Source organism: Marmota flaviventris, chromosome 6 (genome assembly GCF_047511675.1).
Source record: "Marmota flaviventris isolate mMarFla1 chromosome 6, mMarFla1.hap1, whole genome shotgun sequence".
NCBI lineage: Eukaryota > Metazoa > Chordata > Mammalia > Rodentia > Sciuridae > Marmota > Marmota flaviventris.
In genome coordinates, this window is record NC_092503.1 from 25,421,781 (window position 1) to 25,493,869 (window position 72,089).

A 72,089-nucleotide genomic window follows, 5' to 3' on the forward strand; every position below is an offset into this window, starting at 1 on the left:
CAGTGTGACTCAAATCTAGCACAGAGTGGGTAGGGCAGGCCCTCAGACAAGGGAAATAAACAGGAACTGGAAGATTATGACTTTGACTCTGCCTCGGGACTTCAGAGGACTGTTTAGTGTGGGGCACCAGGAAGGCCTATGGTCATCCAAAGCCCAATGAAGTGTCTACTCTGGTCCAGATAAAAGCTAGTGAGTTTGAGTTCTTCATGGGTGGCTGTTTGGTACAGAAGCTTTCTTGTGCTTTTGATGGCTTCAGGATAAGGTCTTACTTGTGTCCAAATAGCATTTATCAAAACCCCATAGAACTCCCAAATGAAGCCCTATCATTGAGTGCCTTCTAATCCTGCCAATTTACACAAAATCTGCCAGAAGTGCAAGAGTAGTAAGGATTTCTATCTTCCCAGCCCTAGAAGAATAGAAGCATGGAACCGAAGAGTTTGCTTTGCATCAGAGTTACCCATAGTTCTGTGACATGAGCATGCAGGAGACAGTCTACAGATGTAAGACAAGTTAAAGTATGCTCAGTCCTCCTATATTAAGTCCTTCTGTTAGCCTGTCATGAATTTCCCCAGTTGTCCATAGTGGTCTCAGCATTTCCACTTTTTTTTAAGGAAAATCTATAATTTCACTAAAGAATGATTCTTAGGTCTGTGTTTATTGTAAGTGATAGCAGTCACTCCTTTTTTATGACAAGTTGGTATTTTCAAGGGCAGTTAAACTGCTCTTATCCTGCACAGAAAGAAACTGGCTTTTTCTGTGGTTTCAATTTCTAAATCAGGTTCTGCTTCTGGCTATTGCTATTGTGGAACAAGGCTGGGAAGGATGGAGTTAAGGTGAGCTGGGTGCAAACAAGACAGAGGTTAGAAGTGAAAGCAGCCTTCTCTCCAGAGCCGTCTTTGACATGGAAATGTAGCTCCTGCAGATAATAGGGAGGGTGGAACACCCTGCTGGTGCAGGAGCTGAGGAAGATGAGACCAAAAAACAAATGCCACATTCCTCCCAGAAAAGAATAAAGAATCAACTGTTGTGCTCCTTGCACCTCCTCAGAGGACAGAGAAGGTGACAGGGCACTCGTTCTGCCTGAAGTTCTTCAGAAAAGAGATTCGAGGCTACACTCTCAAATGACAGCAACCCACACACAATTAGCACAGTGAAAAGTTTGGCTAAGTTGGGTTTCTTACTTTTCACATTCAGACTGTGAATAAAGGGGACCCTCAGAGGGGGAAAAATAGACTTCTGTTATTTTATCAATGGGTAATCAGTGAAATTCTAGAAAGAGTTTCCCACACTTCTTTCCACCCCAGTTAGGATATTCTTGCTTTGAACAGCACCTTGTCACTCTCCTTCAAATTATAACGCAGCCTGTCGTTTCTTTCCTTCTTCAGAAGGTGCCCAGATGTCCGTTGATGAGCAAACAGGGTAACCAGACTGATGTTTCCTCATCTTCTCTTGTGTAAGGGTAACTGCTGCTTTGAGTGTTCGTTTAAGAGTCAGCTTTGCAAAGAGAGAGTTGTAGGGCTATAAGCACAGGTAGCTAGCTGGTCTTGCAAAGTCAAGGAAGGGGAGAGTCTGGAAGCTGGCCCCACACTAAGACCCTATTGATTGGAACTGCTTAGATAGAACATGGCACATGCTAGGGAAAAGTTCTTCCAGCAGCCCCCACCTCCACCAGCAGTTCCCATGACACAATGAGCAGCATGGTGCCAAGGGAATATTTTCTCAATCCTTGAGAGTTCAGCCCATTTTTCTCTTCCTGCTAAAGAGACATCAGCAGGAAACTGGGGTAGGGATAGTTTATGCAGAAAACAAATGGACACCTATAAGTGTAGGCAGGCCTCCTCAACCTCTCTTTTTCTTCATTGTTTCAGTGACCCACACTCCAGGATCCTTGTTAGGGAAGGAGAAGGCTGCTGCTACTCCGTGCTTTCTGTGTAAATAAAAGGGGGGAGGGGGGTGAGATTACAATAAAAGCAAAGGGGAAATGGAAACTACACTACTTTTCAGAGGTCACTAGAGAGGACCCATCACTTAGCTGCTGTCATGGCTTAATGTCTTATAAAAAATAAAAATGATTTTCTTGATAGGAAAAAGCTAAATGCATTCACGCATGAACACAAAGCACACCTCATGTCTTAGTCTATTTCTGCTGCTATAACAGACTAAGACTGCTATAACTAACTGAGACTGGATAATTTATAAGGAAAAGTGTTGCATTTGGTTTATAGTTCTGGATGCTGAGGAATTCAAGAGCATGACACCAGCATCTGACTGGTTTCTGGTGAGAGTCTCATACTGCTTCAACTCATGGTGGGAAGCAGAAGGGCATGTCAGCACAGGAGGAAGAGAGACTGTGAGGGGCAGCCTTGCTTTGTACCAACGCATTAGTGGTAACTAATCTAGTCCCACAAGAATAAGTACTCCTACTATGTGGCATTAATCCATTTCTGAGGGCTCTGACCCCATGATCTAACCTCCTACTAGGCTTCACCTCACAACATCTACTATTGAAGAAACAAGGTTGCAACATATAAATATTTAGGAGATGCACTTGAACGATAGCACGTTCTTTCCCACCACAGGTAGCCACGGTTAAACTTGGTTAAACCTCCTTATAATCACCTGTATGATATATATCATTAACTTACTTAGTTTGGCTCACAATTAGAGATCACACTGTACATAATGTTATTATAAGCCTTTCACACTTAGCATTTCATGAACAAATTTCCCTGCCAGTAAATATTCGTCTACATTTATTTTTAAAGGCTGCATATGAGTTGATCTCTTTTCTGATGCGGGACAATCCCTCCTCAGCAGAGCTGAGAAAACAGCATCAAAGGCAAATCTTAAATGCAGTAATTGCTTTAGCGTCTGCTGTTGACTCACCTGAAACAAGAGTATGTTTAGGGTGAAAATTAAGGTAAGTCTCTCTTTGAACCTCAACCTCCATCAGAGAGGTGAGAAAGCAAGACAGCCTTGTGTCTATGGCTTCAGAAAACAGGCCCCTGAAACAGGAACCCCCTAAGGGTGCCCAAAGAAAGAGGTGATGAGCCCTGAGCCATAAGAGTACCCCATGCCGGTCTTCCCATAGAGGGGCCTTGGTCATCTCACTGACCTGTGGCTTCTCTCTTAGGTCCTAGATGATCGTTGAAGCCCAAAGAAAATCAAGATAAACATTTTACAGTTAGATGTTGACTGCAGATGTCTCTGTTATCATGAACTTCACATTTTCAATGTGGTCTAGACCATAGATAAGTCCACTTCTAACTCAGACTGTGCCGGAAACTGTGAAGGAAAACTGCTTATCTCCTGCTGTTTTCCTTTTTTCTTTATTCCTGACAAAGGGAGCTGCTCCTTGGTCTTCTCCTGTTCAGCCTTATTCTGCCTCTTGCCTTTTTCCCAAGGTTCCACAGGAAGGAACCTAAAGGAGCCAGGGAGGGGAACTGGAGGAGGCTGCCCAGCCCCCCTCACTGCTTCCAGGTAACACCTCTGGTAGGTGAGTTCCCTCCTTTGGGCACCAATGATATAAGTCTTGAGAGTGGGACACAGGAAGAAAGAAAAGTGTGCAGGGATTGCCAGAACTGTCAATATAAGTTTAATTAACATAACTTTCCCTGCCTCACAAAGGTTATGAAGGCTGCATGACTATATCTACAAAGGATCTTTAATATCCTATAGGTTAGCAAGTAAAAAAATAACAATAAAAACCCTGTACATATATATTAAGTGGATAGATATGGATAGGTAAATACAGGTGACTGATAGATGACAGATGGATAGATAGCTAATAAAGAGATAAATAGATAGATAGATAGATAGATAGATGAGCTCAATTACGACTGACTCTGACCACATACCTCAAAGAGCTCTATCACATTTTTAACTGCTTTTAAAAATTAATATATGTCAGGAGCAACCATATATTATCTCAAAATCTGATAAATATTCTAGAAGAAATCAGTCACAAGAAATAAATGAAATGTAATAAGTGCTATGGTAACAACTTGATTTCTTGCTTTGCTTACTAAATGACAAAATTATGTTTAATAGGCAAATAGCTGAAAATAACTCCATAATAAATAATGACATAATTATATAGTAGAATAACTTTCAAATCCACTCTTTATTGTCTTCCTTATCACTGCCATTCCAACAATTGACAACATTGTTGAGTGCTTGCTATTTGTTGGTTACAGATCTAAGTGTTTTATACCTGTTCATGCATTTAATCTTTATGACTCTATGAAATAACTACTATTCTGATCCTTGATTTAGAGAGAAGGAAGCTGAAGCATAAAAGTGTTAGGTAACCTCTTCTCTAGGTCATGGCTCATCCATGGCGGGATTCTGAGTGAGATCTTCTAGCTTGGTGGTTTCACTCATAACCTCTGGCTTGGATGTGACCGAGTTTTGGCTCTTATTATTCCTCCTCCTCTTTCCTAATTGGTGTCTCTGCCTCCAACCTCCCTGCAATTGACAATGCACTTGACAATGCTTTTATCCATATACACAATTATTCACCTTATCATCCCTATTTGAAATCTATCAACAAATGCCTTCTGCCTGTAGAGCAAAGTCCAACCTGCTGTGAGCAGACCCAGCGAGTTTTCATATTCTCATGAAATAACTAAAGTAGATAACATTGTCCTCCTGTCACTACAAGTCTCCTCTGCATCTCTTATCCCTACATGTTTACATAACATTTCCTTCTTCAACTTTGTTACTATTTAGAATTCAGATGAAATTCTAAGTTCCACGAAGTCTTTCTCACCCTCATAGAAAAAATAAATAAATAAATAACTCTGGCTCCTCCAAGATCCCACTGTACTTTATATTGTTTTCACAAACTTTATTAGTTTTTATGTATTTTTTTCACCCTCCACTATGGATTTTTATGTGCTTCTTCAGATTATAGGTTCTAAATATTAAGGACCCTGATTTATGCAACTTTAAACTCAACTATTCCTTCCTTACAGTATTGAAGCCAGAATTATGAATCAGCAGTCAGTATAGGTAGGTAAATTTGAGTCAGGCCAGTTTGAAGTGAGTCCCGGCAAGACAAAGACTTTCTCCTGAGAGACTGAAATGTTAATTCCTTCAGAGCCCTTCCTCCTCCCTCATGGGGAAACTGCCCCTGTTCCCACCTGTTGCCAAGGTAACCTCCCTACCGGGAGCTATAAGGTCCTTAATGAGTCCTTGGCTGCTCCACCCTCCCTTCCCCCTTTGGCCCACCTGTTTCCCACCTTTTGGCCATCCCACCGAGCATTCCTGGGCCTAGTCACATACTCAGGAAGGAGAAAGATAAGGGGGGAGAGGGCCAGAGAACACAGGAATCCTAGGACATACAAAAAGGATAGAATATCTCATTTCTTGGGATACCAGGATACCAGCTATGGCCCCCTTCTCCCTCCTGGAAGAAGTCTATGTTACCCCTTTTTAAATAAACCCTGCTTCATATGCTTGCCTTAGTGCGCTTCTCTAATATTCAACCTTCAACATGTGGGGGAGCAGGACTCATCACTGATAACCGGCGGTATCAGTATTCTGTTGATCATAGGTGTTCAATAGATGTATGAATTGAGTGGAAATTCTGTTACACTTTGTATTTGGGTGAGAATGTCTTTTAACTCATGACTTTCTCAGCCCAAAGAAGAATGGGAGTTTTCTGTGGGCAGGAATGCTCTCCAGGTTTGAAAAGACCATGACTCATGATATAACGTTACCAGGTTATCACTTGTGGCCTTATTTATCTGCTGCAGGAGTAAGAAGGGATTCCACTCCACCAAACCCAGCTTTTTTCCTTCCACCTCCTGCTTACTATTCTTTCCAAGGTCCCATAATAACCAGGCCTAATTGACCACTACAGAAATGTCCCCATTCCACACAGGGCAACTATGGCTGCTGCAGAAAACACAGATTGGTTCATGACATGCTCCCTCTTCTCCTCCTCCCTGTACAAAATCCTCTTTGCGCCCATAAAGGCATTGTCTGCAAGGTGGCAAGTAGAATGTGATTAGAAAGACATGAATGATACAGGTAATGAAAATATTAGAAAAAATAAAAGCAAAAGACAAATAAATTTATGAGATAGAAAGCGTTAAACGTGTTGGGCAAGGAAATGAAGAAACAAAAAGTATAAGAAGTGATAAAAAAAGAAAGTAGAGAAAAATGGAACACATCTAAGAAAGAAAAGAGAAACTCCCTTTTTCTCTTAGAGTAGTACTTCAGCCTCTGCTAGACTCTTCCATCCACAAGTACTCCCTAACCCTGGCTTTCTCAGATGTGACTATAATAAAAACAGACATCCCTTTCCCAATGAAGGGAACTGTTTGCCTCCAAAGGGACCAAAAAGCCTCAAAGACCTTCACCTAACACTTAGATAGGTTTCTGCTGCGTTCTGCTTTTTCATGATTATCTGTACGTGGACACTGTCCAGATTCATTTAAGAAATAGCACTGCTTGCATATGGTCCATATACTGGGCCTTATCCTTTCTCTACTCTCTTTTCACAAGTATAACACATTTTCTCTTGCTAACCATCACAAACTGTAGACTGTAGTACACAAATAAAATTTAGGTCAGTCAAATACTACTAAGATAATCATAAATAAAATATAGAAAATCACAACTATAGTCTTCACATTAAGTCAATCATCCTGGTGCAAGTTCCCAATATCAATGACTCTTTCCAGCAATTATTTTTCATCACTTCACTTATAGCCTAGGAACTCTCTACACACTTGGTCCAGATCCTACAAATTCCATTTGAAGACTTTCATTTCACATGTTTTTCTGATTGCAACCACCATATGTTTCCTCTGTATTATAAACTTGGTAAATCTTTCCTGAGTCCTGTCCCTATGATCTCTTCCTTGATTCTGGATACTTCCTAAAATCTGTTCTCCCACTGTGAATTAGCAAATCCTTGTGGAAATCTAATCAATTTAAATTCGGCTTTAAAAAATTAAAAATCTTGCAACAAGAAAGAAAAATTTCACAAATACAAGTGAAGACACAAAGATCATGGTTACATAAGAAAGGAATATTTGAGTACTTAGCAGGCTTTATTTACAGGCCACTATATAATAAGACAGATAAAAAGAAATATGGTCTTATGCTATCCATACAAGAGTATCAAGAATAGATTATAAAGAAGAATATTCTGCTTTTCTCTGCATTTTTTAAGATTTACCTGAAATATTGTCTTCTGGGGTAGGAAACATTGAAAGATCAGTGAGAGAATTTCCAGAGCACAGAAACGAGTAAGAAAAAAGAGAAACTTTTATTCTGACCAAGATGAAGTAAAAAGCACTCTGCCATCCCTGCCTAAAAGTAAACAAGCAAAAAAACCTGGATAAAATACAGAAAACAAAAATTTTCAAGGCACTGAATATCGGGCAGCAAAGGAGTAATTCCAGAGACAAATTACAAAGTGTATATTATGATCATTCCAGGTTAACATCTGGAGAGATGTCAGGTAGTGATACCCGTGGGACCTGGTGGGCTTCCTGAGTTGAGGTGACAGAGCTGAGAGTTCAAGGAGACCCAAGCAGCTGGAGTTCATAGAGGGGAGAGGAAAGAACAGAGAACCCAGGAGACAACTCAGAGGAGCGCCTTCAAGCACTGGCAGTGTTGGTTAGACCATGCATGCATAGAAACTACTTGACTGGGGGAAAGAACCAAGTGAAAGGATTATAGTAAACTGTACCTAAAGTTCACACTGCACTGGGAACAGTTCTGTTCCCATGAACCAGACCAGAAAAACCTCAAAATTCATGGAGCATGCGTGAATTCAGAAGATCTTCACTCAACAGTAGGGAGTAATCAGCCCAGGAGTCAATGCTACTCTAGTTTTGACTAATATCCTAAGAGAAGGAGCAGAAAGATGCAAACTGTTTTCAAGTTACTTAGCTGTATCCCAGAAGAAAACTCAGGAATATTTTTAGTAACACCAAAATATCCAGCAACAGCAAGTTAGATTGACAATGTCAAAAGATGAACAAAGATTATCAAAGATTAATAGGCATGCAGAGGAGGAAAATATGCCACAAAATGAGGAGGAAATTAATAGAAACAGTCCCAGCACTGATGAGATGTTCAAATTAACACAGACATTAAAACAGTCTTTATATTGCATTTGATATATTTTTAAAAAATTATATGGAAGCATGATCAAACTTTGAAAGATGAAAACTCTAATGTTTTAAATAAGATCATAAGGCTGACACTGATAGCAAATTAAATATTAAAACCTGAAAAAAAATGTTACCAGCAGAACCAAATCCAAAAAAAAAAAAAAAAATTAAAGGAAGTCCTTCCTCTAGGAAGAAAGAAATTGTATGGGATGGAAATATGAATATGGCCACTACCTGAACAAAACCCAAAGGCAAAACAGAAACTAAAAAACAGGACAACCTTAATCCCAGAATATCAATAATTATACTACATGTGAATGGCATGAACACTCCCAATTTAAAAACATACTGTCAGATTGTACCAAAAAGAATAATTATGTCTAATTATATGATACTTACAAAAAATCCTTTAAATATAAAGGTACAAAGAGTTTATAAATATAGAGATGAAAAAAAAATATGTGACATGTTAACACTAATCAGACAGAAAAGTAAAGTGGTTATCAAAGAAGATAACAATCAAACAACTTTCGTGTGTGTGTATGTGTGTGTGTGTGTGTGTGTGTGTGTGTGTGTTGCTGAGGATTGAACCCAGGGCCTTGTACTTCTGAGGCAAGCACTCTACAAACTTAGCAATATCCCCAGCCTCAAATAGCCAACTAGATGTATTTGTCTCATAGTGACATAAGGGCTAATTCATCCAGAGGACATAACAATGCTGAATATTTATGCACAGAGTTCAAAATATAGGACACAAAACCTAATGGAACAAATTCACAATTATAGTTGAAAATGTAAATTCACCTCTCTCAATATTTGATAGAGCAAGTAGACAAAATGATCCAGAATATACAAGACTTGAGCAGCACTATCAACTAAATTAACCTAATTGACATCTATAAAATAATCCACCTAACAACAGAAGAATACTCATTATTTTCAAGTGCACATGGAACATTTATCAAAATAGACAATATTGTGGGCCATAAAACCAGTCTCGATAAATTTGATAACATTTTAATCAATTCTACCACAGAGGAATGATATTAGAAATCTATAACAGAGATCTCTGCAAACTAAATAAGAGATTTCTACATAACCCCAAAGCAAAGAACTCAAAAGGCCCACTGGAAAGTACTTTACACTGAATGAAAAGGAAAAGATTACATATCAAAAGTTTTAGGATGCCACAAAAATAATCTTTAATGGGGACTCTTATAGCACTAAAACCTATATTACAATATTACCAAAAAAAATTTTTTTTCAAGTAAATAAACTTACCTTCCGTGATGAAAAACCAGAACCGGGCCTGAGATTTATGACCCTTGAGCCAAATCAAGACCTATTTTTGTAGATAAAGTTTTATTGAGTCACAGTCATGTTCATTCCATTATATTCTACAATAGTTCACATACTACAATGGCAGATTTGAATAGTTAAGTAGAGATTGTGTGACTCACAAAGTCTAAAATACTGCCATGTAGTCCTGTGTATAAAAAGTTTGCTTGCCAGCACAGTGGCACACACCTGTGATCCCAGTGGCTCAGGAGGCTGAAGCAGGAGGATCGCTAGTTCAAAGCCAGCCTCAGCAAAAGGGAGGCACTAAGCAACTCAGTGAGACCTATCTCTATATAAAATACAAAATAGGGCTGGACATGTGGCTCAGTCGCCAAGCGCCCCTGAGTTCAATCCCCAGTACCAAAAAAGAAAAAAATATGTTTGCTTATCCCAAAACTGGAAAAAGAAGATCAAATTAAACCCAAAACATTATAAGGAAAAAAATTATAATAAGGATCAAAACAATTTGGTAAAATTTTTAAAATGTAAAGTGAATAGAGAGCTATGGTTGCTTCAGGAGAAATAAAAAAGAAAAAGAAAAGGAAAGAAAAAAATAAAAACCTACCAATGTGATTAACCTCTAGCCAGACTCATCAGAAAACATAAATTATCGATATGAGAAATGATGGGTGATATAACTCCAGATCCTACAGATAACAAAAGGAAAATAAGAAAATAGCATGAACTTTATACTAATAAATTGGACAACTTATGAAATGGACAAATTTCTTGAAAAACATAAGTGAAGAAGTAGATAATCTGAGTAATTCAATATTTATTAAAGAAAATTAGGGAGCTGGGGAAGTAGCTCAGTTGGTAGTATGCTTGCCTCTCATGCACAAGGCCCTGAGTTAAAACCATAGCATCAAGGTCACAGAAAATAGTATTTAAAAAAAAAAAAGGAAAAAGAAAGGAAAGAAAAGAAAATTAATTTATAACTACAAAACTTCTCACAAAGAAAATACTGTGACTTCACTGGAGAATTTTAGGAATAAATGATAACAACTTTATACAAATTCTTACAAAGAACTGAAAAAGAAGGATTCTTCCCATTGCAATCTATAAGGTTAGCCTTATCCTGATATTATAATCAAGGACATTCGACAAGAAACCCCTCTGATAATATCCTTTATAAACAAAAATGAAACAAATATTTTAAAAATTAGCAAATAAAGTCCAACAATTTAAAGAAAGGATAATACATCATGAAAGAATGGAGTTTATCCAAGAAAAGCAATGTTGGTAAAATTTTGGTATGATATTTGAAAATTAATTAACTTTATTTATGAACATACTGGAATATAAAAACCATGTAATCATCTCAATAGAAGAAGGAAAAGCATTTGCAAAATCCAACATACATTCCTGATTTAAAAAAAAAAAAAAGCTAGCAAATGGGAATAGAAGGAAACTTTCTCAACCTGATCAAAGGTAACTATGAAAATGTTCTTAATAATGAAAGATTGAATATTTCCCCCTAAGGATCAGGAAAAAATACATTTAACATTGTACTGAAGGTTTAGTTAGTGAAATAAAGAAAGAAAATAGAAGATCCAATTGGAAGGTAGGAAGTAACACAAACAATACAATCTTGTGACAAATCCCATGGCACCTACAAAAAACTTGCAAGACCAAATAGTGACTTTATCAAGTGTCTTAGTCTATTTAAGCGGCTAGAGAAAAATACTGTAAACTGAGCAGCTAATAAACAACAGAAATTTATTTCTCACAGATATGGAGCCTGGGAAGTCCAAGATCAAAGAACCAACAGGTTCCTTATCTGGTGAGGGCCAGTTTTCTCATTCATAGAAGGTGCCTCCTCTAAGAGTCCTTACATAGTAAAGGAGAATCCAAACTTCCTTAGACTTCTTTTATAGAGACTAATACCATCCATAAAGCCTCCACTCTCAAGACCTAATTACCTGCCAAAGGCCCCACTTATTAATACCATCACCTTGGGTATTAGGATTTTGACATAAGAATTTGGGAGGCATATAAACATTAAAACCATAGCATCAAGGTCACAGAAAATAGTATAAAAAACAAATTGTATATCTATAAACTGGCAAGGCAAATTTGGAAACTGAAGATTTTAATATAAAACACTTTTTAAAATATGGATTACTTAGGAATAAACCTGCAAATAGATGTGCAAAACCATTAATGAACATTTGCAAAACACTATTAATTAAATGGAGTAGTAACAATCATCCACTGAGGTGTCAACACTTCCCAGAGTGACCTAGGGCTCCATTCAATCCCAATCAAAACTCCAGTAGGAATTCCTTGTTTGGTAGGAATTGACAAACTGTTTCCCAAACTTATATAAAAAGGCATAGTACTTAGAATAGTTGTGACAACTTGGACTAGGTTGAATGAAGCTGAAGAACTAATTCAACCTGATTTCCAGACTTATAAAATTACAGTGATCAAGATGATACATAAAAATAGACAAGTCAATGAAACAGAATCAAGGAACAGACCAATGCATACATGAAAAACTCAATACTCTGTCAACAAGTGCCACCAAAGCAATTGGGTTTCTATATAAAGTAAATTAAATTTCACCTTATCTAAAACATCAACAAAAAATTAAGGTGAAATTGATTCTGGATCTAAATGTAAAATCTAAAGCTATAAAACTAGTTTTAAAAAAATCAGAGAAGTATTTCCTTGGGAACTTGGATTAGGCAAAGATTTCATAGATACAACACTAAAAGTATGACTTGATCATTGATTAACTGGACTTCACCAAAATTAAAAATTGCTTTTGAATGATTGTTAAGAGAATGAAAAGCCAGTCATAAACTGAGAGAAAATACTTTAAACTCACATGTCTGATAAAGGAATTGTATCCAGAGAATAAGAGGAACTCTCAAAAGAGAGAAGGTAATGTGAAAAGATGGGCAGAAGACTGAAACAGATTTTCACTAAAGAAGGTATACAAATGGCAAATAAGCACATTAAAAGGTGCTCAACACTACTTGCCATTAGAGAAATGCAAACTAAAACCACAATGCACATCTGTTATAGTGACTAAAATGAAAAAGATAGACCCTTCCCACTGTTGGTGAGAATATAGAGATAGTAGAACTCTCACATACTGTTGGTGGAATTTTAAAATAGTGCAACTACTTTGTAAAATAACTTCATGTTCTGGTTTTCTTTTTAGTCAAACTTTGACTTGCCATATGATCTAATCATTCCAATCCTAGTTATTTATCCAAAAAGAATTAAATCTCTTCTTTTTATAGATTTGTACAAACAAAAGCTTTGTTTGTAATATCAACAGCTGGTAAATGACCAAATGTCTATCAATATGTTCATAAGTGAACACAGTGAGGTATATCCATACAATGGAATATTATTCGGCAGTGGGAAGGAATAAACTACTGGTATACCCAACAATAAGTGGAGATCTCAAAATAATTACTCCAAATGAAAGAAGCCATACTTTCAAACAATAGGCCACCTTTCAAACAATAGCATAGATTATATGATTCTATGTATATGAAACTCCCAAAACTGAAACTAATATATAGTGGTAGAAAGCAAATCAGTGGTCCCTTGCGTGGGAAAAGGGTAGGAAGGAGAAAGTCAAAAAGAACCACCAATGGTCCAAGGATCACAAGAAAAGTCTTGGGAGTGACAAATGTCCTTCATCTTGACTATGGTAGTGGTTTTGTGGGTATACACAGATGTCAAAGCTTGATCAGTTGTATACTTTTAATATGGTCACTTTATTCATATCTATGTCACTGCATCATCCGTTTCTAAGTAGTCAAAGTTTTCACATGTCAATATCTTCTGCTGAGAATAGTGTGCTCTGAAAAAATCTAGCAACTTTTAATAGACTCAATAGACTGCTTTTAAGAAAGAAAAAAAAGAAATTGCTGATAGAGTCAGAAATATTTAATCAAGAACAGAGAAAAATTAAAAGGAATAAGACATACATTATTATATACTGTGAAGGCTGTAAGTGGACCAGATAGTTCTAGAACTGGGAAGAACAATTATGGTCATTTGGAAATATGTAGAAACTAATTAAAACAAATTTTAAAAAATCAGAATAAAAAGAAAAGTCTAAAACCCACTAAATCTCTGATCTATGTGATCTAATGTTAAACTGCTGCAGTCACCAAGGGACACAGTCCAGCTAGCAAAAAGTTAATGTAAGAATAAATAAATTTCCTCCTTTGCATTACTTGAATGACATAAAGTATATAGTTCCCAGCAACACCCCCCTAAAATTTCCCTTTCCCTTCCAATATTTTTCTCCTACTGTAGGTTTTGCACCACATTTTACAAAAAATGTCTTCCCCTGATCTTTCTGCTTTTTATCCTTTCCCATACCATTCCTGATTCTGCATCACAAAAATGTAAACAAATACTCTTGCAATAGCACATCTGTCCTTGCAAGTCAAAGGAAGGGAAGAAACTTTGTGGGAGACACTAATCCTCTTGACCAGTCAAGAGTTGAGGAAACACTTGGAACATTCATGCAATGTCTTAATGACACTGAGGTCATTAAGAGCATGGGCTCTAGAGCTGGAATTTGGGGGTCCTGTTTCCTGTTCTATTTTGATTAGCTCTGTGACAGATAAATGTATCTAACCTCTCTGAGCATCATTTGTCTCATCTGTAAAGCAGAAATAACAACTCCCTCTTTGAGCTTAAAATGATTTAATACACATAACATACTTAGAAACATGCCTGGCAATCAGGAAGCTCCCTATAAGCGCTATTCCTGCATAAATAGTAATTTTTACCTCTTCACACAAAGATATTTTTGAGGACTCAGAATGGAATGGGCAGCTTCAAGAGGCAGGGAGCTTCCTATCTCTAGACATGATCGAACTGCTACCAGCTGGCTACATCACGGGGAAATTGCACATCAGATTAATTCATTTGATATTGACTGCACCAGGAGCCACTGAAGGCCCTTTCATATAAGAGTGTCTGTATTTCCATGCATCTTTTTTTTCTGTCTTGGTTATTTTTTCCTGCTTCCCTCATTCATTCATCCACCCTAGATCAGAGCATCTTGAATTCTCTTGATCCTGGACTTTTTTTTTTCTTTAGCTTGAAGGTGTTTCATAAAAAGCCTTCTTTCAGATGACAAAACTGACAATTCATAAAAGAGGGAAATAAAAATATGAAAAATGTTAACCTCACAGGAAATCAAATATTTGATAATATAAAGAATGTCCCTGCCCTGTGTATACACATGCTTTTAAAGCACTCAGAATTTAGTTTTTTTAAAAAATGTAAAATGTTTTCAGCCAGCTGACACCCACACAAAGCAAGACTTTCTGCAAGATGGATGAAACACAAAAACTAATGCGAAGTTAATATCTTCCAAATAGAGAATTATCAGGTATTTAAGTATAAAACTCATTTCTGTTTTCATCTTGCCCTACTTATTTTGCATTCAGAAAAAGATTTTAAGTAAACATTTTTTTTAACCCCAGTGTTCAAAGAAAGATTTATTTCTAATCAGTGCTACCAGTGGCAATTATCAGAGTTTATCCTCACATCTAACTTTATCTCCTTTATTCTGTCAAAAGCTACCTCCACCTCCTCTGAGAACTTGCCATCCTCAACCTATACCTTGAATCTTCCTCACGACTCTCACTTTGTTCTTTTAACCTACAGATATGGGCACATCATCCATATTCACTGACACCTTTCCTTTGACCTTGGATCCATTTCCACCTACCAATTGGTCTAGTGCTTCTGTGTCTTCCATGTCTTGTCCTCCCCTGTTACCTCTCTCCTCTGCCCTTATTTCTGTTGACCTTTGCTCATCCTTTTAGATTAGCCCAGATATCATCTGGCAGCTGTGCCACCATTCATAACCCCAAGTCCCAACAAGAGTAGTAGGTATCCCTCAAAGAGCTAACGTAACACTCCAAAATAATATATTGGAATTATCAGTTTTCTCAGTAGCCTTAAGAGTGGGGCCACTAGTCTTGGCTTGGAGTAATGAATGAATGAATCAATGTGAAGGATATGAACAACAGGCCCCCCGGGAAGGAACTTCCGTTACTGTTCCCCTCTCTGCCCTCCCAACCAGCCCTAAATTAACCCTGACACCCAAACTCCCCCCACCATCTGGCCCTGCCCACCAAAAGGCCTGACAAAAGTAACTGACTCTTCCCATAACCTGGCTCTGCTAAAACCCTATAAAACCCAGATCCTCATGGTAGCCAGCCACCATCCCTCTCCTCCCCCCAGGATTCCCCCTCCAGTGCTGAATAAAGCATTGCTGGTCCATGAAGACTGCCTCCATTTTCTTTTTTCTTTTTGTATTCTCTTTCATGTGCTCTCAGAATAAATAAATGACATGATTCTAGAAAAATGCATATGAAAAGAAACTAGTGGATATATACTCTAACCTTGATATGTACATTTTGTTGTTGAACTTCAAGTTTTTCAGACCATTTAGACCAGTAGTCAGTAATCTCTTTGACCTGAATATGCAATAATGTGGAAGCTCTAGTGTAGAACCTGTAGCCATTTGATTAGTGCTCTCCAATCAGTAACACCATGGTGAATACATACCTTTTCAGAGGCCATTTGGTCTCTATGATCTACATAATTTCTCTCTCTCTTTTTTTTAATATTTATTTTTCAGTTTTTGGCGGACACAACATCTTTGTTTGTATGTGGTGCTGAGAATCGAACCCGGGCCGCACACATGCCAGGCGAGCGCACTACCGCTTAAGCCACATCCCCAGCCCTACATAATTTCTCTTGACCTTTTTTTTTCAAGACTGTAATACAGAGATGGCATCCATGCATGAGCTATTGCCATGGGCATCCCTAAGTTCATTAGTTATATCTTTAGTTTTGTCTATCTTGTTTTTTAAATTTTCCTTTTTGAGGTTATTGTAGGATACAATTGTATTAAGACCTCAACTTACTTATTTTTATTCATTCTTTTAAAAATTTTTTTAGTTATACATGGACACAATATCTTTATTTTGTTTATTTTTATGTGGTGCTGAGGATCGAACCCAGTGCCTCACCTTTGTGAGGCAAGCACTCTGCCACCGAGCCACAATCCCAGCTCTTCATTCATTCTTTATAACAATTCTAGCAACTTTACACTAGAATTATAAAGTTTATCCTTATTTTACAGCTAAGAAGACTGAGGTGTGGAGAGGTTTGCCATATAATTATTAAGGTTTTGGAGTCATGGCAAGCTATTTCCAGAGCTTGTATTCTGAAGCCAGAACTCTGTGCTATCTTGGGGCAAACCTAGAAGTTACTCAGAGGAAAAACTGACCATGGAAACTTCAGAGACCAGGGAATATGAATATATTTCCTTATTATCAATAGAGTGTTTGTTTGTTTGTTTTCTTTAATACAGAATGATAACATTTGGGTCTAAAGAGAGTCTTCTAAGCAAGTGAGTCATTCCTGGGTCAAGAGTCAAGGACATAGATTTTTCTTTTGACTATTGATTAGCAAGTAAAATAGCAACTCACAGATTTTGTTAATCATTGTTCTCTTGGTGAGCGAATTTTTTCAATAGTTTTTAAAAACAGTCAAGTAATACAACCAAAGAAATCCTAAGCCAATTTGGCTGGGAGAGGAGAAAGCTCAAACATTTGTGCTGACCTCATTGTTTACCTAGTTGAGACCCTCCTAATGTTCTAGGGAAAAATAACTCCTTGAGGAAGGTTTCTGTTCTCAGAAAAACATTCCTGTGTAATTAAGAAGAAAATGCAAGACCCAAGAGACACTTCCCTATCAACAAAGTCATCCCAAACATATATGACTTGATGATCTGAAATAATCAATAAAGAGGACATTTTAAATATAAACAAATGGAGGGGATTTCCTATTACATGAACCCATCTCCATCCTGTCTTTGAATTAATCACCATCAAATTGCACTAAATCAGAGATGGCAGGGGCTATGGCTAGCTGGACACCAGTGTTTCTCATTGTTTGGTTATCCTGTGGATGTCTTCAGAATGAGCTTAGTCTAAAAGATTTTTAAACAGCAATTCTCTTGAACTTTTGAACAGCAGAAGTTTGTGTGAGTTTTATTGTTTGGTTTTTGTTGTTTTGGCAAGAGGTGCAGGATGGAGAGAGGATTATGTATTGTTCATGATACATATTTTTTTCTTAAATTAAAAATAATATCAAGACTCTCCCCCCTCCTCCCTTACTCTCCCTCTCCCTCTCCCTCTCCCTCTCCCTCTCCCTCTCTCTCTCTCTCTCTCTCTCACACACACACACACACACACACTCCCTTCTCTCCTCATAACTCTTCTGCTATTGGAAATTCTAGGAGAATTGGAAGGAGGGGAAGCTGGGGTAAGGGGAAAGGGACATTTATGTTCTGTACTACTTGCTTTTTTAAGCATGTTCCTGTTGTTTTTTCAAGCAAAACAATAACTTTTTTGAACCTGGAACAAAATGAAAAGGGAAAAAAGACACACACAGAGAGATACCTTGGTAATAAAGCAGGCAGAAGGGAATGGGAAGGAAAGTGTTCCAAGATGGCAGAATCCTAAGTGTTATTCTTGGGTTGCAAGACGAAGGTTCTCCCAGGGGTTTAGGTTGTTTTCCCTAGCTATGGGTTAGGGCAAGGGATAAGGAAGGCAGATTTGTGTCTGTAGCTGATTGGCAGTTTCTGTGAGAAATTATCCACTCCAATAAGCTTTGTTATTTTGGCGATTTCTTTCTCAGAATTGATGGTGCCCTACACTTTCAGGCTGGGGGGGGATGGTATGGGGAATGTTGTTTGGAGTAGCTGCTAGAAAGGAGGAGGGGGCAGCCAGAGACTGAAAAGGTTCTGGGAGAATGGAATGTTGTTGTTTCTCTGTTTTTGAAGCCTCTCTTCTTTTTGATCATGTTTATGCTTTAAAATTTCACACCAGTGGTCAAAGTAGGCAAGGTATAATTTAACATGTCCCCTGTAAACACAACACTTGCTTGTATATGCACAGGCACACAATTTTTATAGGGATCTAAGATAGAGAAAAAAAAATTTAATTAATAATCAAAACCTGACAGTCAAGGATTTTAGACACAGCCTATTTTTTTGTTTTCCTGTGAATTTTCTTATCTATTTTCTGAAGAACACATATAAACCCAGGTGCTATATTTCTTTCTTCCTCAGCTATAATTTAGGAATTTACACTGAAGAAGAAAGTTGTAAATAAGATAAAGTTAAAGTATATATTTCAGATCAAGCATTTCACTGTGACATAAAAAAGTGAGCTTTAAGTTTACTGAAAAGGAATATTTCAGCAATTACCACAAGATTCCACAGCTGTTAAACTAGAGAAACTATTTTTCATTCTTGGATTCTAACTCATCAACTCTCACAATTACCTCATAACTAATCAAGGCTTTTATGAAAACGTTAGTAGCCAAAAGAGCTACTTTGATTGCCTCCATTCCATTGACATACTATTTACAGGCATGTTTACTGCCACTAATAACTTTCTTTTTTAATTTTAAAATTTGTTCACTTGAAATGTGCTTTAACAACAACAATAAAATATGGTCTAAAATATGCGCATAGGATTTAGATAGAACATCAATTTTCTTAAGCATTTCTTTACAACATGTAATAAAAATGTACTCAGGGTAAAGGAAAAGGATACTGTTGTTGATGTTGGTTGCATGCAGGTTTGCTTGAATCTCTTCACATTATTTGAGGGCACCTGCTTGGAAGAACTGTTGTAGGAATAGATGTGTGACTTAAAGATACTCAGATCATCAGCCATGCCCAAATAAGATGTGTCCATACCTGCATTCATGTATTCACCAAGTATTTGACCAAACTTTATGCTAGATTTTGCTAGTACAATTATGTATCAGACATTAATACTACTCTTGATTTGCATATAGTCCAATAAGGACTTTAAAGAAAGCATTCCATATTACTACCGCCTATGCCCTTGTATCAGTTAGCTATGATGAAAATGAAGCTGTATAACAACAACAGATCTTAACTTCTTAGTGGTTTACAAAAGTCAACATTTTATCTCTTGCTCAGATGTCTGTAGTTCACATTCAGCTGATGTAGGCCAGGTTCAGTTGGGCTTAACCCAAACTTTGAATTGGGTCTAGGTCTACTAATTCTTCCATGAACCAGAAGCTATCTAAGTCATGTACTTTTCAAAGCAAAAGGCAAGAGCACATAAGTGCAAGTTCTACAGCACATTTCAACCATGTATTCTTGTGACACCCGCTAGCAACTCACTGGGCAAAGCTAAGCACCTTTGGAAATCAATGACACAGGGAATTACCCCTAGGAAATCAGAATAGTAATAAAAGAAAGAAGAGAATGAACCATTGCTGGACAACATACAATCTCCCAGAATTTTTTCTCTTTTCATACCATTCTTTTTCCAGGAAATCTCATCAAATACAGAGATTTCCTTTCTACCCAGGCATGGATAATTTTCCAGCCTATATTTCAAGCTCAGAATTCTTTTCTTAGTTCTGCCGCAGTCCGGCTGCAGCAAAATAACCAGGGGGTGACGAACAACTTGTGTACATTGATACAGCAGGAGTGGGAGCCGTTTATTGTAGGACAGGAGGGGTATATATACATTACACACAGCTTATCTTAATTAACATAAACTAGATACAGCAGTCAACCAATAAGGAATCTCCACACTTAAAGGCTCGCTGGTGTTACTTCACAAACCACTCCCTCTGGCAAAATGCCAGGTGCCATCTTGACTTGTTTACAGATCCTAACATAGTTCTATAGTTTTACCACCAAAGAATTATTTTCTAACTATATTTGGATATTTCAAAGATATTTCAAACTTGTTATGTCTTTAAAAACTCATAATTGCTCCCACTACTTCCCATGGACCAAAAGTAATGTTCTCTTTGTCACTGAGTGCTCAATTATTCACCTATACAAACTAGAAATCTATAGTATTCCCTCTCTTTCAACTTCCAAACCTACTGATCTCTGAGATCAATCTTACCCTCTAAATATATCTTGAATCTTTCACATTTCTTCACCTTCTCCAGAATCCCCCTCGCATTTTCAGCATCTCACACATGGATCGCTCTAATGTCTATCAGCCAGTGCACCCATTTCTATACTGGCTTTATTTGGTTTCCTTACCTATGATGATAACTAGTACAGAATCGACAATCACACACACACACACACACACACACACACACACAGACAAACTGCTGAATAAATGAATAGACATATGAAAGTAAGATGTACTCAGGAACTATAATACAGGCATCCATTGGCAAGCACAGAGTGGAGAGCTGGGAGACTGTGCAAATAACTATAAAGACAGATTGTTGAATTTGCCTTTTATCATTGCAAGTCTTCTGCCTTTGTCCTTCTTCTTCTCCTTCAAAAAATAGCCTTCCCTTTTCTGCTTGCCTTACTTTAAAAGTTTCCAAAAACCCTTTTCTCAATAACTGACTGATAACAAAGGGTCAAATAAAATAATTCACACTGAGGTACCTATTATCCACAGTAAATCCCCACTCTGCTGGAAGAAACTGGAGACAAATACTGACAGCAGCAATGAGCTGACAAGGGTGAGAACCCCAAGACAGAAAGGAAGTTCAGGTAAGAGCTGGCAATGCTTGAGTAAATTCAGAGCAGGGGATGGAAGATAAAAGCAAAAGGGAGGACAGTGGGGCTAGTCAGACACAGGCCCAGCCGCACTTCTAATCCAAATGGATTTAATCTAAGAAATATGACATGGATACAGCTTCCAAGCAATGGGTGAAATCAGAAGCTTTCCTCACAGAGCTATATCTTGCCTAGAAATGTTTGTCTGAGATGGATGAGATAAGGAATAGGAGGCAAGGTCTGGCATTGAGAAAAGAAGCCTGAAGGAATAAGGCAGGATAAAAGGACTCCAAATATCAAATGTTAGTAAGAGACCAGGCACCCTCTGGTCTCCAGAAAATTAGAGGAAGCAGAAATTCTGGGTGATAGAAGAAAGGGCCACTCTGTCTCAGGATTCTAGGACCCATAGGTTCCTCACTCTGTCGGAGAGCATGGACAGGTTGTTCCTGCACCTCACGACCAGAGGCAGCTCTTGCAGACCTGTCCAGAGGTCTTTCTATGGCAACTATAGATGGTCAGTGTTATGATTTGGATATGAGGTGTCTCCCAGAAGTTCCTGTGTTAATGCAGGATGCAGAGGGGTGACAACTATAATTAGGTAGGGCATGGGTGGAGAAGGCACAGGGGCATGCCCTGGAAAGGTTCATTTTCCCTGTGTCCCCACTTTGCTTTCTGGCTGCCATGAGTTGAGTAACTTTCCTCCATTATACCCTTCCGCCATGATGTTCTGCCTCACCTCAAACCCAGAGCAATACAGTTGACCCACCATGAAATGACCTCTGAAACCATGAGCCAAAAATAAACTTTTCTTCCTCTAAGTTATTCTTGTCAAGTAATTGATCACAGCAACTCAAAGCTGACTAATACAGGTATTCCACATCCATTGGTGGGCTAAGGCTTGGGACTGGCTCAGAGGTATATACACATTCTCCTGAACTTACAATGGGGATACATCCTGGTAAATCCATCCTAAGTTGGAAATATCATAAGTCAAAATGCATTTAATACACCTCAGCCATTGAATATCAAAGCTTAGCAGCATAGTATGCTGTAGGTTATCAGCGTTTCCTATTGTGATTGCATGACTGACCAGGAGCTGTGGGTCCCTGCTGCTCTCTTGCATCATAAGGTAGGATCATACCAAATAGTGTTAGCCTGAATAAAGATAAAAATTCAAAATTTGAAGTATTTTTACTGAGTGCATATTGCTTTCACACTGTTAGAAAGTCAAGAAATCATAAATTAAACCACCATAAGTTGGAGAGTACCTGTACATTTAATGACTAAGTAGCCTCAGTTTATTGTTTTGTTTTAACTTGAAGAGCATGTTTAAGTTAAATGAATAGTATTGATTATGGATTTCTGACCACAATAGCCAAGAAAAGCACTCTGGCATGCTTCAGGAGTACAGTGGGCTCAATGGCCTTGGCTAATGTTTGCAGGGAAATGGCTACCCTCCTTCAGCAGCTCTTGTTCCAAGCCACTAAGTGCTCCTTGAGAGTTGAAGTCAAGCTGACTATGGTCACCATCCCACAACATTCAGTGAAAATTCTTAGATGGCAAATTGTTTTAGTCAGTTTTTTCGATGCTGTGACTAAAAGACCTAACCAAAGCAACTTAAAGGAGGAGAAGTTTATCCAGGTGCTCACAGTTTCATAGGTCTTAGTCCATAAGAAGCTGAATCCATTCCTCAGGGCTCAAGGGAGGACTATCATAGGGGAAGAGTGTGGCAGAGAGGAGCAGCTCACATCATTAGGAAGCAGAGACAGAGACTCCACTTGCCAGAAACAAATATATACCCCAAAGCCTCACCCCCAATTCCCACCTCTACCCATACCCTACTACTTCAGATACCACTCAGTTAATCCCTATTAGGGGATTAATTCGCTGATTGGATCGACTCTTACAACCCAATCATTTCTCCTCTGAACCTTCTTGCATTATCTCACACATGAACTTTCGCGGAACACCTCACATCCAAACCATAATACAAGTTTATTTAAAGAGTAAAAATTTTGAGCTATGCGTTGTGAGCTCATTCTTGCCATTTATTCAGTGAGCTCTAAGAGTTTCTTAATGGCTTTAGTATAGTTAGAAATATCAGTAGCAACTCAGATACTAAAACAAGTGGTCAAAATTGATCTGGAGTTTTTAATTTATAGCCTTGGTGACAGGAAATTATCAGCAAACTCTCTCCTCCATTGACTATTATTGAATGAGTTGTACAATGATAAGAGTTAAAAATTCTAAATTATTAAATGGCTTTACAAAAGCTTATTCTGTTGTGTTAGATGGACATGGTCACTTCAACCTAAGATTCAGGGAATATTAATTACCCTACGCAGTATACCTGTAATATTGCCATCACCTAGGCCTACAGATTACAAAATATACCATACTCGATCCCAATCACCACCACCTCTATCCTAATGGATAAATTACTCAGCTACATTCCAGTGGCACGTTCTGTTGGAACTCAAAAGGTTTTCCAAAGAACCACTGCAATACCATCACATTTGCCGGCTAAGCATTAAAAAAAGGTTGGATCCAACCATACTTTCTTCTCCTTAAGGTTTGAAAAATAGAAGGCATTTCTGGTTGTCACATTTTGTGTGGCTGGTGGCACCTAGGATCATCAAAAATAAAATGGTAGACTCAGATTTATTTTCCATAATTTGGTCCTGAAGTAATGACAAACCCGAGGCCAGGGTTGTGGCTCAGTTGGCAGAGAGTTTGCCTAGCAGGCATGAGGCATTGAGTTCTATCCCTGGCACCACATAAAAATAGACAAATAAAATAAAGATATTGTGTCCATCTACAACTAAAAAGTTTTTTTTAAAAAATAAATTAAATAAAATGACAAACCCTCTTACTTGGGAATATGTAAACACCTTAAGGATGTCTTTGACAAGATTTTCAATAAGCCATGGTCAACTGCAATGAATCAACTCACCCATCACAATCTGTTTGCACTTTGTCAAATATAAGGTATAACAAGCTACAGTTTCCAAAATATGTTTTTAAATACATTGCATCAGATTTAGATTGTCCATACAATAATGTTACTCATTTGCATCCTAATGTGTTTCCTTAAGAAAGGTGACAAACATATCATTACAGTAGTGAGGGGCAATCTACCAATCACAGCTGCTAAAAATCTTTCTTCTCTTCCTGCACCCTTTCCAGAAAAGTTCTCTCCTCTAAGAAATGTATGTTTGAATACTTTCTCTGGGTGTCCAAAGAGAGGTGTTTTCCTTGTGATTGCACCATCAATTATGTGCATCTCAAGAAAAAAGGGAGGGGGCAGACTTCAGCATTAAGTCTTCTATGAATGTTAAAGAGTATCTGGAAAGAGTGGGCTGTCTTCAGCTGAGTTGAGTACTTTGAACAAATGTAATCTTACAGCCTTTATTTCCCTCATGCTCCCACTGCCTGCACATTAATGTGGTCATTTTATTTGATCGTAACAATTTATTCATGTCTGTCTCCTAAGTCTACAAGACCTCCTCTGCAGGATACTAGCCTTGGGAATATGGCTGTGTATTTTTATCTTTATATCCAGAGTCCAGGATCGTGTCTGGCACATAGTGAGAAGTAAATAACACTTGTTGAATGACCAAAAGAAAGGGTTGGATGGTTGGGTGGATGGATGGATGGATGGATGGACGGACGGACGGACGGACGGACAGACGTTCAGACAGACAGATGTAGTCGGTGTAGAATAAATAAATATGGAGTATAATGTCACCTAAACCACAAATGCTGCCTTCTTTTATTGCACTTTAAAAGTTCTGACAATGTTTTGAGAACAAAGGTTATGTTTTGACAAAACTAATTTAGTGTTTTGCGAAGCATAATTTTGGAGTCCAAATGACTATGTTTGACAGCCTCGCTCTAAGCAGGCCTGCATTTTGTTTAGACCAGGGCATCATGAATGACAAGTTATATTTTTTTCTTTGTTTGAAGGTTTTTGCAGAAATGTACGACTGCACCAGCTATGGATTCTTTCTGGTTTCTGCCGCCTTATAACCACTGACAGAAAGGTCTTGTTTCCAGGAGTACAATGTCTTACTAGATTTCCCAGAATCCTTAAAACGTGATAAGAAGGCAATAGCATTCTAAGGGACATCTAAGTTCTACTTCAATGACTTTTAAAAAAATGACTTTTTAAAAATTTGTTTCTTTTAGGAATGAAAGTAGTGCCATCGGGAGGGTGGCATGCTCCATGGGGAAGAAGGTAACTCTATTTCCTTGAGGAAGGGGCTTAATTCATAAGGAATTTCACTAAACTCAATGCAGATCCTCAAACCATATGACTTTGCAAATTTGTCTAAGAATTGAATCATTTGTTCCAATTTAGCGTTTCAGACTTTCTGAGAATCATATTTCCAAGAACGCCCAGGAGAATTCAAAGTGTGAATAATCCCAGATTTGTCTCTCTTCTTGTAAATAAAAAAAAAAAATTAGATAATAAAAGACCAATTAAAACATTTGAATTTTATGGCTTAATGCAGACTGGTTTACACAGATTGATTAGTTAGTGGCAAATTATGACTTTAGACATTTTTTGAAAAATCGACTCCAACTTTAAAAAAAGATGTTGCAAGTAAATGGAAAGCAGAATTTAGCTTCCTCGTTGGCTTTTGCCTCTTTTTCCTGTGCTATCTTTATAAAGTCTGTAAGTAGCAACTTAGAAAATACTGGAGAGGTTTTAAGTTTTGTCTTCTTGTTTTTTCTTTGTATTCTTTTTTTTAAAAGAAGGTTTTGGCCTGAAACTTAGTTATTTGCATAGAGTAGGATCTTGACAGATCCTGTGCTCTATCTTGTCCACATTGTAAAAAAGTGAATATGAACCTTAGGATTTAAAACAAATCAGCAGTTGCTGAACGCTGTATTGGAAATGTATTCATTCCAAACTGAATGATCATCGTTAGTATGTTCTCCTTTCTAAATCTTAAAAAACAGAAAAAAATGGTAATACAAACCACATGGTTGCTTCATTCCACCACCATTCTTGGCAGAGTAAGTGCTGCCTGGCAACCTAGCTGTCAGCTGGGCTGGGGTAATCAGAGCAGTATTGCCCTGTAGTTAAGGCTAATGTTTTCTTTCTTTTTTTTTTTTCTTTTCTTTTCTGAGAACTCCTCAGTCGATGCTGTTTCTTCTTAACAGGCTTCTTGGTAATGTTTGAACAGGGCTTCCATGCATAAGGAGCACATGTCCTTGTAGAGCGAGATACTGAAAAAGAAAAAAAAGAAAACAAAATAAAATGTTCTAAAGAGTCTGCAAGGAAAATCCCTGCAAGGACTATGCTTGCCTGTTGCTTTGGACTTTGGCCCCAGAGAGGCCTGGGACCCAGCCTGAGTGGCTTGGGAGGCTCCAGTTTCTTCCCTCCACCCTGGGGAGCCTCCCTTCCCATGGAAACTCTCACAGCAAGCATCAAATGTATGGAATTAAGAAAACAGATTCCAAAAACTTAAAACATGACCGACCTTGTATTTTGGCCTTGGCAACAATGACAATATTTTAATTCCAACATACTTAGGAGGAAAATGTATATTTGGAACAAAACCCTGATGACAACATTCCCTTTCTGTAGGCCTAATTAGAACTGAGATGACACAAATTTGTTATGATAATCGAGCATGCGAAAACTGAAACTTCCAGGAAAGAAAGATCACTCAGGCAGCCACAGCCACAGGGATGATTTCTAATGCAATACCAAAGTCAAGAGGAAATTGGAATTCATCCTGCAGAATTATACTTTATAGCCAAATTCCATCAACAAGGACATTATTGAGCTCTTCTTATTCCTTGTAATTACACAAAACTGATAATATATAAAGTGCCCAGTAGAGTTCCTGCACATGCTGGCACATAATACATGTTAGTTTGCTCCTCTCTAGTCAAACAGATCTGTTTTAAGATCCCTGGATCTCGAGCCCCTCTTAGCCAATCATTAATGAACATATGATGTTCTCCAAAGCTCTGCAGGGCCTCTTCCTTCCTCAGACACCTTCCATTGCTTCATCCTCTTTCCTGAGACCTATAATGACTGAGAAGAAGAATCTGAAAGGAGGTGGTGAATCTAGCCTTGCAGCTGTAGCTACAGCTTGATTTTGGAGAGCCCTAGTAAAGTAAGCTCTCTCCATGATCCTTGCTCTCTGGATTCTGGAATCAAAGACATCTGGTCCATTTTACTTAAAAGCTGAGAATACTATGCCCAATAAGGAGCACATAAATAATTCAGTCACACAGCCAAAAGACAACCTATCCCTAATCTTGGCTCACTTTTCTTTTCTTTTTTCTTTTTCTTCTTCTTTTTTTTTTTTAATAATTTTTAGTTGTCAATGGACTTTTATTGATTTATATGTGGGGCTGAGAATCGAACCCAGTGCCTCACACATGGTAGGCAGGCGCTCTGCCACTGAGCCACCACTCTAGCCCCTTGGCTCACTTTTCTACAATCGTTCGAGGTGCTTTGGAAAAGGACAAGAACTTATAGAAATATCTGGAACCACCAAGATGCACACATTGGAAACTGTAGCATAATTAAAACAGTTACATATTTTAAACTTTCATTATAATAGACTGAAAAGAATTTGGACCTCAGTGGATGTTTTTAACCTAACCCTTCCTCTCACCAGCTCTGAAATCCTTTGAAGTCCAGCAACTGAGTGAACTTGCACGCTGGACATCCACATTCTCCATCTTCCCTCACCACCCACGGTCCTTCAACTAGCCAGAAGGAAGAGTGAGGCATATCTCCATGCTCCTTGAAACCTTGCTCCAAGTTTCGGTTCATAGATTTAACTTTCAGCGAGATCACTTGCCACTCGAATAATAAGTAAAATTGCTTATATTTGCATATGTGCTAAACTTTTCCGAGAGTTTTACACTTGTTATCTTGCTTGATTGTCATTTCTGTGAAGCAGACAGAGATACATATAGATATTATTGACCTTGTTTTAATGATAAGGGGACTGAGATAGAAGTGCAAAAATGTCTTAGGGAAATATACTTGAAGTCAATTGTCCCCTTTTGGTGGGAAAGCAGATTCTTTTTAAACTGAGATTTCTGTGATAGACACAAATAGGCCAAGGTTAAAGGAATTTAAAATATATTATGTCATATTTCCATTCTAGTATATTTGAGCAATCTTTAAATAGCATAAAGTTGAATTTATTATAAGGACCTTTCTCAGGAATCTGTTATTTATTTATCACCATTTAAGCCAATGTTGGTCTTCCTCCCAGATTTGATTTAGGCTGCTTTCTAGATTCACTGTGTCCCCTGCCTCAAAACCACACTTTTAAGCATATCCCCAGGTGCACCTCCCTTTATCTGTATGTGGTCTTTCTTCACTTATTAGCTTTCTAGTAGCAATTACACTAGCAGCTTCTGTGCACTAGAGCAAAGACTCTGTTCTGTCTTGAACTGTCTATCCCCACATAGCCAAAGCACAAACTGATCCACGACATTTAGGGCATCCTTTTATTCCAAGACCCCCCCCCTCACCATACCAACACTTCCCAGCCCAAGAAAGTTTTCTTTCAGCATCATTTTTTTTCCAGAATATGAGAGAAGGTCCCCCCACCTCTTTTTTTTCCCTTAATTCCATCTCTGATTAGTAACTGCAAGCCAGGTATAAGGACTTTCAACTACAAAATATCTTGGAATCCTTTTGCTATCAGTAACACAACATACAACTCTTGTCTGATACAAGCTGTTCTAGCCAAAGAGTTCTTTTGAACTGATTTCTAAAAGAGGTGATATTCTTTCAGAATAAAACATTTTATGCTCAGTTTTTTTCTGGTGATTTTAAATCATTTCATGACCCATTTATCCTTAAAAGTTCAACTTCTTTCCTGTTGTACAGAGCAGTTAAATAAAGATTTCCAGCATGATGGCAGTGTCAGAGTCTCCAGTTTTTTTCCAAAAAGCTCACAGTGTTTGTGTGCTTGGTATTGTGAATGCTCGCCAGGTCCTTTTTAAGAGGAAGACTATAGGTGATTTCATCTATGTAGATTTGGGAAAGTATCAATAATGGTCATTCTTTTTTTGTGTGTGAATTTTAGCTATATTAAAATTCATTAACTTATTCCCTAGAATATTGTATAAATGCCAGGTACCTCATATTTTTTCTATTAAAATGACATTCATCTGGAACTCAGTCACTTCTACCTTCAGTTCCAAAATGTGTAAGTAGTTAATTATTTTCATCAGGCTCTACCTGTTTACCTTCTTTATATTTCATTTAGCCTATCTCTCTGCCCGCCCCACCAGACCTGTACTGTCCAATTTAGTGAATTTGTGTGGATATTTAAATTTTAATTAATCAAATTAAGTAAAGCTAATATTTCAGATGTTTGGTTCAGTAGACACATGGTAAGTGCTAGAGGTTACTCTATTTGACAGTATAGGCATAGATCGTTTCCATCATTGCAGAAAGCTCTATTGAACAGCATTGCTGTAGATTATATGACCCTTCAGGATAAGGATTGTATCTTTCCTTCCTATAGTTACCACTGGACCTTGAATATTTAGCATATAGTAAGTGCAAACAATCTTTTTTTTAAATATATAACCAATGCAGGTGGACATATTCCATTATAGGGAAAGTCCTATTCACAATGAGAGAAGTCAGAGAATAGAGCTTTAAAAATAACCCCTCACTTGGGGAAAAAAATGGTGAGAGTTTAACTAAATAAAAGTGGGCAGGAAGAATACACATAAGACAAACAGAAGCATCTGCCTATAGTGACTGCAAAGAGAGTAACAGCTAATAACGAGTTAAATTTCCATTCATCACTGAAATTCAAAACAAATTTTATACCTGGCCATATCAATCAAAGCCAGCAATACTAATCAATCATTGGCCTAACCAGCCAGAGTTGAAACAGGAAAAAAAAAGATATATAATACATCATCGGGTTTGTATATATATACATATATATACACACACACACACACATATATAAACAATTATATATATTTATATATAAACAATTTTATATAAACAATTTATATATGTGTGTATATATATAAATAATATAGATAGATAGATAAATTAAATTGGGGTTAAAGAGTATGGCAGACAGTTCAGACAGTTCTTCATTAATTTAACACTTGCTTGAGTTCAATATGGAAAAGATGAAAGATAAGAAAGTAGGGCCATATTAATAAGGCATTTACCCACAAAAACATATCTACATAAAAGCAACATAATAAGAAAATGCATTTGGCTTATAAATTGGCTTAAAATTGTTTGATAAAATAAATTTTCTAATAGAAACACTGTCCTAAATCTAAGGCCCCAAGGGCATTCTTCCAAAGCCAGTGTCACCCATCCCATAGGTGAAATAGAATCTTAGGGCTGTATACTACTGGTTCTGTGGAGAAACACATTCAAAATTCTAATCTAGGGTTCCTGAATCCATCAAAAGATGCCTCACCAACCATCCTTGCTTGCCTTAAGACTGAATTGGAAATAGGATTTGTGTGGCCTTAGACCAAAAGGGCAAGAATCTGGTGAGACACATGGCAGATAGCAGGTGGGGACCCTGAGTGAAGAGGATAGATGGAGGGTGAGAGGTTGATGCAGGGCGTCTCAGAGATGCGGTGGGGAAAGAGCAGTGATGGGGGGTTAAAGGGAGCATGTATTTCCCCTTTGATGCTATTGAACAGCTCTGACACCCTTTTCCTCACAGCCATCCAGCACCATGTAAAACCCTCATGTGGCTTCCCAGTTCTCTTAGGATACAGCCAAGAGTCCTGCTTTGATCTCAGGTCTTACTTGTCTGGCTTCTCTCCCTCTCCAGTTGTCACCAGGCTGCCCTTGGCCTCATCTCCCTTGTCTTCTCCCTCCTGTTTCCATGCTATCTCAGGTCTTGAAACACACTATTTAACCCAGAAATTTCTACATTTCCTTCTTGAGTAAACTAACTCTTGTTTGTCCATATTTCAGCAATCAAGGCTTCCTCAGGAAAATCCACCTTGAACCCCTGCAATAGTTTAAATCTCCTATTATCTGCACACTTACATCATCATGTGCTCCGTCCTCATTTGCATTTATCCAGAGCTGTGATTTTGTATCTGTTCATGTAATTTTTTAATTAAAGGATTCATTTTCTTCCAGAGTCTAGACTATAAGCTCCAGGAGGCCTGTTCGGTTCTATTTCTTTTCCCTTCTGTGTTCTTAATGTCTTGCCTAATACATGACACACATAGGTGTTCACTAAACCTAAGTTGAATGAATGAATGAATGAATGAATGAATGAGTGAATGAGTGAGCAAATTAAAAAAATGTGATAAGAGAGAGAGTTCTTAAATGTTATATGAAGGGCTCTGGGGTCAGCCCTTTCTGAATATGGAGGGAAGGATGAAGGAGGGCAATGTTTACACTCAGCCCCTCACAAATAAGGCTGACCACAGTGAGGAATGGCCCATATTCATTTGAAGGCTAAAGTGTTTATGCAACCCAGTGTATTTTTCCATTCTTTCTCTCCAGTTATCCTCCTTTCCTTTCACAGGTGATTTATTCTAAGAGCCTTGGACTGAATTTTTGAGTGTAATTGAGAAGACAGGAGGTTCTGTCCTCTGATAGAACACACACTTCCTCTCCTTAAAAAAAGAAAAATACTTTAGAAAACTAAACTGTTCACAGAACACTTGATTTAGAAGTGTCAGAGAAAAGAAGAATGAAATCAGAAAGGAGCCTCTTTGCCTCACTTTTGTGGTTACAATTAAATAACAACCGATCAAGAAAATAAATGTGCTTAATTGTAAAGTTAGTAGGGCCTTGAGGGGTTTTATGACAAGGAACACTTGTCTTCCTAAATGGATTTACTCTAATGGGGTTAGTCTCCTAAAACATACTAATTTTCATGCTTTGTGCTTCTGATCCTAAGGGGTTAAAATGAAGTGCCACAACTTTTTCAGTATTCACTTTGTTGTGTCCTGCTAAAGTCAAAAGGAATTGCTTGTAAGGGCAGAAAATGCCATCATTTTTGCACTTGCCCTGACCCCAGCATCTAAAAATACAAAATGCTGGAATTTCAAGAGCAGGTGACTTGAAGGGAAAAAAAAAAATCTTAAAGAGAGCTAATTGTTTTAGGTCCAAATGTAGCCCACAGAAAGGACAAAAATAAAGAGGTGTCTCTCCAAGTGACCCAGCTTGGGGAAAACCAGGCACACAATTCGTTTGAAGGACTTTTTGTCTCTGCATTTTTCCCTCTAGGTTTAGAGAACAGCATTTCTTTTGCAGCATAATGGATAACAGTGTCATTTTGGCAACCTTCTGTCTACGAGTGCTGTTAATTTTAGCCTGATCCTCATGTTGAGCACATGCAGGAATTTCTATTAGTCACCAACCTTTGCTAGAAGCCTAAGATAGCCTCTAAGTCTCTGAGAAAGTATGTCCTGTTTGATGAGATTCTCCTGTCACACACTACAGTCAGAGAAGGTGGCTGTGAACTTCAACAAGGCTGCACCTGTTATTATATGTATTGCTGCTGCTAACTTTGGGTTCTCCTTTCACAGTTTAACTTTTCCTTCCCCTTTGATATGTACTCTACTTCTTAGTTTAAATACACATTTCAAAACACTTCCTTTGAGTTCTCCTGTGAAGGAAATTGATCATTCTTCAAATGTATGTTTCTAATTGACTTCCTCCTTCCTGATGGGGAAGTTAAATTTTAGCCTTCTCTTATTTGATCTGTTAAACAGAGCATGTGACACCTTTCAGACAACAAGAGTTAATGAGACCCTACGCACAAGAGGATAGCTGATAGAGGCTCTTCGTTCCCATGAAACTTTTAAAGATATAACAATCAAAGTTACAATTGAATTCTAGCTGCAAAGCATATTGATTGACGTCGTTGTCCATTACATATTGAAACAGCTAGTCTCTCTTCTCTGTCTCTATGCCAATTGCAAGGCACTCTTTAAAAATCAATTGTCTTCTCTCTCTGCAGAGATGCCAGAACTACAAAAGTATTTATTCATTTTTAGTCTCCTATCAGTTGTTTTTATTCGTACTGAAACTGAAATCTAATGTTTAAACTGAAAAGAATCAATAACATCTGAGAACAGCTATGCCCGAATATTTCACAGCTCATTGTATGAGGTGGTTATTGTTCATGCTGGTTGTTTGCCAAACTGCCACCTGAGCAACCAGGTTGGTGACCAAACAGGTGATAATGTTCTCACAGTCACAGAGAAAACACACCCAACATTACCAGTGCCACATTGAGATTCCTTGACTTCAGGTGCCTTATAGATTTTTCTGGTTTTTCTGTGGTTATAGTCCAGACCTGGTGTGGAAAACAAGCTCTGGAATCAGATCTCCTCCTAGTCAGGCAGGGTTTTCTTCTCAGGTGGAAACAGCCCTCCAGATCACAGAATGTTGGAAGTTATGACCTCCAGGAAATTCCACTACCTAAAATAAAATATTTTTCTAGGAAGAAAAATCTTCTAGATTTTTCTCTGTAGATATTTCTTGCTATGGGGTAAGTCTTCTGATCTGACCCCCTGATTTCTCCATAATAGTGTTTCAACCAATAACAGAAAAACATCTGGAGACCCTGTACACACACACATACCCTTGCACACACATACTCTGATGTCCACCAAAGACAGGATTTCTCGTGGAAATAAATTTTTTCTTAGTAATCCATTTTCTTGGAATGAATTAAATTAGCTATTATTCTCTTCCTCGAATATTTTCTTAATTTGCTTTTCTTCCTCTTGCCAGTGTTCTGTCCTGTTATTATTTTTAAAACACAATGATTTACACTTCCAACTTTTTCCTAACCTTTTTCCTAGCCATCATTTCATTATTATTTTCATCATTCACATCATGTATTCCATTTGGTTTTTAAATAGGTCTTTTTATATCTTTGTAATAAAAGGTCATCTGGACAACAGTATCAGGGAGAAATGGAGCCTTGTCCTGTTTATTAAAAAAAAAAAATGAAAGTTGCAAGATGTTACTTTATTACATCCATAATTTCCCCCGACTGAGTGTAATGCTTCCAACTTTTTCCCTCCCTGGTTCACATTGAAGTGACACACTACAGGTGCCACAGTTTAGATTTAACAATGAAAAAAAGTCCATTCCTTTTCTAGTTCAGCAACAAAGACATCACAAAAGATAGAGTTATCATGAGCTAATTACAGTCCTTGAAAATTACCTTTGTGCTTAGCAAATATGCATTTTTTTCTGTGCTGGTGATGAAGAAGTTGGCAGTTTAAAGAAAAAACACTATTTAAAGTAACAGAGTACAGTTATATAACCTTTTCACATAAATCACACAATAACTCTTTGTGCTTTGTAAAAAAAAAAAAAAGGAAAGAAAGAAAGAAAAAAGAAAAAAAGAACTGCAGTGCTTGTTAAGAAGATTTATTTATATAATAATCTATGCAAAGGGTTTCTTTTTCCTTTTATAAAAAGTGGGGTGTTCTCTTTTTTAACCTCTGGAAGTTGCAGACTAGACTAGAACAGGAACACGCTCCAATCATGGCTTTAAGTTGCACGAACTCAGGACTCAAAACTCCATTTGAAGTAGAGTTTGATGTTACCATGCGTGTCTTTATTTCTAAGCACACAGAGAAAAAATAAGAGAATAGGCTCTGCTTACTAAATAAATAAAATATAGAATCAATTCTAATCTAGTATATTCTTTTGCATCTAAAAATTACATCATGATCTGAGATCATTTCTCTCAGCTTTGCAAGACTACTATTTTTTCAAGCTTATTTCATTATTGATGGGGTGGGAAAACCTATGGGATGATGGAGATCTTATAGTTTCTCCACTGATTATCCATGGAGTCCTTCCATCCAGTCCTGGTTCCCCTACTCACCTTCCTGCCCACCTTTCTTGAGCTCTCCTTAAGCTTATTCCTTGATTTAAACTGAGAAGTAATAAGTAATAGGCTTTCATTACTTCTAACATTGCCCCTATCATATAAAAGTTATCCTCTTTATAAAATGCCCTGACACCAAATTGCATAACACTTGCCAGTCCACCCTGAAGGGTCTTAGAACCGGAGAGCCAAGGCCATAGCTAAGCTGCCAAATACTAAGCTTTGCCCAGAAGATCACCCCAGGAAGAGTGATTCTTTCATGAAGATAAAGCTGGCAGAAGCATTTCATTGGTCAAATAGATTTATTCCAATCCTTACTGAACAGTGCTGGTTCTGAAGACAGGAAAACCCACAAGGGCTTTCTTGTGTGTCCTTATCTTTCATTGAGATGCTGACCCAACTCTTAAAAGCTATCTCCATGGAAAATTCTGGGCTGCACTCCAAAACCAACCAGTAGGAGGTGGCTTTCTTAATCAGTGACTGTGTTCCGTCTTTATATAAACAGGTTAAGCCAGCTGCCAGCGCTTCTGTGACCAATTCCAGCTCACATTACCCTTGGCTGGAAAGATGGGCCAATCAAAGCTACATTATGAAAACAGAGAAGTCTACCTCTCCCAGGTCATAGCAAAAGACCTGGCTGCCATATATGATAACCAGAGTCATCAGAAATCTTACTTTTGTTCCTTATGCAGTGAATAAAGTGCGGCGCACACTCATTGCCAGAATGGGTAAGATTTCACTAACCTGCCAAATGGAGGTAATGACTCAAAAAGGAAAAAAGAAATGTGTTGATTCTGACTAATACATTGTCACTGGGCTACACATTTTCCTATCAAAGTGGGAAAATAAGAGAAGTAGAACAACTCTTTACTTATGTGAGGAATGGAATGATTGCCATAATGCAATTTGATTAACTGGAGAAACATCCTACCATCATCGGCTAATCCACAAAGGGCTATTACTGCCCAGAATGGAGCTCAGTGTCAGTTGAAGGAATCAACAGGCATGTCTAATCTGGGAAAGGACATCGTCAACAAAATTGGTTACTTTATTCAGACCACCATTCCTCTCCTATGACCCTGAGAATGTTCTCGAAATGAAGTAGCAGCAAACATGTGGAAAGCAACCTAAACAAATGAAATAATAAAGCATCCTTCTGAACTATGTTGTCCAAAAGTAATCAAGACAGAAGAAGTGAATCCATATGCCTATTCCCGACCCCCCCAATTGAAACTTGCTTATTGCTTAGTCAATACTGCAGAAAAATTAAAAGCAAAGCAAGCAAACAAAAAACTTTCCCATGCAGAAGGTTCTTGTTATGTATTAGTGAAGAATATTCTGCTCTGCATTAATTGTTATAATGGTACTAATTAGTAATTCTGGTCCTCACTTCAGAAGGAAATGCTTTCCCAGAGAAAGCATTTTAACATGATAGTGCACTGATTTAAAATCACAGAATTAAAGCCACTAGTTTATAGGTCAAGCCATATTTGAATGGCTTAGAATAACTTTTTCCTCTTTTGCTACCAGAATTGAATGCAAAGTGAGTAGGGACTTATGCTGATCTTATTTTCAAGCACATGAACTAGCTACTGCAATTCCTATAGGATTCTTCTGTTTTTTATTTTGACAGCATAACACTACACCCATGGGAGCTGAGCTTTTCAGGTGTTAAAGAGGATTTGTTATAAGAAAATGATTATAATAGGATTTAATGTAATTGAAAGTCAAGGTACAGTAGCCATCCAGTGTATCAGAGAGAGTGTCAAAACTTGCAGTGAGGGTGGAGTGCCTTTTGCTAAGTAAACAACAAAAGTGGAGAGAGAAGAAAATATTCTATGAATAACAGGATCTACAAGGTTGGCTGACCTGATAAGCCTGTCCCACCACAGTGGGTATCAAACCCACAGGTGCCAGAGGGGCCATGAATAGCTGCAACCTTCCCACCCCACAAGAAAGTTTTGAAAACAAGTTATATAATAACCTGAAATCATGTCTAGAACTTGTCAGACAACAATCATAGGCCTTCACAGGCTCCAGGCAATAAAGGTTTATCCCTCCGCCATTACCCTGAACTTTCCAGTGCCATAACCCAGTGTCACTCTGAGTTCTTTCACATCTTTGCTGAGTTTTAATATGGTGGCCTCGAGTACATGTGCACTTGCACATACACACACACACACACACACACACACACATATACTCAAGCACACGCTGGGTGAAAACTGCCTAACTCCCCAAGTGTTTCACCCCTTTTCTTGAAAATGTCAATCATTCTCTAAGAAAAGTATGTTTATCCTCTCTCCTCAGTCTATACCCAAAGGACTTAAAAACAGCATACTACAGGGACACAGCCACATCAATGTTTATAGCAGCACAATTCATAATAGCTAAACTGTGGAACCAACCTAGATGCCCCTTGGTAGATGAATGAATTAAAAAACGTGGCATATATACACAATGGAATAGTACTCAGCGATAAAAGAGAATAAAATCATAGCATTTGCAAGCAAATATATACAGTTGGAGAAGATAATGCTAAGTAAAGTTAGTCAATCTCCCCCCCAAAAAAAAAAAACAAATGGTGAGTGTTTTCTCTGATATAAGGTGACTGACTCATATTGGTTAGGGAGAAGGATCATGGGAGGAATTGAGGAACTCTAGATAGGGCAGAGGGATGGGAGGGGAAGGGAGGGGGCAAGGGGTTAGCAATAATGGAGGAATGTGATGGACATCATTATCCAAAACACATATATGAAGACACGAATTGGTGTGAACATACTTTATATACAGAGATATGAAAAATTGTGTTCTATATGTGTAATAAGAATTGTGATGCATTCCATTGTCATGTGTTTAAAAATTTTTTAAAAAAAAGTATGTTTATCAAACATTAAAACACTTTTCCACAGAGACAGGGTCATGAAGAATACAGGCACCATGACTATCTCAGATACCATGGAATCAGCACCAGCTTCCAAGACTACAAGCAGAAGGAAGAAAATAACTGAGTGTTCTCCTCTCTGTCATTATAGGACTTGTCTCTTCTCCTGATTTTGCTTCCTATCATTCCAGGGTGTCATTAATTTTTCTTGTTCATAACTACTAGTAGTGGATATTTTGTGGGTGGTTTTTCATTATTAACAATAGTTCTGCAGATGGGTAAAAGAAGGATCTGAGGCCTAGGGTCATATTCATCTTAGATACATAGATGGAGAACATTCTTTCCAATCATTAATTCTAGTCCTTTATTGCTATAAAATCCCATAATAGTCTTGGCAGCAGAGACACACTAGTGCAGGCAATAGCAGGAATTTAACTTACTGAGATTAGCTTCAATATTGTTTATGCATATATTGTATTTATCAAGCATGAAAGTGATGTATGAAATGACCCATGATGTCAAATGACATTCATAGACTTGTAAGTCAAGTCTATTGACTTGTGGCTTTTTCTCCACACCAAATTCATTTTATCTGCATTCCCAATATCTTTTAGACATTTAAGAACCACTACATATTTTTTTTTAAATATCAAGTTTTTCCCATCTAAGTTTGGCTGCCCCCATCAGGAAAAGTCATTTCATAAGATTCACATTACACTTAAGGAATTTTCTCTCCTCCTTTTGCCTTTGATTGTATGTTAGTCAATTCTCTAAACACACCGATATAAAGAACAATAGTGAAAAAAATCTAATATGAAGATAAATGCAAACATAGCCAGACATATATGTATATGTTAATAAACACCTCTCTGTATGTGTATTTAAAGTTATATTTTGCGTATTGAAAATGGTTTTACCTTTACATCTGAATGTGTTTTTGGTGATTTGGCAATTAGTAATATTTTACCCTAAATCATGATGTCATTCTATTAAAAGAAACAATAAAACCACTCTATTTCAGACTACTCATCTCCCAGACTGATTATAGGATACCACATTAAAGCCAAATCGTTGATACCTCTATGAAGCAGATAATTAACTCATTACATATTCTGATGAAACTCTCTCTCACCTGTAGAATTTTATTCCGCTGGGTTGCAGTGAACTGCATAATAGCAATCTCAATAAGTACCACCGACAAAACCATCATGGAAATGCAAGTATTTATTACACTTTCTCCACAGCCTTTCTAGTTGTTTGTCCCATCTTTTCCAATCTTGGCACATTTCTTTCATTCCAAACCTGTTTACTTAAGTCGGATCCTCTACATTAAACACAAATGTGACTTCGACATCAGAGTCCATAGTGAAGAATTTCTGTCATAAACCACTTGTTGTTTTGATCACAGCTCTACCTGTGTTCTTTCATGCTCCATGAACTTTAACCTCAATAAATTTTGCTTCATTCCTTTTACACATTCACACTGCTAAGAATTCTTACCTGCCAGTTCTATTACAGGAAACCCACCAATCAATACCTGCCAAATATCCTCCTTCTCTTCCTTCATCATTTCCAGGAAAACTTCCTCTTCTGAGAAACTTGTATGGTCAAATCCAAAATCAACTGAGTTTTTTATTGATTGTTTTGCATTTTAGAATGATCACTACTTGGAATTATAATGTATTTTAGTCTCTAAATTTAAAAATTAGCATGCTGAAGATATTAAATTTATGAAGACCTACTAGTCACAAATATTCAAAATACACTCTTTTTGGTCACAAGAATTATTATTCTCCACACCTCTTCACCCCTGGTGAACCCAGGCATAACCACGTGACCTGCATTAGCCAAGGAAATGTGATGCAGGAACTATGTGCAGTTGGCTACAGCCATTTCTCTCTCCCTCTGTAATGCTGGGGGCATGAGTCTAGGTGGAGTTCCCAGCTTGGGTCCCTCAGTGATTATGATGAGCTAGTCCCCTGCCAACCTACACTGACTTGCAGCACAAGTAAATCTGCGGGTTGTTTGTCACCAAAGCATAACCTGTGTCTTCCTAAGTAACCTAGAGAAAATAATTTGTCCCTTCACTTGATGTCACTGCAGGACTCATCATAATAACATTGCCGCTATATTCCAAAGTGTTTCTAACATACTTTATCACTCATTTTCACATTATCGTTGTTGCTGTTTTCTAAGTTATTGTTCCTATGTCTCAAATGGAAGACCTTAGACACAAAGATGGAAAATGATTCCATCACCATTTTCTTAGCAACACCTTCTACTGGCAAAATTGGAACAACTCTGATGTGCAGCTAGTACTTTCTCCTCTGAACCAGAAATCCCAAAGAAATCCAAGTTTCAAAACCAGTTAGAGATAAAGTCATATAGTCATTAAATATTAAAGTTGGAAGAGCTTCAGAGCTCACCTGGTATAGGCACCTGATTTTAGAGCAAGATTCTAAGGTGACTGGGTTTGAATGAGTATCTTGGCTAAGACCACAAACCATATTCAGGGTTGAAGAGGACACAAATTTAGATCCCCAAAGCCAGTGTTTTTCAACCTTGATAATATTAGGACCCTCAAGGAAAGAAAACTTCCTGAGGATTCTGAGAACATGTAGACATTATTAAACATTAAATGAGAAGTTTAATCTTTAAATATATTTTTCACATGTGAGTTATTGCTATAAAAAGTTCACCTTTATGGATAATAAAGTGACTATTAAAAATTGATTACTGAAACAAAAGCAAAAAGTTAGAGATATTCCAGCACTTGCAATCCCTGAGAATCCTTGGATTCTAATTGAGAAATACTATTCTAGACTCATTCTGCAATGTTAGATTCTTTCATGTTTATATCCAAAACATACAAACAACCAAGTACCCAGCACAAAGTAGATATAAATAAGAGTTTTTGGAATAGATGCTTCCTTGTGGCACTCACAAGGAAGTGTTCTCCTTCCAGAACAACCTGTTGAAGTTAGTAATAAATGGATGACGACTCTATTAGCTAGTCACCTGGATAACAAATGTGATGAGTTAGCATTTCACCAGCCTAACTGAACTCTGTACAGATAGTCCCATAAGACACTAAAAAAAAAGGAGAAAATAAAAGCTCCAATATATTTCTAACAGGTTGAAGTAAAAGTTCATCATCTTCAGTAAGTGTAAATATCATTCTCTCCTCAATACATTCACTCTCCGATTCCCAAACCACCCATATCTCCACTAACTGTAGACTTTAAGTGATTATCCAAAAGTCACGTTCTCATAATCCAGGATAGTTAATCACTACCCAAGATGAAACTGCCTGTATCAGGATGAGGAAATAGGTGTGGTATGTCACACACTGTGTATGTACTGGTTTGATCATGACTCTATGTCCCCAGTTGCAGAGAAAGAAACAGGTCAAAAGCTGAATGTAAATGATTTCCCCAAGAACACAGTCAAGTAGGGCTTTCAGCCCAAAGGTAAGAACAGAGTAAAATGGCAGAATTGGCCCCACAACCACTTGTTATATTCCACTGCAAAGTAGCCTCATTTTATGTCCCCTAATTGCACCTCTCATCATAGGACCACTGCTATTTAAGGACTGCTCTCTGGTTTCTGTGGTTAAAGTACCTTAAAGTCCTACTTCGAAGTATAAGTTGAATTGCCAGAAAAATAACTAAGAGGGGTTATCAGTCTTCTGACCCAACTTTGCCAAGCAGATGAGAAGCTTAGAGGCACTACTGAACAATATTGGAAATTCATTTTCCAAACTTTCAAATTATTCACCCTGCACCAGTTCCCCCAGGAGAACGTCCAACACTTAAACAAAGGGGAGGCCGGGGGTAACTTGAGCCAAAATGAGGGTGGTGGTGGCTGCAGAATTTCTAGCACATCAAACAAAGAATCTTGCTTAAAGCTGAAGTATTTAAAATAGAAGTAGTCCAAATGGAAAGTTCAGACTAAAAAAAATAATCTACATAAAGAAAACAAGCCATTTCTCTCCTTGCTATTAAGGAGAAAATGAAATAATAACATGGCTTCAAACCATTCCTGGAGACCAGGTATTTCCACTTGTTCTACTGTTTAATCTGTCGCAGTAAGAAAGCACTTCACAGCCATACCCTCTTCTTTAGCAATCTTATTTTCCTAGCACTCCCTTCTAATGGATTTCTGCACAACAAATTCATCAAGACATTTTAACACAGGTTTCCTTTCATGTGGTGAGATGGAGAGACCCTTAAGAAAGGAGAATGGCCAGGAAGCAAATAGATTTAGGCTAGAACAAGCAAAAGGCAAAGGACTAGGAAGAAATTCAGGAGACCGGGATGTGGCATCACCCATCAACAGCCAACCACAGAGGCTGGCCGTGAGCTCAATGAGGAAGGGCAGCAGCAACACCATACTATCCTTCCCATGTGCCAGGTTTTATGTTAACCTCAGTCTATAAACCCATGATCACATTTAATCTTCATGATAACATATGAACAGGTCTTCTTATTATAATGCCTATGTTACGGTTTGGATCAATAATGTTCCCCAAAAGCTCATGTGTTCAAAGCTTGATTTCTAATGCAGCAATGTTCAGAGGTGGGACTGTGGGGAAGCCCCATGGACCCTTCATGAATCATGAAGGGTCTGACCTCATCAGGGCATTAATCCATTGATAGCTGAATGGACTGGTGGTAGGTGGTGGAAACTGTAGGTAGATGGAGCATGTATATATAGAGTAAGTAGGTCACTAGGGGCATGCCCTTGGAGACAATATCTTGTCCCTGGGACCCACCCCATCTCCACTTCCCAGCCTCCATGAGCTGAGCAGCCTTCCTCTGCCACACCCTTCCTCCGTGATGTTCTGCCTCACCTCAAGCCCAAAGCAATGAAGCCAGACAACCATGAGCTGAACCCTTGAAATGATGAGCCAAAATAAATCTTTCTTCCTTTAAGTTATTATTGTCAGGTATTTTGGTCACAGCAATGAAATGCTGACTAACACAACCTATTTCACCTATCAGGAAACTGAGGCTTAGGAACATTCCATGCTTGCTTGTGCCCAGACAGCTTGTAAGTGGAAAGCAGGATAAAATTAAGCCTTAATCTGTCTGAACATTATTCATATGCTTAGTCAATAACCTATGCTCTCTAACAGAAAATTCATCTAACCCTTAGTGGCATGGACTAATTTAAGGAGTGCATAAATCCTTTGAAACTGTATAGGAAATAATCATATGTAGTCTTGCTTTTCAGGAGAAAGCTTTTGTAGCCTTTCTCAGAGTCTCATATGGTTTTTATGGTCCAAAATGAGTCTGCAGTTCCTCCCAGCTTCTCCCTAAGCTGTATGATTTGCACTGGCAGTTAATACCTCTGAATCTTCAGTGCAGTTCCCCAGCTCTCTTCCATCTTCAAAATGTAATGATTGTGTTATCCTAAATGTCTCAAAGAATATTTTAAAAATTTGTGATAAACTTTCCTACTGCCTTGCATGACCCCTACCCTTCCCACCCTGAATTTCCAACTTTCCATGCTGGCCCCTACTACCTCACCGCTTTTATCACTCCCACGATCTAACAAAATAGCTCGAATTGCCATGCGCGCTCTTCATAGCCTGTCCAACTCTGGTTATATGATGCATGCAGCATGAGTCAGGCTGGGGGGAGAGGGCCTCTTCTTAAAGTTTATATGTAACTGTGAGAGCATTCAAGCATGTGCTGGCATGCCAGCCCGAGAGAGAGAGAGAGAGAGAGAGAGAGAGAGAGAGAGAGAGAGAGAGAGAGAGAGAGAGAGAGAGAAGGAATAAAAAGCTGTTAGCAGTAAATACTAAAATGTTTTTAAGAGACATCAGAGTCCTTGAGAGTGGTGTGTGGAATAGGCTAGGGAAGGGATGCTCAGAGGGCAGTGGGGGGCATTATCTCCCCAACCACTTCTCCACCTTATGTTTCTGCTACAGAAAGTTTCTCCAGCTTCATTCCCCTCTCAAGTTGAAAGCTCCAGTTGAAATTCCTTACTTGGAAGGTCACTTATTCTCTCATAGCCAAAAAGCCTGTTTGCTTTTGTCTTCCCACTTGCTTTCAAATGAAAATATCAGATCACAGACCATCTTGCTTCCCTGGTTCAAAAATTAATTACATCATGTCCAGAAGTGAAGGTTGTTGAAAGTTATTAATGTATTTGCTGGGAACACTCTGCATTCCGAATGCTTTTACATGAATGCACAGATGCGTTCATGTTCTCCACCTGGTCCCATCAGCCATTCTGGATGGCGGGGGCCAAAACCATGGTCACATTGTCCATTTCAGTCCCTCACTGTGCTCATTCAAAAGCACACTGTCAAGTGCATTTTTATTATCGTAAAGTGTATCTATTTATTTCTCATTCTTTGTTGACATCTCCCAGAAGCTTTTAGAATACGACTTCTTAACCTGCCAATTCCGACCATTTCTGTCTATCAACCATTATTTCTACTGCCTTGTGTTTCTAATAGACCTTGAAATTAGCACTGTGCTTTGTTGTGGGCAGCATTCTTACCAGTGGTGGCTCATCAGCTGGGTGACTAGTCAGAGTCATATGTGACCTGAGTATCCACCCTTGCCACTCTGGGCAGAGGTCCGGCCCTGGGCTTGGCAATCCCATGTGTCACCACACTGCCACTTTGGAAAGATAAAATAAAGTCCCAATTATTGGGATAGGGCTCTGCAGATTTAGGGGTAATGGTGTGAGCTGAAGCACTTTTAGGTAACTTTTTAGAAATATAGATTAGGCAGCAGTTTGCATCCATAATCCCTCAATATTTAGGATGAGGCAGAAACAAAGAGGCATGGGTCAATGATTATTCAGGATTCTGTTCTTCTACCTAGAGCCCACCCATTACAGAGGGGGCAAGCTTAGGAATGAGGCTTTGGGGAGGTTAGTTCTCCAGCAGAAGATAAGGACCACAGAGTTGACATAGCATTACAGAATAAAAATTTTCAACTTGGTCCTTCACTACGGACTGGGCACTTTAGAGAGGTAAAATTCTCATAGGCATAGAGAAGACCAGGAGGGGGTATTGCCTAAGTGTCATGAGGAGTCATTGTAGTCAGAGGAACTGAACTGTGGTGATAATGGGGTGGAGTTTGACTTTAGGGACAGAAGGGCCTGGTCTGACCTCCAGTGAATGATTTAACTGCCACACATGGCCTGGCACCACTTCCATCCTCCACAGACTTTCATCATGGACCTTTTCAAAGATATTTTTGGTGGTCCAGGCATGACTTTCTTCTTGAGATTCTTCTAACACTCCATGTGTTTCTGTGGCTATCGCTGCCCAGCACACTACCCTTGTCTATTTACTTCATTGCACTTTTCTGTGTATACCTGCAGTATTTTCCCTGCAATCTTTTCAGTGGATTCCAAGCCTGATAAAGGCAAGACCTTTGCCCATTTTTTATGTACCATTGTATCCCCAGCACCTGCCTCCAGTCAGAATTTAAGAAATGGTTGTTAATTAAGCACATAAAATAGAGATAATAATAGTACCTACCTCAAGTGCTTTTGCAAGACTTAAATAATGTAGCACATGTAAAGTCCTCAGAATATCACCTGGAACGTAATATTTAAAACATTAGTTCATAGCATGTGGCCCTGTCTTTGTATTGAGGAGTTACCTGAATTACCTGAACTTGCATGTAGGTGCATACTTTTTCCTGGGAGGAGGGTCCTCCATAGTCTTCAGATCCTCAAATGAAGATCATTACTCCACACACTAAAGAAATTAGAATAATTGCTATAAAGGTTGATTCTCTTAGACTAGAGAGAATATTAAACCAGAGAGAACACAAGAGCCTATCTTACTTAAGATTTTTGGGAATCAACATATTCTAATTCTCAACCAGACTTAATTGCTTTAATGATCACCTAATCATAGATGCCTGAATCAGAAACCAGTGGACATGGTCTCTTACCTGAGTCCTTTCACTCTGATTGTGATTAATTCATCTACTCTCTTTTTATATAAATTTTTCTGCCCAGGATCAAGCAGAGCTAATACAAAAAAGAAAAACTTTGTTAAAACTCCAAAAATATAAAATATGAAATGTATGAAAAATAAAGGGTCTGTAAATCAGAAGATATCTTGCTCAGAGCATTCTTTTTTCTACTTTGTAAAATAAGGGAGTTAAATTAGATGACATTTAAGATTATTTTCTAACTGCTCACCATAATCCAAAGATTTGAAATATAAATAGCCTCTGTTCTGGGGATTTATTTCCCATTTGAATCATCACAGAACTATCTTACTTTCTTGCCCATATCAAGGACACTATTTTTACTGACTTGTTTGTAAAAGCGGGATAGCGGCAATATCTTGATCCATCCGGGCTGCCATAACAAAGCATCTTAAACTGGGTAATGTATAAGCAATAAAAAATTATACCTTATAGTTCTGGAGGCTGGGAGTTCTGAGATGAAGGTGCCAGTAGATTCAGAGTCTGGTGAAAACTCTGCTTCAGAGATGATGCCTTGTAGCTGTATCATTAGAACATAGAAAAAGAGTAAGGCAGCTTTCTTAGGCCCCTGTTATAAAGACACTAAACCTATTCATTAGGGTAAGCCATATGACATGATCACTTCCCAAAGACCTCACCTCTTAATACTATCTCATCATATATTAGGTTCCAACATATGGATTGGAGCAGGGAATGGGATCAGACCATAACAGTTAAGCAATTAAAAGGTATACTCTCCTCTTGATGATTCTGAATGCATATATTTGTCATTGTGGTAGACTTATTAGACTTGAACTAAGTTAGGGTAGCCAGAGAAATATAAGACTTGGTGAAGCCAAAGGCACCAAAATTCCAGCTTCAAATGTCTTCTCCATTCAGCCCAATGGGCCACCAATAGGAGGTAAATGTAATTCCTCTCTGGAGTAGGAATTCTGTGCCTTCCTCACCCATTTCTTATGAATCTTTTTATTTCTTTGTTTTTGTGGTGCTGGCTAGGAAACATAGGGCTTCATGAATGCTAGGCAAGACCTCTATCACTGAGCTATATCCTTAGCCTATCCCTGCCCATGAATATTTAAGTTTTGCACAGCGTTAGCAATTTCTTTTATTGAAGAGAAGGTCTGCCTCAGACATGTGAGTTTGGCTATGAAACACAGGGCTTCATTCGTGCTAGGCAACCACTCTATCACTGAACTACATCCTCAGTCCTACCCCTACCCATTTAATATTTAAGTTTTACACAGCTTCAGCAATCTCCTTAGTTGAAGTGAAGGTCTAGCTCAGAAATGTAAGTTTGGAAAGAGGACAAGAAGAGCCAAGTGGATGGTATTAACTTTCAATAAAAGGACACTCAGGAAACTATTTCACATAGGAAATAAAAAGTTTGAATAGCAGAAGATAGAGAACATGACTCTACTGGTCCACTGGCCATTAAGGGATCTAATAATTGAATGAAATCAGAAATCTATAAGGTGGGCCAGGTTTCTAGAAAACCATCTCTATGGATCAGACATGGAGAGCTGTGTGGAAGGTTTGAAAACTTAAGCTCACTCTGGCCAGCTGGGGCTTCCAAATAGAATCCAGACTAATGAATCTAGTCACATCCAGATTCATTTCTATAGTTCTGCTCATTATCACTTCATTCAGATCCTTATTTGAAGCCCATTATTTGAGGGCATATGGATAAATCTATTATCATCTCAGATAATGACATACCCAACTTCCTGGCTGTGAAGATAATTTTCTTCATTCTACTCTGATTGATTTCTCTAGAATATCTTCTCTGACAGTCCCTTTCCTCAGTGAAGAAGATTCTACTCTGATACATAGTTGGGCCTGCAGTGCAAGGAAATTGTATTGTCTATAACTCAGTCTCGCTGACCTGGTTTCTATAAATAGATAAATTCATCAAGGAAAAACACAGGATCAAAATCTAAAAGCCATCTCATGAAATTATTCGTTTCAGACTTTTGCCTCAGGTCAAATTAAAATTTCAACCATTCCTAAAACCCATGTCTGCCTGTATTTTTAAGATAGATATTTAGATTAAATAAGCTTCCTGGATAACTTCTAATATAGGGTCCATTTTTCTGTCATATATATTCTTATTTATGATGGTGGTAGCATAGATGAGAACTGGATAAATCTTCCAGACTGCAGTGAATGTCATTATACAAATGACAACACTGAAGACTAGAGAAAAAAATAGATGACTTTCCTGAGGTAACATATATTCATTTATTCTTCCATTTATTCATTCATTTCAACATTCACTCAAAAATATTTATTGACTGCCTACTCTATCTAGTCACATTTGTAGATACAGCAATATATCAGGATATTAGTTTTTAGGGCTGCCATAACAAAGTACCACAAACTGAGTGGCTTAGACAACAGAAATATATTGTCTCACTTCTGAAGGCCAGAAGCCTGAGATCAAAGTGTCAGGAGGGTTGACTTCTTCAGAGAGCTGTGAGGGACAATCTGTTCCATGTCTTTGCCCCTAGGTTTATCTATCAGTCCCTAGTCTTTTCCCCTCCTTATCAAAGATTGATTTCAATAATTATTTTTTAGCATCTACTATATTCTTTTTTTTAACTTATTCTGATTTGTTATATATGATGGCAGAATGCAATTCATTTCATATTATACATATAGAGCACAATTTTTCAAGATACTGATTGTACACAAAGTATTTTCAGACCATTGTGTCATATACATGTACTTTGGGTAATGATGTCTAACTCATTCTACCATCATTCCTACCCACTCTCTCCCCTTTGTCCTTTCCCCTCTCTCCCAAATTCCTCCATTCCTCCCATGCTCCCCCTGTCCAATTGCTATTGTGCATCTGCACCCTCATATCAAATAAAACATTCAGCCTTTGGTTTTTTGGGATTGGCTTGCTTCACTTGGCATTATAGTCTCCAACTTCACCCATTTACCTGCAAATGCCATGATTTTATTCTCTTTTATTGCTGAGTAATGTTCCATTGTGTATATATACCAAAGTTTCCCTAACCGTTCATCTACTGAAGGGCATCTAGGATGGTTCCATGATTTAGCTATTGTGAATTGTGCTGTTATAAATATTGATATGGCTGTGTCCCTGTAGTATGCTGTTTTTAAGTCCTTTGGGTATAAACCGAGGAGTGGAATAGCTGGGTCAAATGCTGGTTCCATTCCCAGTTTTCCAAGGAATCTCCATACTGCTTTCCAGATTAGCTACACCAATTTACAGTCCCATCAGCAATACGTAAGTGTGCCTTTTTCCCCCGCACCCTTACCAACACTTATTGTTGTTTGTATTCTTAATAGCTGTCATTCTGACTAGAGTGAGATGAAATATTAGAGTAGTTTTGATTTGTGTTTCTCTAATTGCTAGAGATGTTGAAGATTTTTTTCATGATTTGAAAACAGACCTGTAGACCAATGGTACAGAATAGAGGACACAGAGTCTAACCCACATAACTTCAGTTATATTATTGTATTATTCAGTTATCTTATATTAGACAAAGTTGCCAAAAACATACATTGAAGAAAAGATAGCCTCTTCAACAAATGGTACTAGGAAAACTGGAAATCCACACGTAACAAAATGAAATTAAATTTCTCTCACCATGCACAAAACTCAACTCCAAGTGGATCAAGGATCTAGGAATTAAACTAGAGACCTTGTACCTAATGGAAGAGAAAGTAGGCCCAAATCTCCATCATGTCAGATTAGGCCCCAAGTTTCTTAATAAAACTCCTGTAGTGCAAGAATTAAAACCAAGAATCAATAAATGGGATGGATTCACACTAAAAAGCTTCTTCTCAGCAAAAGAAACAATCAGGGAGGTGAATAGAGAGCCTACAGAATGAGAGCGAATCTTTACCACAAGCACTTCAGATACAGCATTAATCTCTAGGATATATACTTAAAAAAAAAAACTTAACACTAAAAAAATAAATAACCCAATCAATAAATGGGTCAAGGAACTGAACAGACACTTCTTGGAAGAGGATATACAATAAATCAACAAACATCTACTATATTCTAAGTAGTTCTTAGAAATAAGTAAAAATCAAAATCAGAATCATCCTTGTATTATTTGGAGAAAGCTTTGAAACTATCACATAATATTATATTGGACAAGTCATAAAAACTCATTATAGGGCTGATGATGTGGCTCAAGTGGTAGCGCACTCGCCTGGCATACGTGTGGCCCGGATTCAATCCTCAGCACCACATACAAACAAAGATGTTGTGTCCGCCGAAAACAAAAAAATAAATAAATATTTAAAAAAACTCATTATAATTTCACCTTTCAACTGACTTCTAAGCGATGGAAAGACCATCTAGCCTCTGTGAGAATTCTCCCATGATGGGACATTGAAACTTCACAAGGCTCATTTCATTGGGAAATGCTCATTTGGAGCTGTCTTGCATGTTAAGCTCAAATCTGACTTTCTGACATATCTGTTAGACCTAGATCAACCCATAACAAATACTTTTCCTCTTCCTAGTGATAATTCTTAAAAATTTGAAGATTAGAAAATTCTATTCATTTCTTCATTGTCTTTTACAATCATATGCAGCCCATGATCTTTTAGTAGTTACCTGCCTCTCTGTATTCTCTACCTAGTCCAAGTTCTTACTAAATGCTGAGCCCAGGGAATATGGGTCCCATGTGTGAACTGTTCTAAGTGGGAGCACTGATTAATGTGATATAGATACTATACTTCTATTAATCCAGCTAAGTATTAAATTAGCATTATTAGTAATCATAATGCAATGTTGGCTTATGTTAAATGTCCAAATAAATATACTTTCTTCTCAAGGTTGTACTTTATGTTCATCATCTTCACATTTCATCTTACTGGTTTTGATCTTGCAATTGCATGTCTTGATATTTTTCCTAATCATGACTCCATATCCATGGCAGTGTGACAGAAAACAGAAGTCCTCAGATTATTCACTGTATGACTCTCATTGGGTCACCTGATTTCCCTGAACCTCAGTTCTGCTCACTGTGAAAAAAAAAAAAACAAAGTGGGGGGTTGGGATTTAGTAATAAGTCTTCTCTGGACACTTGTGAGACTTCGATGTGACAAACTGGGTAGAAGTATTCTGTAAAATGGGAAACATGATGCAAATGTTAGTTCCTAGCAGTTATGGGATTTGTTTTTCTTCTTGATTTTTTTTTTTAACTGCAGAGGTGATAAGAATGTTTTCTACGTTTTTGGCCAATTAATTCATTCGAGTGCCAAGCACATTAAGACCAAAGTATAACTCAGCATGCTTTAGGTTTGTTTATAACCTGTTGTGACTCTAGATAAAGTATAGTGACCCAACCTGTATATCCTTAGCTCGCCTAGGCCGCAAAGACCTCGTAAGCCTGGCAGTGTGTCAACATACTATGATGCCATAGTTACCATCAATAGCTTTGAGGCAAGTTTGGCTTCAACTCCAGCTCAGTCCTTTGCATAAATTACTTGATCTCCCTGATCTCCTGTTTCTTATCTTTAAAAAGGCAGATAAACAAGGTACCCGCTTATTAGGACTATTGTGGGGGTGAATGAAATAAGGCAAAGGGGATCCACTTGTTGAACAGACAACAGTCAGCATTCAGCCAATGGTGGCTGTTTTTATTAAGTGATTGATACTGTGAAAATTAAGTTTCCTCCTTGATCCTTCGATCTTATACAGTAGCTCTATTTCAAAAACAAGAAAATTAATTACATGAGTATAACATGACTTATAATTCACTTATTTCCTCATAAATTTATGCTCACGCCTCATAACTATCACATTTTTTCATTAATGCTCATGAACCATTACAATTCATTCTCGCCTTTTGCCTTTTCCTGGGCTCACGATTGGAGAATAGCTTACCTCTTTGTGGATTGTGAAATCTATCTCTTTTTTGGTGGTGGTGGGGGAGGGTAGCAGGGATTAAATTCAGGGGCACTCAACTACTGAGCCACTTCCCCAGCCCTATTTTGTATTTTATTTAGAGACAGGGTCTCACTAAGTTGCTTAGTGCCTCGCTGTTGCTGACGCTGACTGAACTTGCGATCCTCCTGCCTCAGCCTGCTGAGCCATCGGGATTACAGGCATGCACCACAGCACCTGGCTCTATCGTCCTTTTTTGAAAAATGGTTTAACATTTTTCTTATTCAGTCACCTTTTGGTCTCTGAGTTAATAATCCTCAGTTCATGTTCAGTGATTCAAGAAGAATAATTTGAGCATCCACTATTTGACCCCATGCTCCAGTTTTCTCAGTAGCTGGCATAACTGGCGCCTGGTGCTGGCAGCTAGTGCTCATTTATAATGGCCAGCCTTTGTCTTACTGTCCATTCATCTACTCTGAGCTGCAGTCACCTCCCTGTTTGCATTGTTTGTGCATGTGGACAAGCCATTTAACGCTGAGTCACAATTTCCTCCCCAGCAAAGTAGGATAATAATAACACTATGACTACCTCACAGGGTGAAAATAAACGAGACGAGGTGTTAAAATAAAAACAAAAGAACAAAGCAAGCACACACAAAAATTTAAAGTATTATTTGTTCTTACCCTTCCTGCAGACCACTTTCCTTGCTGCAGAACTTGAAAGCAAAATATCAATTTAATTGTTCTGTTATCTGTTATCATTACACCATCAGCCCCAGGGAGCTTGGCCATCACTTCCTTGTTCATCTAGTTGCAAACACAGATGAACATATCTTTTTGTGGTCTTTAACATTTTCAACAAGCCCAAGTTTAATCGTTTATTTGTTATTTATACCCATATGGTATACCATATTAAGATACAAGTACAATCAGAGCCAGCAAAGCCAGAAAAAGATGAAGAAAACAAGAATTAAAGGAAGAGAGTGTTGGGTAAGAAGACCTAGGCTGGATGTTATCTGCACAACTGGGCATACACTTAGCTTCACTTTTGGAAACAAAACTAAAAAAAAAAAAAATTGGACTTGGGGGGTAGCACAGCAGGGGTGACTTTGAACTCTGGTGTTAATAACAGGAAATGGTAACAAGAGATACTTCTGATGTCCCACTGAATTCTAAGAGGGTTCACACACAGAACTTCATATAAAGAACACAAAACAATCTAATACAAAACATCATCAACAGGAATTTGGCAAAGGAGGAAATATGGTGTCCAAATGTCACTTTTATATATAATTCTTAAGAAAAAAATGAAGGCGTAGTGTCAAATTGTCATTGCATGGGGGTACTTCCGGAGAAAGAAAGGTAATGATGTACATATATAGATATTCTTAGTAACATGGCTTGATATGAACTGAACATGTAGAAATCTTAAAGTGATAAATCATTATACACATTAAGTTATGTCTTTTCTCTCTATTTCAGCTAGACTTTGACCTGTAGCTGAGGATGCTCTTACATAAATGTTGAGAGAACAAAGAATACAGTTTTTCTCTGTTGTTGATAAATTGCAGAACTCCATTCTTTAGATAAGTGATATGCAGGTGGCAAGAATCTATTTCAAAAATTAAGGTCTTCTTACCAAAAAGGAGGGCCTTCCAATCATCTTCAGGGATATAGGCCGTCAAGCCAAACTTTCCCTTAGAAAATAGGTTTGGATACAGTGAAACTTTAAACCCAAACTGGAAACCCCATAGTTCTACATCATAGACCAAGATTGGCAAACTGTACATTAGGGACAAATTCATTTGCCATTTATTTTTGTAAATTAAGCTTTATTGGAACAAGGCTGCACTCATTAGCTTGTGAATTATCTATTAATAGACATTATATTACAATGGCAGAAGTGAATAGCTATGACAGAGAGCATATGGCTCAGAAGCCCAAAATGTTTACTGCCTGGCCCCTTACAGAAAAAAATTCCCAACCTCTGCCAGAAAGCAGAGAGAGATCCTTCAAGTCTAGAGGGATGTGAGAATCATAGTTCATTCCCCATTCGTCTTTACTATAAAATAATTTAATACAGACTTTGTCAACTTTTTAGTTTTTTATTTCAAGTATCACAACATTGTTAAGGGCTCCTGACAATGAATTAGCTGCAAAATTCACACCCAGAATGTGAACTGAATTAGTGTTCATGTAGTGACTTCAGTGAAGTAAAATCAGAAACATGTATTCAGACCACTCTTTTCCTTTTTATTGGAATCCTTATAATTGAATGACACTTTTCTAGAAACTGAATGCCTTCCCCTCTGTTCTAAAGAGAAAAAAAAATACACTATAAGCAGACACTCAGACAATTGCCTTGACTAGAGAGTGGCTGCAGATCAAGTTTGCCCTGATGGGTGCCTAAAAGGACAACAGATGAACAATTCTGAAACCAAACTCATCTCACTTCAGCAGACATCCTCTTGTGCTCATCTGTTTTTTGGTTAGTAATCCTGTGCAACTAGTTAACATCATCAGTTCTGTAAATAGAAATTTAATGGCTAATGTATTAGACAGTACATCAGGAAGTTAGATTTCTCAAAGACAGAAATTTCACCAATCCTTTATTGAATTTTCTTTTTTTAAACACAGGCTAAAATGAGTGTTGTCATGCTCAGTGTAAAGATTTCTGAGACCTTCATTTCCCATAGCCAGTGCTCTGGGAAGATGCAAATTGCTTCCAAAAGAGGATGTTGTGGGGGACCTTGACTTAGAGCCCTTTTTGTGTGAATAGCAAGAAAGCTTAGAGACATACTCTAAGCCAGCCCTGGTAAGCACACAAGAGCTTACAGATCACAATGAGTCTAAACCACTCCTGGCTTTATTTATTTTTCTGAGTCTCATTTTCCTGTTGTCCTACTTTCCTCACCCACTTATTTTTCGCTTTATTTTATCTTGTGTGGTATTAATAGGTAATCCACCTTAAATCCTTTCTGGAACAAGGCAGGGTATAAGTAAACAAGTTAAAATGAACTGGACTGTTGAATAGAGTTATTTAGTATTGTCTATCTGAATACTGGAAAAAAAAAAACATCTGCCAAAAACAACTATTTTGTCTTGGCATCATAGCTGCTGAGGTTTTCTTTCAAACAGAAATTGCTCAACAGGTTCATGGGCTTCTTGTTATTCCTGCAGGCACGTGACTTTAGGACTGTACAGCTTAGAGACAGGAAGATGCTCGTTTTTCCATCTACTGTGGCAAAAAGGTGGGCAGCTCAATGCCATTGCAGCCACAGCAGAGGAGTTACAGCTAATGAAACGACTCATATATCACTGAGTGTGATGGCTGCTGCAAATAGCCTTTCTTCATCTCTCTTAGTGGGAGAAATGTCTTAGCAATTACCATTTGAAGAGTACTCTACAAATTGGAAAAAAAAAAATTTACACATATGGCCTATTGCTCAGTCCTCATAAATACCCTGTGGATTTTGTGTATGACACTGGTTTTCAGTTGAGGAACTGAGACTTAGAAAAGACGAGCAAAGTGAGTAGCAGAACCAGGACTCTAACTTAGATGTGAGACCACACCATCATTTCCCTGTGCTCTCCCCTGCCCTTCAGGATATTTCCAATCAATTGAGGTGAGCATTGTATGTCTAGAAGCCTGCTAGAGAGCTTCTTCTCTATGTGGGCTTGGATGGATCATGTCACAAAAGTTTTGAGGTCAAGAAGGCATTGAAGATATACCTAAGGTTAAGTATATGATTTTCATTTTCTAAACATTAATTTAGATCCCTGTATTTATTTTCTATGATTACCATGCACTGGGTGACTTAAAATAACAAAAATGCATTCCCCACAGTTCAGGAGGCCTGAAGTCTTGTGTCAAGATGTTTATAGTACCATGGTCCCTCCGAAGGCTCTAGGGGAAAACTTGTTCTTTGCTTCCTGCAGCTTCCAGTGGCCCCAGGCAGTCGTTTACGCCTGTGGCTACATCACTCTATCTCTTCTTCTGTTGGCACCTCACCTCTGCCTCTTATTCATATGCCTTATCCTCTGTGTTCCTGACTTATTAAAATATGTATGAATACATTTAGGACCAATTTAGGAAAAACTTCTCTTTTTAAGACCTATAACTCATACATCTTTGGCCACATAAGGTAATATTCACAGGTTCTGGGGATTTGGGTATGGACACATCTTTTTGGAAACCACCATTCTATCCACTAAAGACACGGAGCCTCAATCATGCCTATTATAAAAATTATAATAATACCACTTATCTGAAGCAAAAACATTAAATAAGATAATCTTAAGTAAATTGCCTCATATACAACAGGTGCTCAATGGAAGGGTTTTGCTCCCTTTCTCATCAAGGGAGCTTTGAGTACAACCGCACTACTTCTATATAATTTTCCTCATTGACCCATCAGAATCGTTCTCAATATATACTCAGATTCTCTATCTCCTTCATTTGTTCTTGAGATCCCCTCTTCCTGAAAAGCTCTACTCATTTTCAGGACAGACAACACCAAATTTTTGAATTCTATTTTATTATGAAGCAGAATGGTGCTTCTAAAAGTCTCCAAGGTGAGTAATAAGTTTTAATTTTATAAAATAAAATAATGTTGTAGTGATAAAAATACTTAATTTCTCACCTTGTTACAAAACAATAGCAATTTAGGGAGCCACCCTAAGCCAGGACCTCATTTTGAGACACACTGGGCTGGGACACATAATATGGACTTCGTAATAGCCTCAATTCCAAGGTTCTCATCTCTCTCACACTATTACCCCTTAGAATTTCCATGTTGATATTTACTTTTTTTGTAAATTCTGTCTTTTTCAGAGATTAAAAATGTCCATGCAGAATTAGGTACTTATCAACCACAACCAGTTTAGCAAAATTATTTTTCAAAAGGCAGTCATTTCTTCCATTACTCCAAAGCATTACTTCATACCAAGATTTAACACCAAAAATATAATAACCATATCCTCCTTCTTCCTGAGAGGACTGAAATATAATTAATTTTTCACTTTATCTTTTGTCATCTTTATTTACCCTACTTTGTTTCCATCTAGATGTACATCTTAATTATACCTAGCATTATTCTCTTTTCCCCCCTACTGGATAAGCTTTTGAATAGAGTATCTCTTTCTCCTGATATTTTCTCTTGATATTTTTTAAACTGAACTTTATCCCAGTTAGTTGTAGTGCTCTCAACATTATATTTACTTTTTGCTTTACAACTTTTTTCATTTTATCACCACCCATTCTATGTTGAAATATATGGTTTCCTAAAGTCATAAATATTCTTAGTGAAGTTTTCTGGTATTTGTTGAATGCATGTAACAATAGGGCTGGGGTTGTGGCTCAGTGGTAGAGCACTCACCTAGCACGTGCAAGGCCCTGGTTTTGATCCTTAGCACCAAATAAAAATAAATAAATAAAATAAAGTATTGTATCCAACTACAAGTAAAAAATAAATATTAAAAAAAGAAAGGAAAAATAATTACTGGGGATCACATATCCACTATACAAATTGCTTGTCTGTCATTCCCACTGTCCCTATTACCTAATTAGCAGTTAGTCAGTCTTGATTTTTCTCCCTTACCTTCATCTATTTATCCTTGTTCACCACTTTGACATAGCATCCTTTTCCATTTTCAGTAGCACATCTTCCTGACATTCTTGTCATGATCCAGAAGACCAATTATTTCCTTTGATTGCCTTCTACATAACCAGCTATTAGCCTCCTTTTTCTTCCAAAATCATGACCACACAGAGAATCCCACTCATCCTTCCAACTGTTCCTACTTTTCTACCTAGTCCTAGAGATGCATGGCGGATTCCCTATGACTATGGTGCTTGTTCTCATGTGACACATCAGAGCAGTGGGATCAGTGCATTTGATGAGTCTTGTCAAGTTTTCTATCATAACCAGAGGTAAATCATATCATATCTCTGTTAAAGCAGCACAGAGACTGAAGATCTCAAGATGTTTATTCATGGCTCCTTCACCCAGCCAACCATCTTTAGGAAATACATGTTTTTATTAGTAGAGACAGCACATGTCCATCATTTGAATATTAGGCTTTCTTAAGACCTCCTGGAACCTGGGGTGAGGCTTCTCCTTGAGTATGTCTGGAATCACCCTCCAGAAGAATCTTCTAAAGATGCCATGTGGCCTAATTTCCTCTTGATCATCTCTAGCCATGTCAAAAGCCACCAGGTACTCTCTGTGACAGCCTTGAAGTCACTTCACAGTCCCATGGTACCTTTTCTTCCTCTGTATAGCCCCTAGATATTTAACCTTAAAAAAAATAAGCTGTCCTCTCCTACTCTGAATCCTATGATTCATTTCTCTCCAAGGGCAGATGGCAGAGTACAATATGGTTCTCCCCTTTCTGGCTTTCTTTCTGATACTCCAGAACAAGAAAACCAGCCCGTCTATTGTAAGATAACGTGGAGAAGTAGATGAAGATACTGACAACAAATCTGAAATTTCCGCCCCCAAAATAAAGGTCATCTATGAGTTTTCCTAGTTATTCTCCTTGGCATATAATTTACTGACTCCCGTTTTATCTAATATACTCAGGAGCCAGGGCAAATTCTCCTGGATTTCTAATGTTGTCTACAAACTTTGTTATAATTCTCATCCCTGGTGCCAAGTTTCCAGGTTGACTAATGTGGTACTCGTATGGGGCCCTGTTTAGAGACAAATAGTAGGAATACCACTTTTTTTAAAGACCACTTTTCTGGATTTCAGTCTATTCCACTCTAAGTTGCTGAGATGTCCTCACTCTTCCTGAGACCATCCAGTCTCCTGACCTATAAAGTCCTTTTTTTTAAATCTCCTACCACCTCAGAGGAAAAGAGGCCTTCCTTATTTACTTGCTAAAGAATCTTTGGCAAGAGCCCTGTTTTCCCCAGGTGGGCAGTCCTGTCATTCTCTTTTCTGAGAAATGGGCCCTCCACAGTGACTGCAGCACATATGCCAGCCAGGTAGGATGCTTTCCACTCATAGCCAACTTGAACTTTCTCACCTGCTGTTCCCAGACACTGTCTGTGTACAGTTTCTTGGATCTTGACCCCTGTGGCTCCCAACATCTCATGAGAAGCCAGACCAGTCACAGAATCTACATGACTAATGCACAATGGTAACACGGGGGGTCATAAGTAGTAAGAGAATTGAGAATTCCAAGATAGCAATACTACTATGCGAAGCCAAGAACAGGGCCCTCTGAGAACAGAAGTTTCGTTGACTGTACAGGTTCTTTCGATAGTCTTTAGCCTGTGTGATCTAACTTTACCATATTCGAGTTTTGACATCTAGCCCTAATTAATAATCTAGCCTTACTCAGGTCAAGTTGTTGGTTCTACTATGCCCTAAATTCTGACTCAGAAGGGTGTCTGTCTCCTGCCCAGGGAAGAGATCCTTTCAGAATCAAAATCTTATAATATGAAAATAATTTTAGCTTTTTAACAATCAAGTTTTGACAATTTGGTCTGTGCCTAGCATCATTCATGAAGCCAAGGACACAAAAACAAAGAAGATTCGCATCTTCCCAAGCTTATAGTCTAGCAGGTATCATCAGTCTTAGAGAAGTAACTTTTTTTTTTTTTTTTTTTGGTAATAGGGATTGAACCCAGGATCACTTAACCACCCACTAAGCCACATCCCCAGTCTTTATATATATATATATATATATATATATATATATATATATATATATATATATTATTTATTTAGAGAGAGGGTCTCCCTGAGTTGCTTACAACCTCGCTAAATTGAGTAGGTTGACTTTGAACTGATGATCCTCCTGCCTCAGCCTCCCAAGCCACTGGGATTACAGGCATGTGCCACTGCATCTGGCTTAGGGAAGTAACTACAAAATATGGAAGAAAAAAAAAAACAGGGAAAGGAGGGGAAGGAGAAAGAAAAGAACCATGAGTATGTTTAATTTCTATCAATTAAAAAAAGATATGTAGTTCTTTACACCTATTTGTGGGCATGGATTTCCCTTCTTCTCTTCCTTCTCATTTTTTTTTAAATTTTTGCCCCCAATCTGGCTTATTTCCTGTGCATGTTCTCCAGAACATCACTCTAACAGAGTAGAGTGTATAGAAGAGCTTCTCAAACCCTCACACCTTGTCCTCTAGAGAGAGATCAGCTACAATTGCCACAAACACCCGTGGCCAGCCCCTCAGGCACAAAAGAAACTCCAGCCTCGTTGCAGTTCACAGCTTTCAGTGTTTCTTGAGTCTCTAGACAAACCAGCAGTGTTTCTGAACCGGCTGGGGAAGAAGTTCTTTTCTGCAAAATGTTCCTCTAGTCATAGATATCAACTGGCTATGTCTTTCTGCCCCAGGTGAGTATTTGCTATATGTAAAGGGACAGGTGGATTGCTGAATCTGCAGGGAACCCCTAAAATCAGATGTGAAAACTTCAGCCTTCAAAAAAAGCTTCCCTTAAACAATAGAATTGGAAGCAGTTTTAGCAGAACTATATCAGGCATGGGCGCTATGGCCAATCAATGGACTGGTTTGGTTTGTTTGTTTGGGGAGTTTTAGGGGTGTGTGTGTGTGTGTGTGTGTGTGTGTGTGTGTGATTTTTATCCCCCCAGTGGTGCCAGGGATTGAACCCAGGGCCCTGTGCTTGTGAGGCAAGCACTCTACCAACTGAGCTATGTATTCCCAGCCCCTAGGGTTTTGTTTTGTCTTTTAATGTGTTGTATTTTTAGGTTATTTTTAGACTATTTTAAGTTATCAGTCTTTATAATAGCTCTTTTGTCTCACAGAAACATCTTTGCCTAAGAGTTTAAATTGTTTAGAAGAACAATTTTGTTCTTCCTCTAGGAGACTGAGAATGCAACCACAGGAAAGAAAATGTTCCCCACCTGCAACCCTTCCGCTTGCCTTAATGTAAACATCAGACTTGTAGTAAACTGACTTGGAGGTGACAAAGAAACAAGGTGCCAGCAAAGAATTCTTGGTGCTTTTTGTTGGTGGGTTGGTTTTGTTTTTTTCCAGAGGCACCTTCTAGCTGTCTAATTTAGTCTTCCATCTCTGCTCAGTATCAGCTTTGACCATCAGTCCCAAAATGAGTGGTCACCTATGTCCCATGTCCTCTGCTATTTGGAGATCTCATGCTCACCGGCCTGCCTTGATTCCTGAAATTCCACCATTGGAGTCATTGCTGCAAGAGGTGAAGTAATGGATTAGATCCTCTCCTAGTGACACCTCACCAAAGCAGACTATGATGTGGGAAAGCAGAGAAACCATGGAGGTCCAGGATGCTCAGGGAAAGAAGACATAGCAAAGACAAAAGTTCTGAAGTGGAAGCATGGGTCCCAGAAAATGAGTCTTTCTCTTTTACGGTTGAACATAGGGTGGGAGCCACTCTCATGCCTTCATGAGCTTGTTCTAATCTTGCCAATTAAGATTTTCTAATTTACAAGGGCCTGTGGAAAAGGCCACAGACTGAAGATCATCGAAGAGTTCAGGCTGATGTGTACTTGTATGGTTTGGATATGAGGTGTCCCCCAAAAGCACACATGTGAGACAATGCATGAAGGTTCAAGGAGAAATTATTGGGTTGTGAGAGTCTTAATGCAATCCATGAATTAATCCCCTGAAAGGGATCAACTGAATGGAAACTAAAGGTGGGTAGGGTATGGTTGGAGGAGGTGGGCATTGGGGGATGGAGATATATATATATATATTGTATCTAGCAAGTAGAGTCTCTCTCTGCTTCCTGATCATCACATGAGTTGCTACACCCTGCCATACTCTTCCGCCATGGTGTTATACCTCACCTCAAGCCTCAGTTATCTGTGGACTGAGACCTCTGAAATCATGAGCACCAAAATAAACTTTTCTTCCTCTACAATTGTTCTGGTCAGATTTTTAGTCAGAGCAGTGAAAAAGCTGACTAAAACATGCTTATTCTCCTATGCTTGTTACAACAGTGCCGACATGTGCTTGATCTTCTCCTCATCTTGAATACTTTGCCATTGACTGGCATTTTGGAATGGCCTCTCCAAGGCAGTTCCCTTGGACAACACAGTGAGGAGGAAGACAAGCCCTACTCATCCTTGAAATTCCTGAAGAAAATGGGTTGGCAAAAGCCATGGCCCTCCTCACTACTTATTGGCAGACAGGCCATTGAAAGAAATGGTATTCTCTGTGAAATTTACCTGTATAGGTGAGCAGGATTGATTGCTATCAAATTAACCTTCTCACTCATCAGAGACAATAATTTATAATGGAAAATAAAATGGATTTTTAGAGCTGCATAAACCTTCCCAGAGCTGCTTCCTTTTGCATTTTTTACATCAGTTTGGCCACCTAGCCTGTCTGAGCCTCCTTTATTCATCCGTGAAATGCGGATGATGATGCCTCTTACAGGACTGTAGGGGAATGGGTAGGGAGCCTGGCACACAGGTGGCTTTCAACAAATGCAGTTCTCTGCCCCTGTTAATTCCCTACTTGAATGGAGCATATAAAATTGCAACGTTCTGCGTTATTAAAGTTGTTAATCGCAACACAGATAAAGAAGAAGAATGTTTTAAATTCTTGCTTAGACCCTAAATAATCTAGCTCAACTCTGTACAGCTAGCTCAAGAACTATGTCCCCCAAGACCAGAGAGTGGGTTTGGAGCCCCTATCGCGCAACATCAGCTTTTGATTTCTGTGCACAAAGGAAAATGGAGCTCTCCTCTTATGAAATTCAAAATGTGGGTCTGTCATGATAAATATTTACTTAGTTTCCACTGATCAATTATTCTATTTATTCCTAGAATTACCAACAAATGAGTTTAAACAATTTTTCAACCACTTATGTACTGCCCTACACCATAGAAAGAAAATACTCTCGATTTATTGTGTGAACACCCAAATAATACTTAATGTTTTAGGACTCACTGTGTCAAGTGTCCCTGGCAATGAGACTACAAAGGACTCTCCCAAAATGGTCTCATTTATCCATGCAGCCCCAACAATAAAAATTTGGGGCTATAACATAAGCCTTGAAGGCTTTTTCAAAACAAAAATCAATAGGCTGAACTCAAAGACATAAAAGGACTTAACCCAGGCTTCAAATTCCTGAGGTGGGAGTTCACCATAGATCACAGCAAGCTGATCTTGCTTACAGGAATTGACATAGCGAGAGCTACTGAGGAAAGAGACAGAGGGAGACACCAAGAAGGGGGGGGGGGGGGGAAGAAGAAGAAGAAGTATTTGGGAGTATTTAATTTTTGTGAAAGAATTTTCTAATTGCTGCACCCCAGGTGAAGATTCAATCTGAAAATTACCTTTGAAAAGGTTTTCAAACCCTGGATACTAGTAGAGTTGGTTAAAACGGCATTTGTTTGGGGCCCCCAATGGGAAATAATAAATTCTTGGTGATTAATGACACTTTATGTGCTGTTGGCCATGAAAAACATTTTCTGTTTATGAGTCACAACGGAAGCTACAACTTGAATTTTATTGTTCAATTTGCTTTTTTTTTTCTTTCCTGGGTGAAACAGCAGTAGATTGGAGAGTTGAACATTGATAGAGTCAGCAGGACCTCAAGGGACTAAAAGCTAAGCCAAGCCAATGAGGGGAATGCCAGAGATTATCTACTCTCAGTAAAAATGCAGGATTCAGAAAGAAAAAGAAAGAAGAGTGATTATAAAGAATGACAGTCCTTAACTTAGACAAATTTTTTTGGCAAAGTTGGTCAGTTTCCTTTTTAAAAAAATAAAAAATAAACAAACAAAAAGTTTCCTGGTTGACAGTTGCTAAAACTCTTCTTTTTTTCCATTTTTGACACACTGTTGAAAGAATAAACTGGTGTCATCCCACAGGACTGCAGGAGGAACACATCTTCAGAGAGGACACATCAGCTTTGGCTGTTAGAAGAGCCTTGGAGTGAGGAGCCCGAAGGGGTGGAGAGGAGATCTCTGCTCAGTTAATGGTAGGTTTTGTGGGTGTTGATTTTTTTTCCCCCTTCATATCCTTAAAGAAGTCCTCTAACTTGGACCTTGGGCCTTGCTAAAACAATACAAAATTTCGTGATTTTTTTCAAGTATATTTTAGTTATACTTCAAAAACTGGGCTTGTCATTTTTTTTCGCCCAGTTTTGGCAGTAACTGAAAATAGAGCAAAATAAAAGACTTTCAGGGTAACCGTGGATCTTACTGAAATCTAATATGTTCATCACCAACCCCATGTCTGTTTCTCTTCCACATTAATTTCTCCCATCTGCAAAAGAAAGAGCACCTCGAGGTTCATAAAGACATTGGATACAAGGCATGAGATTTACATGGAAAGCTACTATTTTTCAGGAATCTGAAAGAAACAAAAACCAAGTAAACCAAAAAACAAAAATGCCCCCAAGGGAGTATTGCACTATAGTCCTCACTCTCTCACATGTTGTGACACTTGCATCCAGGAGTTTCTACTCCTTTTGGCTCAGAAATGCAGGCAAACCTTCCCCCACTGGGTAGCTCCACTAAAAACTTGGGTAAATTCCTCTCTATTTTCCTCTGCCTCTCAATTTCCTGTAAACGATAAAACTGTAAAACAAAGAGTAATAAGATCCGAATCTTCCTGCTGGGGACTTGATGAAGATGAATTAGACATTGACAGTCAGGAAAAGATGGAAGGCCCTCCATGACAGAGGCCAAACTAATTCAAAATGAAAATCATCAATTTGACTGTGCTCATATGTTACTTAAAAATCAATGAAGAAACAAAGTGAGGGACCCCGAAGCCATTTTAGCATCCCCTGCTTTTGCACTCAGTACTAACTTCGCAGCCTTGAAATGTCTTGGCTCTGAAAACCCAGTCAATCATCATTAATAATGATATTTTTATAGCACTTTAAAAATTAGAATTTCCAGAGCCACTTTGATAGATGCTCTGTCACTACCTTGCCATTTGCGTAATTTTTTTCTGGGCTGTTTTTTGTTTTTCCATTCCTCTCCACCCACCCACCCATTTAAAAAAAATTTTTTTAAGCAGAAAATGGGAGTAAATTCTTTTGATGGAAAAATTCATGAGAGATGGCACAGCTTGCCCTATGCTAGGGATCCCCTACTATGAGGGGAACAATCTAGTAAATGAGACAAGAACTTTCAACTTTAATGGTTCTAGAACTTCAGTCTTATTTAAGGATTTAAAAACAAATGCCTCTGCTGCCTCCGGATCTGGAGCAAGAGGTCACTGAGCTTGCACAAAGATGGGAAAGATTAGAAGCCAAGGCTGGGTAGTGGTTGTCTCCACTACACAAACACCTCAAGCAACTTTCTTCTTTGCTGATCTCATTCCAAACCTGAGTGATTACTACCTCTAGTGTGACCTTTCCAGAACGTTCCAAAATATTACTTCAAAAGATTCCAATTCATTAAACTATAATTAAATGTTTGTCTAGTTCTAGTTCTGGATTGCTCTTTCCCCACCACTGAGAATTCCTTGCCTTTGGAAATGCAGATGTAGATGAAATTTCTTAATTCTGTTGCAACTTTCACAAAACCATCCAAGCTTAGAGATACCCTGCAAATGCCAGCTTTGAAAGGGAACTCAACAAATTTTTGTTTAACCTTCCCACCAAACTAAAACATAATAATAATTTAAAAATCTGAATTTTTTGAATGTTTGTACTTGTTCAGTTGTTTTTTGTTTGTTTGTTTGTTTGTTCGTTCGTTTCGTTTTGTTATGGTTTTTTCCCCTCTTGTAGCCTACTTTATTCTCTGCCGCCAAAGACTGCACAGGAATTTTTATCACCATTGGGGGCCTAATACTGGTGGTGAAAAAGCAAGTTCCTGTCCTGGTTGCTGAACTAAAAAGGAGTAAATGTCTTGGATGTCTCAAGTTTCTTTGTCAAGCAAACAAAAATAAAGGAATCTAGTTTACTGGAATAGTTGCAGTGCTCATTAAAATTGATGACTTCGAAGATTCTGAGCCTGTCTTCCTTTCACGAGGGCCCTCAGCCAAGAATCTGCTGTGCAGTTAAAGACATCATGTTATTGGGGTGTTGTAAAACAGACCACTGCTGTTGTCTCTGCTCACCCTTCAGGTCTCAGGGTAACAGTGGAAAGGTTTCGGGCAACCAGAGGATGGTGGGCGAAGTCATTTGGCCAACGGACATCCATGGTACAGACCTAATATGCAGCCTGGTATTTTCTATCCATAAACATCAAGTCGAAAAAAGAAAGAAAAGGAGCTAGATTAGCATGGGGCGGAGTTTGGTTTTTCTTAGAAATGTGCGACTCTGCAGAAGTGTGCCTTTATTTTTGGCACAAATTGCTACAGCAAATTACATAGCTTATCAGATGTGGGTTTTTGGGCTCAGTGGAGAAACCACTGCAGGGACTTGTTCCCTTTGTTTTTTGTTCACAATTGGGAATTTTGGATAAATCAATGTCCCGTTAAAATTCAGGAACAGGCTTGAATAATAAGTGCTAACAATATTTGTGATCCAATGAAATTTACATTATTTCAACTCAACTAAGTAGATCTTGGTTCTAAAAGACATTTCCATTCTGCCCTAAGAGCTGTGAGATATGGAGTTTGAACCTTCATTTTGATAAACGTAAACCCAGGAGGAAAGGAAGGGGGCCCCAAAAGAGATGGGTCAATCCCAGTGAATAAGAAGTTTCCCAGGGAACATACCCATGGCTTCTCATCCATCCTCTCCCTTATATTTTGGTCATCTATGTGGACTCAACTCTGATATGACAGGGGAAACCAAACAGAACAGGACTTGCAAAATACTGATTGTTTCTATTTATTTCATTGCTGACAATGGAGATGGATAGATTTAAAATTTTATAAACAGGAATTTTCCATTAGTTGAAAGAAACACAGAACATTTATGTGTTCTTCAGTGTATTCATTCATTTATGCAAAGATAAAGCACTGTAGGGAATGCAAAAAAAAATTTAAAAACAAGGCTCAAGAGACAATTTTATTAAGAGTAGAATGAGTGGCAGTAACTAAGCAGGTATATCTCACTCAGGAGCACAGTTAACCACTCTAGAGACTGTAGTTAGGGAGCAAAGTCAGTGTGGAGGGAGGAGGGAGGCCAGATGAATCTTAGTAACTTCCATGACATGGAGATTTTCAAGTGTCATTTGCCTTAGAACCCTCCTCAAGTGAAATTGTATGTGGATATCCAATGCTGAGAACTGAGCTCCTCATCCCACCAATGTGCCCTGTTACCCCCTACTCTACAAATGTTTACAGTTTGAAAGTCACTGAAATAAAGAAGGTTCTGGGTACAGAAGGGAAGGAAGGCAGCATTCTGAGTGCGGAGAGCAGCATGTGCACAGCTGGCCAAGGGGCTTATGCTAGATTTTTCAACTAGCACAATTAAAGTATTTAGGAAAAGTATCTGATATATTGAAGTTGATTCGATGGGTATCGGGAACCACTGATGATTCTTAAGTTGGAGAGTGATGTGATAAAAACAAACATTAAAGAATATGGATATGGCAGCCATGTTGATGACCTAGAAGATCCAAATGGAATAATCCAAACATCAGAAGTGGAGAGCACTGGACAGAGCTGCAAGTGTTAAAATGGGGAAGTGGGGTACAGCTATTCAATAGGTCTTAGTAATTGAATACACATGAGAGTTAAAAGAAATCAGTCCAGACAATGAATTTTTTATTTGTTCTTTTTAGATGCAGATGACAGTAGAATTTATTTTGACATTATACATACATACATACAGTATAATTTAGAATACCCCATTCTTGTGGTTGTACATGATGTACAGTTACATTGATTGTGTATTCATATGTGAACATAAGGAAGTTATGTCTGATTCATTCTACTGTCTTTCCTATTCCCATCCCTTCTCCCTTCCCTTTATTCCCCTTTATCTAATCCAATGAATTTCTATTCTTCCCTCTCCCCACCCTACCTTATTATGTATCTCCACATGCAGCCTTTGTTTTGGGGGGATTGGTTTATTTCACTTAACATGATAATCTCTAGTTCCATCCATTTACCAGCAAATATCATTATTTCATTCTTTAGAGCTGAGGAATATTTCATTGTGTATATATACCACATTTTCTTTATCCATTCATCTGTTGAAGGGAACTTAGATTGATTTCACAGTTTAGGTATTATGAATTGAGCTGCTATAAACACTGACGTGGCCACATCACTGTAGTATGCTGATTTTAAGTTCTTTGGGTATATGCCAAGGAGTGGGATAACTGAGTCAAATGGTGATTTAATTCCAAGTTTTCTGAGGAATCTCCATACTCCGTACTCCAACCACTCTGAGGTTGCACCAATTTGTGGTCCCACCAGCAATGTAAGAGTGTACCTTTAAAAAATGAATTTTGACCATCAGAATAAGTGAGTACAATTTATATCACATACTCGTGTAACCTGCAGTTTTGACCATGGCCATTATCTCTGTTAATCATCAAACAGTTGTGGGATTATTTTTCTAACCTCTATCTATTCTTAGACTATTATATTATGAGAGCCAGGACTTTGCCTGTTTGGTCTCCATTGTATCACTAAAATTTAGCATAATAGGTATGTATTAGGCAATCAAATATTTGTGAAATTAAGAAATTAACAAATGATAGCATCACTGATGTTGCAAAAGAGAAATAGGTGAATTCAGTTTTTATCACATTTTTCTTAAATAAGGAAAACAGATTTCTCACTCCATAAGACATTGGACTGAGCATAGTTGAAATGTCAGCAATGGGTATAAAAACTAGGTCAACAACAACAACTGAAGCCATGAGAATTAATTAGTTCACCCAGGAGAGTGAGTTTAGAGGCAGAAGAGCAGATGCGCTAAGGATTCCTATGCAAAAGTCAAATGGAGAACCAGAACAGTCTAAAAGTAAAGAATGCTTCCTTGAGGGTAAATTTGGAATGGTTTGCTATACACCCACACTTTGAGACATTTATAAACTGTAACAGGAAGAAATCCTCTTTCAAAAAATAAAAAGTTTAAAACATTAGGAATTTTGGAAATAGAAATAAAATGTACAATTATTAATCAAGGAAGGTTCAACCCAAATTAAGTCCCTATCAAAATTCCTCATTGTATTTATAAAATGTGGTTAACCACTTATCCCAAATGGTAACAGTGCCCTGCTGGGAAACACTAGTTATGACACAGAGTTTTTTCTTTCTTTTTACTTTTCCTCCTCTCTTCTTTTTTCTTCTGTCTCCCACTTTCCTTTCATAGCAATACATAAAACATCTTTTCTAGAATTATATAATCCATATGGAGTTCCAAAATCTCATTTGCTGATCTAATTTTTGTATCATCCCACCTAAATTTTTTGTTCATTGTTTATTGATGATGCTATTGTTGTACTTGTTTTGGTTTGTTTGTTATTTATTTGTTTTTGCAATGCAGAGGATTGAACCCAGGATGCTCTACCATTGTGATACATCCCCAGTCCTTTTTATTTTGAGGCAGGGTCTCACTAAGTTGCTAGGTGATCCTTGAACTTGTGATCATCCTGCCTTGTTCTCCTGAGTCACTGGGATTACAGATATGCAACACCATTTTGGTGTCTGTTCATTTTTGTTTGGGGCTTCTGTTTTGTTCTGTACTTTGGTTATTAGAAAAGAGAGAGGAAAAAAACAGTTGAATGACATAAAGTATGAACCCTCTGTTATCAAGAAGACATCTGTATCTACAACCCATTCTTACTGAGACTATAAGACAAACACAGCTTTCTTTTCTTTTTTCTTTTTCTTAAAAATAAGGATAGAACCAAGGATATTATTATGACAGTTACAATGTTGATTTTCATCTGTGTAATATTTTCTTCTATTTAGCCCTGTAAGAAATTATGTGTATTTTATTTAGAAAGTGAATAGGCATGGATTTTGAATGCTTAAGTGTTAGATGCTATAATTTACATATAAAATTTAAACACTGAAATTCTAAAGTATTTTAAAATTAACTATAGTATTAGTGACAAGAGGTCTAAGAAAAGAAAATTCTAGGGACAGAAACCATCAATACAATCACCAATAATATTTCTTCAGGAAACCTGCACAGGTACTTAGTGATTTCATGCTTCTAATAGTGGTTTTTATTCCAAAGAAAACATAAAATTACTAAAACCTATGATCAATTCAGGGACAATACAGTTCCACAATGATGTTCCACTAAACCTAGAAACTAAGCCTCAGAACACTATGGTTCTGCTAGAAGCTATTTCTTTTCCATGAAACTCTTTTACAGTTTATTCATTTATTATTTGCACACAAAGCTCCAGGTGAATATTTACAGTGTGTTCAGCGCCGTACTAGGCCAGAAGAATAAGGGACACAGTTGTTGCTCTCAAGGACCCCAAAGGAGCTCTCACCTTAGCCACCCCCATCATCCTTGGCTCCTCACCTTCCTAGAGACTTGGCAGGTATCTAACCAGAAGCAGTTGGCTTCTTTTGGTTCTATCAGCTGTGTTTATGAGACAGAAAAACCTCAGATAGCTATGATTTAAACTCATTTTCCAAGAGTAGCACCATCTTTTTTAGCATCCAAATTTATATTTCCCCATTGTAATTCTAAATTGCAGCTGCAATAAACTTGAGGTTTTGCTGACCCCAACACTCAGCAAGAAGCAGGGAACACCCAGGGGTTGTGTTCTAGAACTTTCTAAAAGTTTTTCTGAACAAGAAATAATTGTCAGCAAATAAGGGAGAAATTATTCAATTATATCAAGATTGTTCAACTAATACTAAGGGTCAATTTGTGGAGAAATAAGTGTAGACACATAATCCATGAATAAAAAAAGAATATGAAGAAGAGGATTAAGCAAAATATGCTGAACACATCATCACTGCTTTGATGGGCAATCTAATAGGCAAACAGGAAATACTGTGGTGTGCTGACTGCTCCCCAGGACTAAGAGGGCCTCTGGTGCATCAGGTGAAGCACAGTCAAATCATGACTTCAGGTTTTCCAAACCTTGCTCTGCACACACTCTAACCTAATAACAACCCCTTCTTCATCAATAAAGGGCATGTCACACTTTTCTATTTGTATCATGCTAGGTTTTGTTCTGCGTTAAAGTGTGCTGCTCTTTTATTCTATATTTCTTCTATTTACATAGGCATGTTATCCTTTGTTATTAGAATGATCTTTTCCTGGCCAGATATCTTGCAAAGGCTCTACATTCTTCATAATCTTCCTTGATGCCTAGCACACAAAACATCCCAGTAGATGTCAATCAACAGGTAATTCTTTACAAAGAGAAAGAGCAAGTTGTGCTGTTTATCAGCAGTTAATGGAGTGTCCCCAGGCATTGAAAGAATTCCTCAGCAGGGACTGATAACCCCTATCAGTGTTGGAGCTGATGGCAGCACTCATGAGAAGAATGCTTGACACTACCCTTCTATCCAGCCTGTTCCCTGGACAGCCATTCTAGCCAGTATCAGCTTTTTCCTCTTTCCTCAGCATGCCTTTACTCTTGTGGCTCCTACACCTGGAATTTCTTCCCCAACTCAAAATAAAGTCACTCTTCATGACACTGCGTAGGAAGTACAACGTTTGTAAATTTTTCAGGTTTCAAGGAATTCATACTTTTCTCAGCATCCAAAGTCAATAATGATCTATACCGGCATCTTTATTGATTGAATCTCTGCATTCTTCCCATCTTCAGTACCCTCGTCTTCTGGTTCTTGACTGGACTCTAAGCACCTTAACAGTGTACTGCCTTGCATGGATGGTGTGCTTTTCATGTGATCAGTGGGTGATCAGTGGAAAGCATAGCCACTGAACAGAGCAGAAATTGGGTGTGGTAAAGCACACACATGCTCACATGCACTCACATGTTTGTACAAACATATAACATTATCATCATGTGCTAGTTATTTTGAGTTATCTCATATAACTCACAGAAACTCTCAAGTCTATTTAACTGATGAGGAAAATTTTAGGGCAAATACATAAATTGTCCCATATATTTTATTGTATTCTAACTCAGGAGAGTGTCTCCCATCCTACATTAAAACAATGCAATAGTTGATGCTCTTTTATAAAATCTTGCCAAAGTGTAACCTGTCTCTCCCACCCACTCTTCCTCTAGCTCTCTGAACCTTTCCCCTCTTCCCTTGAATATTGCCTATTCCCAACATATAGACATTATCTGGATGCCAGGCCACCCAGAAAATGTGGCTGTGAAATATCATAACAGGATCCACGTCTCCAGTGCTTGCTAGTGTGAACACAACAACACACCCTATTTTCCAGCAAATGTGTCCTGCAGGTCATTCCACTCACTGGCATGAGGACTTGTTCTTCCAGCCTCCTGAGTCAGTCAGAACTGGATCATGTGAGTGGTTGTGTGTCAACCTCCTGGGAAGGAAAAATGTCAACACAAACAATCTCAATAGTGAGAACTATAAGGTTCACAGCCCATCCATGAGGATTATGTCACTTGATTCTGACA

At 38.1% G+C, this 72,089-nt stretch overlaps 1 long non-coding RNA gene across 1 annotated transcript; it reads right to left on the bottom strand.

Moving 5' to 3' along the window:
* Positions 1 to 26,210: 26,210 nt before the first annotated feature.
* Positions 26,211 to 46,300, bottom strand: LOC114095233 (uncharacterized). The gene is made up of 4 exons (XR_003583221.3): positions 46,214 to 46,300; positions 45,456 to 45,544; positions 45,323 to 45,381; positions 26,211 to 26,301 (listed from the first exon to the last, which is right to left on the bottom strand). It is a non-coding gene; the product is annotated as an uncharacterized lncRNA (long non-coding RNA).
* Positions 46,301 to 72,089: the final 25,789 nt, after the last annotated feature.